This window comes from Salvia miltiorrhiza, chromosome 6 (genome assembly GCF_028751815.1).
Source record: "Salvia miltiorrhiza cultivar Shanhuang (shh) chromosome 6, IMPLAD_Smil_shh, whole genome shotgun sequence".
NCBI classification, from domain to species: Eukaryota; Viridiplantae; Streptophyta; class Magnoliopsida; order Lamiales; family Lamiaceae; genus Salvia; species Salvia miltiorrhiza.
Window position 1 is genome coordinate 22,863,855 of NC_080392.1, and position 72,089 is coordinate 22,935,943.

The 72,089-nt window shown below is 40.3% G+C and overlaps 1 protein-coding gene and 2 long non-coding RNA genes across 4 annotated transcripts; 1 reads left to right on the forward strand and 2 right to left on the reverse strand.

The window, feature by feature from the left end:
• Positions 1-2,791: 2,791 nt before the first annotated feature.
• LOC130987539 (uncharacterized) lies at positions 2,792-4,452 on the reverse strand. The gene is made up of 2 exons (XR_009089790.1): positions 3,758-4,452; positions 2,792-3,334 (listed from the first exon to the last, which is right to left on the reverse strand). It is a non-coding gene; the product is annotated as an uncharacterized LOC130987539 (long non-coding RNA).
• Positions 2,952-7,491, forward strand: LOC130987540 (uncharacterized). 2 transcript variants are annotated; one of them, XR_009089791.1, is made up of 4 exons: positions 2,990-3,280; positions 3,369-3,428; positions 4,967-5,029; positions 7,278-7,491. It is a non-coding gene; the product is annotated as an uncharacterized LOC130987540 (long non-coding RNA). The 2 variants fall into 2 exon arrangements; XR_009089792.1 differs by lacking the exon at positions 4,967-5,029 and having other exon boundaries at positions 2,952-3,280.
• A 23,930-nt stretch (positions 7,492-31,421) lies between these two features.
• On the reverse strand, positions 31,422-35,285 carry LOC130987541 (serine/threonine-protein kinase STY13-like). The gene is made up of 6 exons (XM_057911094.1): positions 34,708-35,285; positions 34,312-34,444; positions 33,578-33,773; positions 32,778-32,902; positions 32,510-32,668; positions 31,422-32,018 (listed from the first exon to the last, which is right to left on the reverse strand). The coding sequence occupies exons 1-6, from the start codon at positions 34,836-34,838 to the stop codon at positions 31,704-31,706; spliced, it is 1,059 nt and encodes a 352-aa protein (XP_057767077.1). The 5' UTR covers positions 34,839-35,285; the 3' UTR covers positions 31,422-31,703.
• Positions 35,286-72,089: the final 36,804 nt, after the last annotated feature.

Genomic DNA, 72,089 nt, shown 5'->3' on the forward strand with positions numbered 1-72,089 from the left:
AAAACAAAGAAACAAAAAGAAACTAAACGAAAGGAAAACAAAACAAAGAAAACGGTTGGGTTACCTCCCAACAAGTACTTAATTTAACGTCTAGAGCTCGACGATACCTCAAAAACTCATGGAGGTCGGAAACAACACTCTAACCATTGGAAAGCTTTTCTACTCTTGGGTGCCCTCTCCACCAAAACACTTCTCTTGGCTCGAACATCCTCCACAAGCATTGCCCCCTCTCATTCTTGTTCCGAAAAATCCGGAATTTCACTTTCTTCTTCTTGGGGGTATGGGTTTTCAAAGACCCCCCATCATGCTCCAAAACCAAACACATCTCAAAAGTCGGAACTTCTTTTGGCTTTGGAGTTTTTTTCTTGGCTTCATACTTGGGCAGCTCATTCTTCTCAACCTCTTCATCCTCCGAATTTGCTAGAAAACTGTCAGCCAAATTAATCACTTCATTCAGGGGAACTTCCTTTGGTGGAGGTTTCTTGAAAATCACAGTTTTCCCATAGGCTCCCAATGTCATTATCCCCCTTTGCATATCTAGCTTTGCTCCACATGTGGCAAGGAAAGGTCTCCCTAACAGCAAAGGCATGTTTGGATCCTCCGGAATATCCAACACTACAAAGTCGACTGGGAAGAAAAAATCACTCACCTTCACAAGCACATCTTCCGCAACTCCTAGAGGTTTAGAGCAAGACTTATCAATAAGCTGAATTTTCTTTTGGGTTGGCTTCAAATCGCCCAGCTGCAACTTCCTATAAACTTTGAGAGGCATGACATTTATGCTTGCTCCAGTGTCATACATCACTTTCTCAAACAATGACTTTCCAATCTTCACAGGAATATTGAAGCTGCCCGAATCTTCTCTCTTTGGAGGCAACTGATACTCCTTCACTGCGAGCACCTCCTCAAATTCATTGAATGCACTCTTCTTTTCCATTACAGCCTTCACAATTTGCACCTCATTTGGCTTGTTTCTCAAGATCTCCACGGAAGGAATATCTTCTTAAATGTCTCCAAAAATTTGGAGCTTTGCTCATCTAATCTTGGCCTCGGGAATGGAAGAGGGGGTGAAATAGAAATACCTTCATCCTTAACTGAATTATCAACCACCCGGATGGAATGACATTGCTGATTTTGCTGAGGCTGTTGATGTTGGCTCTTCAGATTGAACTGAGTGTTGCTAGGAAATTGGCCTGGCTTGTGCTGTGCAGCTGCTTGGTTAGCCATCTGACCAACTTGAGTCTCCAACATCTGCACCTGCTTAGACAACGCTGAAAATTTTTGCTCTATGCTGGAAATTTTGGTCCCTATATTTGCCGAGTTTGCCTCCATCCCGGTCACCTTCACCAACACTTGCTTCATCATCTCCTCTAGTGAATCCTTCTTCGGCTCATTGATGACTCCTCCACTAGACACAGAAAATCCCGGTGGAGTTTGCAAAGCACTGTTGGGATTGCTATAGGCTAGATTTGGGTGTGGGCGCCCTCCTGGCTGATACTGCTGCTGAAACTGCTGCCCTCTGTTGTACATTCCTGGCTGTACCTTCTGAAAATTTTCATAGTTTTGGCCATTGACAAAATTTACGTCTTCTATGCATATGGGATCTCTCACAGCTTGCTCCTGATTTCCAATGGTTAACGCATTAATCTTAGTAGTCAGCTCTGCCAGCTGCGTAGCAATCACTGCTTGCTGTGTAACCATCACTGCCATAGGATCAGAGCTGGAAGCAGCTGCCACCCTTTTCAATTGTACTCTCTCTGATGGCCATTGAAAACTCGTAGCAGCCATACTCTCAATGATGCTCCACGCCTCGGAACTGCATTTCTGAAGCAGAGAACCACCTGCAGCTGTATCCATATGCATCCGTGTTCTCTGCCCACAGGCATTGTAGAACATGATCACAAGCGTGCCTTCATCAAATTGCACGATGTCGCTCCTGATATCGCTTTTCCTGATATCGCTCCCAAGTATCCGCCAGCTTTTCCCCCTCATACTGCTGAAACTGCACGATGTCCATCTTTAATCTTAGGGTCAGGCCAGGAGGATGGAACTTGCGTAGGAAAGTTTGAGCTACATTTTCCCACGTAGTAGTTGCACTCAAATTCAATGTATGATACCACGACTTCGCTTTATCCCGCAGTGAGAAAGGGAAAAGACGAAGACGGATAATATCATCGGGAACACCATTCATCTTTACCGTGCTGCATAGCTCCAGAAAATGCGCCAGGTGCGCATTAGGGTCCTCTATAACGTGCCCTCCATACTGATTCTATTGGACCATTGTAATTAAACCAGTCTTCAGCTCAAAATTATTGACATTGACTCGTGGAGGTTCCTGGTAAATATACTGAGGAACGAACATCTCTGCAATCGGAGGTTGATTCTGAGCTTCTTTAGCAGCTTGAGCGTCCAACAACTATTGCAGCTGCTTGTAGTAGCCCGCTCTTTTATTTTTATTAAGACCAGCAATTGCGATAATTGTTATATTGCATCTTCAGTTATGGTAAATCCAGTGTTTAGTTATCAACTAATTCAGCTCAGAAATCTGAATTTGATGTCATTGCGTGATATGATCGCAATTGAATTATTGAAGCATTCAATAATTTATTATCCAGCTTAATAACTGACTTAGCAAAGTCAAGTTATTAATTTATATGCGATAGAAATATTATTTCTATTATTTACTTGGAAGTCGTGATCTAATTCCGAATTATAAGAACGAGTTAAATTAGATATTTAATTCGTAGAGAGTTATAACGAAGCGTCGTTATTTAGTAGAACCCAATATTAGTTTTACTAATACTTGATTAATTAATATTAATCAAGCTAGATGATTTTTTTTTATTAGTCACCTCAATTCTATTTACTTTACAATCATCATTATTCTTTCCACTCCCTAGGGTCTCCTACACTATCAACATAGTATACACAATCAAGATAGAAGATTTTGTAGCAACCAAAAGCCATGCTTTCCTCCCTCTACAACGCCACTTTTGCAGCTAAGCCATACTGATGTATGTACACAAAATCAAAAGAAAAATCTGCATAATACAAAAGCAAGTAGCAGCTCTTTTTTTCTTTCCTTCCCCTGTAACCAAGACCATACCATAGTACAAGTAGGTGGTCATTCCACCATACCCTATGCTGCCTACACCATCTTTCAAACCCATGAGAGTAACAACCACCAACTTCACTCCTTATAATATCACCCACCAAATCCTTCTCTCTTTACGCATCAACAACTTGAGGAAGTTGTCATAGTTGCTGCAAGATTCGAGAGGTAAGTTTGACCTGATCCTCTCCAGTTTCTTCCTAAGTTCCTCCTAAGTTCCTCCTGCATTGTTAAGCAAACAAAATACTGTTTTCAGCTATCTTCTCATTGAACTCAACATCACCGCAGCCAACCCAAAAGCACAAACATTCGCAAGGTGATTGCTAATCTCATTTTACTCTAGTTCATGTTACATGTTTCACACCAACAAGTATGCTTATGTTTTAGAAAGTCAGAATAAAGAATTGAGATATATATGCATAATGGACTTAGCAAAGTCACGTTTCAGTAATACAGATTTACCCATGTTATGTAGAATGTCCTATGCGTTTATGATTCCCGCTGGACTCTAGAAATTAGATGCTAACACAGTAGCAACCCCACAACGCCATTAATCCCTTGCACATATAGTATATAGAACCAAGACTTCACGCAGATTTAAGAAGTTAACTTAGAACAGAAGAAAAATGGAAGGGGACTATGTACCTGTTCAGTCGAACCGAGGGAACGACGACGAGCCCTTGCTGCCTCGCCGGAATATGAGTAAAGCAGCAACGGCGAGGTGAAGAGTCAGGTCCGTCGACTCCGAGGAGGACAGCAGCGACGACCTACCCTTCTCTACCGGAACCCAGAAGACGGCGAAAGAAGACCCATCCCTTGAGTTCGAAAGCGGAAAGAACTGAGGAGGGGAGGACGTCTATAGCCTCGTCAAAAGCTCAGGGGCGGTGGCGTCCGCCAGAGGCGGCGATAAATTCCGAGAGATGAGAAAAGGCTAGGGCTTGAGCGTGAATCTATTTTCGAGAACAAGGGAGAGAAGGAGAGGACCGCCGCCTAGCCGGTCCTTTAGCAACGGCGGTGGAAAACCCGCCTAAACCAAAAGGAGAGTTAGGGCTCAATTTTGATTTAGGGGTGAAGGTGTGCTGGCGGCGCTAACAGCCGGGACGCCAGTCTCGCCGGAGAAGGGCCGCAGCGGCGGCATCCCATCTGAGTTCAGAGAGAAGCTAGGGCGGGATTTCGTGGTGAGTTTCAGTAAGAGAGACTGGAGACGAAGGGGACGGCGTCGGCCTCAGAGGCGGCAACAGGCCTGCTTCGCTGGAGACGAAGGCTAGAACCGACCGCTCGCCGATCCTTTAACGGCGGCGGCGGCGATTTCTGATGCAAAGGGAGGGGGTTGAGCTGATATTGAGAAATTGAAAGGAGAAGGACTTGGAACCGTGAATTGTAGAGAGGGGAAATGGGCTGAACCTTTGGGCCTTGAATTATTTTCATGTTGGGCCGAGATTCTCTATTAAATTCAGATTGAGCTGCATTTAAGTAGGCTCTTATAAGTGATTGGGCTGTTTGTATTTCCTTTATGAAAGTCCGATTAAAGACTAGTTGTTCAAGATTTATTAAGTGATTAATTGAATTTAGCTACTTCCACTTAATAGATTACATAAAGCAGATCTATTTAATTAGTAAGCGGGTTAGTATATCTAAGATGAGTGGATTAATTAAGATTATTAATCTGATCTCATAAGCCGAGTTTATGTTATTAATTAATCCTATAGTGCGGGTTATTAATAGAAATTCTTGGATTATTATTTTAGAATAATAATTCTTGAATAAAAGAGTCATGTATAGTTAAATTACGCATTCTCATTAAATTGAGAATTTTTCTCGAGCACTGTCTTATTTTATATTCTTATTATTAAGGTCAAGAGCGAGAGTAAGAGCTACTCAAGGAGTCACAGTACCTTAGAAAAGCTTTGCTATCAGGTGGGCATTTATTACGCGTAAAATAAAATGCTATTGTAGAACTATTAAAGTTTTGGGCTAATTGCCTGTAAATTCCTAACGTTTCCACGGAATTGGTTTTTGCACCTTTTTTTATTTTTCTTCTTTTAAATACCTAACCTTTAGTTTTTGTCTGAAATTTATCCGGCGGCCGGTTTTTTTTTACGCCGGCGCCGGAAATGACATGGTGGCAGCCGGAATTGATGCCGTGGCAGCCGGAAATTGACACCTAAGCATATGATGACATGTGGCATAAAATAAAAGAAAAAAAAAAGAAAAAAAATCCACATCATCATCATCTTTCACAAACCCCCAATCTCAAACCCTAATTCCCCTCCCCAACCGGCTGCCGCTTCCCCCCCTGCCACCACCACCGGCCGCCGCCTCCCCCCTGCCACCACCACCGGCCGCCGCCTCCCCCATGCCACCACCACCGAATGAAATTGGCACACCTCCATTCACCACCACCATCACCTACTGTAACAACCAAATCAATCTCCAAATCGCCAAATGAAATCAAATCAAACTCCAAATGCAACAACCAAATCAAACTCCAAATGAAATCGGCACACCTCCAAATCGGCAAATAAAACCAGGCCTTACAGATTCGGGTTTGCCGATGATTTTGGCAGCCGATTTTTTCTCGTTACCCATTTCTTTCTCTAGATGCCGTCGACGCTCCTGAGGTCGTAGCAAAGGATGGCGGCGGCGAAAAGCAGAAGCTGTGAGCAGAGGAAGAGGCATGGGCAACGGAGGGAGAGACGATGGCGGCGGCTTCGCCGTCGTTCTCCATCTGGTTCAGTCGTCGTCGTTCTCAAATCCGGTGCCTTGGTCGTTGTTGTGGATTTGGGCAGAGAAGGCCAGAAGGGTACTCTACTGTAATTGCAGATCTTGAAGGCATGGGAGTTGGATTTGGGGATTTAGGGCTTTGGGTTGTAGTGCCGAGATGGCGTTTGAGGGAGAGACGATGGCGGCGGCTTCGCCGCTGCTGTCGTCGAAATTTCAGAGAGGGGAGGGGGAGGAGAAGGCCGGCGAGGTCTGGGGAGGTGGAGGGGGCGGCTGGAGTATGCCATGGCGGTGGAGCGAGATCCAGTGGTCACGACCTGGGGTTTTTGGTCTTCTGCAAAGTCAACATCGGTGGAGTGATATCCGGCCGGCGTCGAGAGGAAGGGGGCGGTGAATGGCGGCGGCGGCGGTGGCAGCGGGTGTGGGGAAAGGGGAAGAAGGAGGAAGGGGGAAAAGGTTGGGGAAGATGATGATTTGGAATTTTTTTTGTTATTTTTTTATTATTTTTTTGCCACATGTAAAAAATATACTTAGGTGTCAATTCCGGCTGCCACCTCATCAATTCCGGCTGCCACAGTGTAATTTCCGGCGCCGGCGTAGGAAAAAACCGGTGATCGGATAAATTTCAGACAAAAACTAAAGGTTAGGTATTTAAAAGTAGAAAAATAAAAAAAGGTGCAAAAACCAATTCCGTGGAAACGTTAGGAATTTACAGGCAATTAGCCCTAAAGTTTTTATGCTTTAAAATTTTAAATTAGATTTTTAAATAAATTACGCTTTATTAAGCTTAATTGAGTAACGCTTTACTACGCTTAATCGAGTTATGCTTTGTTTTACTTAAATGCTTTACGCTATGTTGTTTACGCTTGTTACGCCTAAGTAATTTACGCTATGATGTTTACACCTAAATATTTTACGCTTTAGACTTTACGCTTTGTTACGCCTATGTGATTTATGCTTTGTTACGCTTGAAGGCTTTATGCTTTTTTATTGAAATGTGACGATGCTAACGAGTTTGAATTCTGAGCGGATAGCTATTCCGCCGGGATTTAAATACACAACGCGACCGTGAGTCAATGAGAGGGTTGGCCGGTCAAGCGTCCGTTGAGGGAGGGTACGATGCTAGCGTCTGTTGGGGGAGGCCTCCCTCAACAGTACGATGCCGTGTCCGCTGAGGGAGGCCTCCCACACGGCGCGATGCCTGTGTTTGTTGAGGAAGGTCTTCCTCACGACACGATGCTTATTAAGACTTTTGATGATGAAGAATGTACTCACGCTATTTTATGGATTTGGAAATATTTAGTAAGCAAAGGATTTGAAAGAAGGCTCATGTCTCTTATTATGCGGTGGTTTGTAAATACAATGTTAAGCTTATATTTTACTTTTGGCAACTGCCCACTAAGTACTCTTGTACTTAGCCCTGCATATGTTTATGAATGTGCAGGTTGAGCTGTGATGGACGATGAAGTGTTGCTGAGTGGAGCTTTTGTCGAACTGAAATTAGGCTCAGAAAGGATATATGTCTGCATACATGTATCTTAGTTATGTCTTCCGCTGCAAACACTGATTATGTTTTAGTCAAGTCTATAATTATGCCAATTACTCTTCAAAGAAATATCTAATGCTTACTCAGGTTCATCGAGTATCCTTTTTAATTATATGCGTCAATCCTTCAATGTCTTAAATTTTATTTCAAGAATTAATGCTAGATATCAATGTCTATAATCGAGTTATGAATGAGTCAAATGTGCCCTTTCTAACCCCGCTTCTTAATCCCTTTCCCTAGTCACGGTTTCCCGGATTAGCTAACCTTAGTTAAGGCCGGTCGTGACACTGCTCCTGTAGAGCACGAATTTGTTCATCAGTAGCCATCGTATGCAGTGCCTGAAAAAAAAACGAGAATTAGAAATAAAATAAAATAAAATAAAAGCCTGAAGTACTACTAAGTCCTATCGGAAATATTAAAGAAACTTCTAATCAGTCCCCGACAACGGCACCAAAAAATTGATCACTAATTTTTTAGCAACAAAAATGACTGCAACTAACACAGGTAATTGTAGCAAGCAACAAGTAATCGAGTATCGTATCCTCAGGGACTGACACAACGAAATAACTTTAGCTATATCCTAAACAGACTATAACAGTAGACAGGCAAACAAAAATAAAGAAGGTTTGATTAACTTATACTAAAACGCAAATAACGATAAATCAAAACACGTAGGAAAAAATCAAATAATAAAAGACAACTGATCCTAGTGTAGTAAATTCATTAACTAAATCTACGCAATAAATCTATTAATCCTATGTACCAGTTTAATCCAGTTATGATGAGAGATCAATTAATTAATCAATCACTCTCGCTAGAACAGCAACGATCGTAGATTAGTAAATTCTCTATCTCCGCTAGGTCTCAAGAAAATCTACTAACTCCTAATAGCTCCTAAGAATAGCTCCCTATGATCCACCTATCTCCGCTAGGTCTCAAGGTTAAAATCATATAATACATTCCTGAATCCGCTAAACAGTTATCTCCGCTAGGTCTCAAACCGAATAGCTAAACATGCAAACTATTGATCAGATAATTCACAAGAAATTAAGCACCAAGAATTATGAATCATAAACTGGAAGGCACAAAGGTATTAACAAATAAATCACAAAAATTCAATCAACTATTTACAAACCCTAGAATCAGCTAAACGAAACTAGCTAGACACGATGAAATAAAACATTAACATAATTAAAAAAAACAATTAGAAAAACTGAATTATATAAAAACTGAATAAGAACGAATGTAGCAGCTTGAATCTTCAATCTTGTAGAAATCCAATCCAAGCAGTAAAAACTGGAAAGCAATAAATTCTAAAGCTATGAAATTGAAAAATAAAAGTTGGGAACTGAAAAAGGAACCCAAAATAGGTCAAAAGAAGACCTATTTATAGTACCAGGGTAAAATACAGAGTTTGAGCTCGAAAAGGACTTGAAAAACGCATAAAAAATGCAAAAATACGAAGGCGCGGCGGTCTGGCGGCGATCGGACGGCGCTCACCGCGCGGACGCCGTTGGCGCCGAAAACTCGGCGGGATGCCTGGCGGTCGTCGTCCGGTCGCCGGCTCCTTCACAAATTTCCTTCTTCAGGCGGCGGTCGCCGCCCGGTCGCCGCGGGGTCGTCGCTGTTTTGCTGCTGCGCGTGACTTTCTTGTTTTGGTCATAACTTTCTCGTCCGAACTCCTATTTATGATCCGTTTGCGTTCACGAACTCGTATCGAGACGATCTAAAACTTATATTTGAGATAAGTTTTCCAAATTCGAACTCAATAAACCTGAAATTTCCTTCAAAGTTCGAGTAAGAATCATGTTTCAAAAGATATAGCAAATTAAGCACAAAACAATCATCCAACACTCAATTTCCTATAAAATTGACATCATATGAACACTAAAACCATGGAAACATGAGTGTTATCATGGACCAGCCCAGCTCTGGTTCGGAACGTTGCCCCTGAAGGAATATTAAACTGAATTAATGTTCCGTTTACCCGATGATCGTTTCTTGGATTATTATTAATTTATCATACAACGATTAATCCTAACATGCTCCTATGAATTTAACAACTGCACGTTGGAGTTAGAAAATACCTGAAGAATTCCTAAGAATTCGTCAATCTGTCGCTGAACAGGTCAGTCAGCTTCAAGCCTTCGTTTTAAGCCTCAAAAGTCCTCAAATCGTATTTCGCCCAGAAATACGACTTCTTCGTCTTCGAGAGAGCTTTCCGTGGCCGCCTGATTCGTCTGAATCGGAGTTCTGTGGAGGAAGTTATGGCCGTTTTAGGGAGACTGCCAGAACTTGGTTTCCTGCGAAAATCTGACTCCAGCTCTGATCTTCTCGACTGTATCCCGCTCAATTCCCAACGTTGGATGGACAACGAGCTATGGAAATTCCCAAGACAGAAATCACCTCACATTTTCCTGCGCCTCTATCTGCTCTCAAAAACCCTAATTTTTATCAGTGTATTTTCCTGAGAGCTGACAGTTGTATTTTAATAGAGAATTAAATACGTATGGGGCGCTTATTTAGTGTGGGGGGCGATTTCTGGCTCTTCTAGGGCTAGGAGACATTGGGCCAGCCCAGGGACCAGATACAAGGAATAAAGATGGGCCTCAAATAAATTAATTTATCTATGGTCAGCCCAGACCATAATTAATTTATAAATATCAGTTCATTCCACTAGAGAACCGATACTGACTTACCCCTTTATTGCCGGTGATGAGTCGGGGCTTGTATTTAGACTTATTAAATCTCCGTATTTAAAATATCCGACATCCATTAATTAATTAGAGCTCTGACAGCTTAAATTAATTAATCTCTTAATAATTCCTTAAGCAGTACCACTCAAACTTTATTATTGCGCCTGAACTTAATCAACCTGCAGGGTTTAGCGCAATAAACCTTATTGAGCTCCTTAAGGGGATGTCATTATCCTATACCGGATACGGGTACTAATACAGATATTCAAATATCATATATTAACTGCTATCACCCAAGATACAGAGTACTCGAGTTAGCATATAACTTTCACCCATAGTAAGTCAAAGTGATATACGAATTAACATATATATCTGAATACTTATTAGTATTAAGATCTTATGAGTCACCGAGATCTTGATTCTTCACTTATGTCAGATAGAAGAATACATCTCACTGTTGGTCCTATCAATACGTAATGATGTACCAGTATAGACAAGTAGCCAAGACAAACTACTTCCATCTATACTGCAGCCTAAACCAATAACTTGTTATAGAGTTATTTCGGCTGTGATCATATTATATCTCTTAAGGTTATTCCAATTATATGGTCTTCTGTGATCTACAACACACCATATAATCTACTTATATAGAGATAAAGAACATACATATGCAATCATGAACACAATCAGATAGGAGATTAGATAGTGAACTTAGGAAACATTGTATACAAGCATAAAACGTTCTTGCTTTCAGTATACAAATCCAACAATCTCCCACTTATACTAAAGTAAACTTTTAGTATACAATGCGTCTATTTACCAATCACCTAACACTTCTCCCACTTATACTTAAAGTTTCCTAAGTGGGTGGCATCAATCTGGCATCAATCGCATTCCCATCTTTCAATGACCATTTGCGATAAGCCTTTTGTGAAAAGATCAGTAGGTTTCTCCAATATGTGAGAATTTATTCTTTGAGCACATAACCTCGATTTACGAATAATCGTATAACTTGGTACTTACTCTCCATGTGTTTGACCCCTTGTGGTTCTTGGATTCCTTAGAGTTTGCAACTGCACTTGAGGTACCACGAAGGTGATGCTCTCACGCAAACTAGGAATCACTCTTAGACCCTGGAGGTAGTGGTCAAACCAAAAGGTTTTACCTCCCAAGGAAAACACATAGCTCGAGGTAATTATTCTTTGTTCCGGTCAGCCTGGAAATCCGAAATCATATAATCCAAAAAGAAACTAAACTGTCTAACTGGTAAACTATCTTTATTCTCTAGTCAGGGACTTGAAAATATAATTTACCACAGTTCAGTGTCCTTAACTAGGACTATACAGATATCTTACAACCATGCTAACTGCATAGCAAATATAAGATCTCGTACATAGCAATCCATACATGAAGCTATCTACTGCGGAAACATAGAATACTGCCTTCATTTCCTCAACCTTAATAGGCATCTTAAGACATAGTCTTTAGATAAAGGAACGCCATATCTAAAAGGTAGCAATCCTTTCTTGGCGGTATTCATACTACAACGAGTATTCTCAGTATCAATGTAAGACACTCGAGATAAGCCCAACATCATTTTCTAGTGATCCCTTATTACTTTGATCACAAAGATGTATACTGTACCTCCTTAGTCTTTCATATGAGACTGTTCGGATAACCATTACTTTATGTTTTGACAATAGCTCCATATTGTCGCCAATTAGGAGGATATTGTCTACATAAAATGCAAGATAAACCACATCACCGATGACACGAGAGCGATTGACACGAGATATTTCTCTCCCTCCCTCACGTAACCTTCAGGTTGTTGCACATGGTTGTCCTTACCTTTTTCAAGGTAATATATATGACATCCATTTGCCAGACCTCGATGGTTTAAGTGAGCTGCTATGGGTAAAATGATCCGAATGTTCTGAGCATGGCACTGGCGAAAATATCATCATAACCTATACCCTTACATTGGGCACAACCTTTCGCCACCAGTCTAGCTTCGAAAGCTACGACCTTGCTCATTCGGGCCTGTCATTATCTTGTATACTCACTTACAACCTAAAGCTTTACTGCCTCCTGGTAGCAAGATTTTCTAGTATACACCCATATTCTTAATGGATTGCTCCATTGAGGCGTGCCAGGAATCTACATTCTCGTCTTCCACTAATTCCATGTAGATATCTGGGTCGATTCTCTTATATTCACTACCAGGGACTGAATCCAAAGATTTTCCAAGAACATAAATCGATCGGGTTGTCCCACAACCCTCCCACTACAATGGATCTGTGGTGGCACATGTGTGTCAACAGTGCGTGCAGTGTCTTGTGGTACAAAACTCTTGCACACTTGGCTTGGGTGATGGAATCGCCTGTCTAATGTCTTCAATTTCTTGAAGCACACTATCTGACTTGGATTAGTAATTATTCTCATAGTCCACTTCTAAGAATCGTGTGTCATTGCTAATAACCACCCTCTGATTCTTTAGGACTAATTGCAAAGATGCATAACTCATCATCGGACATATTTTTCCAAGAGTGACCTATTTCTTCTCTCCACCACACCATCTTATATAGGGATTACACGGTGTAGTAAACTGGGTTGGAATCCCAAACACTGACAATGAATCAGAAAAGATCATTCCTAACACATTATTGGCCCTTTTATCCCCTTGTCATGAATGACCCGGTCTCCATCTTTTCCTCTATACAGGATTCGCAGGTTCCAAATGGTACAACTTGGATTGAATCCAATGTACTTATTTAGACACGAGCCTTTGGATCCTGTTAAGATAGATGTGACCTAATCTAGGGTATCAATATATGTGTAAGATCCTCATGAGAGATTAGCCTTAACTTTTCTCTTTCTTTTGTTCGATGATGTAAATGCAATATAAAGGTATTTTGAAGATAAGTTATAGTATGAAGAGAGATGTTCAAAAATACCAGAATAGACAACTTTGTCATTTCTTATGATAGAAATACTACTATCAAAAATGACATGTGATCCATCTATTCAAAATTTTTAAACATGATAAGGAACTCTAAAAAAAAACTAAACTATGTCTTTAAAACTTAAAGACAAGTCTTCAATTGCAACAACTGCGACTCTAGTCACGTTGCCTATGAAGACAATCATCTCATCACTTCTCAGCTTCCTTGTCAGCCTAAAAGCCATGCAAGGTGCAACAATCATTATCAGTTTCTCTCGTTATCCACTACTCACAACTGAGTAGAAAACGAGCTGACATGTCTCAGTTACTATAGCAAGTGAAGTACCTTAACCCTTTGCCTTGAGTATTGAAAGAAGAAATTTTCAATACTCAATCTTATCACACCACTACTCCCACTATTTCCCTTGTCTTTCTTGCCCCTTGGACCCTTCTTCTTCCCGTCATTCGACGAAGAAGATGGCTCTCCTTTGGCAATAACAAGTGCTTGCACATCTCTTTCCCACAACTTCCTTAGCCGTAACTAGAGCATTCAACAACTCAAAAAGAGTATTATCTTACTTGCTCATAACAGCGTTGAGGCGGAAGTTCTTAATTAAAGACTTGGGAAGAGAGTTCAGGATAATATCGACCTTTGTCTCACCGTCGATACTCCCACTGAGCAAGTCAAGTTTGTCAAAATTTGCATGACATGCTCGTAAACTGAGCTGTGCTCACTCATAAAAATAACAAGATTACTCTCATCAAATTTAAATGAGCAGCTCAGTCCGACTCTCCGAACACTTTCTTGAAAAACAGCATGATGCTAATAGCATCGTCCATGCCCTGATGTTGGAGCTACAAGGTTTGTGACATTATACTCATAATATAGCATATAGCTACATTATTCGTCTTATGTCACCTTTTATGTAATTCCTTTTTCTCATCAGTTGACTCATTGTTCGGACCATAAGAACGTGGAGTAGTAAGCAACACAAAAATTGTGTTAATTTGTGATAAAGATAAAAATCCAAAACTGCGTTTCCATTTTATATATGTGGACCGGTTAAAAGACTTTGTGCAAGAAAAAATAAACAATAAGAGACATAGACATATCTGAAAGTAACGAACATAAAGCACATAATTCGTAACAATAATATTGTAACCTTTTGATAAAACAATATTAATGAAACCTCCAACGGCTCAAGGAATCCCATGTGCAAGCCACGTTGGGTGGTCGTTTACACACGAACTCCTCAACCAGACTATTCACCTAGTCATTTAATTTCGTTGTCAACTTAACCTTTTGACAAAAGAAATTAATAGTTGGCACCTTAACTAGACCATATCATCATCAAGAAGGGACTCCTTTGGGAGTTGTACATTGTACTTGATATGATATCTAAGCAATGACCACATTTTAACCTTGAAAATTAAATTCTCAAAATTGACATACTCACTCGGACCATGCCGCTTTTAATTTAACTTTCTTGGTTATCTTATTTAGTTCCATTCTCCAAAGTACTTGTGAAAATTACACAAGTAAGCCACGTTGGGTGGACGTTTACTGCATAACTCCCACTACTTCAATGGATTAAATATTTTTATAGAAACCTCTTCTGACAAACTTATGAGAAACAAATATGAAGTAAGCCACGTTGGGTGGACGTTTACTCACATTGCTAATCACTTTGTCTAGAGACCGCATGTGGAGGTCTACATAATTTTAAGAATAAAAATTAATTAGAAATAACCACAATTTAACCTTGAAATTAAATTCTCGAATTTTGACATACTCACTCGGACCATGTCGCATTCAATTTAATTTCTTAGTTATCTTATTTAAATCCATGATCTAAAGTACTCGTGAAAAACTCCCACTACCTTAATGGATTTAAATATTTTTATAGAAACCTCATCTGACAAACTTATGAAAGAACAAACATGAAGTAAGCCACGTTGTGTGGACGTTTACTCACATCGCCAATCACTTTGTCTAGAGACCGCTTGTGGAAATCTAAATAATTTTTAATCATCTATAAAATTATTAATACAACTTAGTCTTTTTTTCTTTCAAAAGGTTTGATCATGCTCAACACATAATCCTAAACATGCTCATCTAGAACGCAACATGTAAAACATGCTCGCAGAATTCTAAAACATGCTTAAGAAAACGATAAACCTAGCATGCTTGTCTAAGCGCAGTTAATAAACACATATTAACAAGCAAAGACAAAACAGCATGCAACGAGCATAAGGGATTAACAACCACGACATGCAAAGAACAGTAATAAAAGAATTAAAATTCTTTGTGACCCATTCGTGGAAACCCAACATCTATTCTATTACAAAATAAAATAGAAAAAGAACAGGCCCAAAACAGAATAAAAAACTCGGCCCGAACACATGGGCCCGTCAAGCTAGGGTTTGGGCCCCCTAGGGTTTGAAACGCAGCTAGGGTTTGAGAAACCCTAGCCGCCGCCGCCGCCTTCCATCACAGCCGCCGCACAGCGCCGCCCGGCAGCACGCGGCGACCCGGCGCTGGCAGCAGCCCCTTCCAGCAACCTCCAGCAGCAGCAGCTCCTTGGCGAACTCGGCGGTAGCAGCAGCACCCGACGGCAACAGCAACGACAGCAGCGGCAGTGCGCCGCCCGCCGGGCGCGCAGCGCTCAGAGCGCGCAGGCGCGGCCCCGGGCGCGCACCGTCCCTGCCGGTGGCTTCCAGCCCTCGCCCAGCACCTGCCCACCTCGCCTTCAGCGTCCAGACCGACCAGAGAACAGCAGCGGCCGCGCGGTCGCCGATCTGGGCGCGCATCCCCGGCGCGAGCGGCAATCTCCCGGCATGGCAGCCCCAGGACGAGCAGCAGCCCGAGGCGGCAGCCCCCTGTGCGAGCAGCAGCTGCCCGGCGCAGCAGCCGTAGCCTGGCTCGGCCTCCTCGCGCACGCCACGGTGTGCAGCAACAAAGAGCAGTAGCGGTGGCACGGCAACGCGCGACCGGGCGCGCGGCCCTCGGCGTGCGCAGCCACCACCACTCCTTCGTCCAACCGTCCCGTCCACCGTTCTTTCGTTGTTGATTCGTTATCGTCTTCGTCTCGTTCCTCAGTTTTACAGATTACAAAGGAAAAACAAATACAATTTGAAATCCTAATCTAACCACGGATTTTCTCGTGGTGAAAAACGATTACAACGTCAAAACGACGTATCCCACGAATCAACAGACCACGAAGAACAACAACAGTAAAAACAACGCACATTATTAATCGTACATAAATTAATAATAGAGCCAAGAAATTAATCCTGGGCTCTGATACCAATTGAAGGAATATTAAACTGAATTAATGTTCCGTTTACCCGATGATCGTTTCTTGGATTATTATTAATTTATCATACAACGATTAATCCTAACATGCTCCTATGAATTTAACAACTGCACGTTGGAGTTAGAAAATACCTGAAGAATTCCTAAGAATTCGTCAATCTGTCGCTGAACAGGTCAGTCAGCTTCAAGCCTTCGTTTTAAGCCTCAAACGTCCTCAAATCGTATTTCGCCCAGAAATACGACTTCTTCGTCTTCGAGAGAGCTTTCCGTGGCCGCCTGATTCGTCTGAATCGGAGTTCTGTGGAGGAAGTTATGGCCGTTTTAGGGAGACTGCCAGAACTTGGTTTCCTGCGAAAATCTGACTCCAGCTCTGATCTTCTCGACTGTATCCCGCTCAATTCCCAACGTTGGATGGACAACGAGCTATGGAAATTCCCAAGACAGAAATCACCTCACATTTTCCTGCGCCTCTATCTGCTCTCAAAAACCCTAATTTTTATCAGTGTATTTTCCTGAGAGCTGACAGCTGTATTTTAATAGAGAATTAAATACGTATGGGGCGCTTATTTAGTGTGGGGGGCGATTTCTGGCTCTTCTAGGGCTAGGAGACATTGGGCCAGCCCAGGGACCAGATACAAGGAATAAAGATGGGCCTCAAATAAATTAATTTATCTATGGTCAGCCCAGACCATAATTAATTTATAAATATCAGTTCATTCCACTAGAGAACCGATACTGACTTACCCTTTTATTGCCGGTGATGAGTCGGGGCTTGTATTTAGACTTATTAAATCTCCGTATTTAAAATATCCGACATCCATTAATTAATTAGAGCTCTGACAGCTTAAATTAATTAATCTCTTAATAATTCCTTAAGCAGTACCACTCAAACTTTATTATTGCGCCTGAACTTAATCAACCTGCAGGGTTTAGCGCAATAAACCTTATTGAGCTCCTTAAGGGGATGTCATTATCCTATACCGGATACGGGTACTAATACAGATACTCAAATATCATATATTAACCGCTATCACCCAAGATACAGAGTACTCGAGTTAGCATATAACTTTCACCCATAGTAAGTCAAAGTGATATACGAATTAACATATATATCTGAATACTTATTAGTATTAAGATCTTATGAGTCACCGAGATCTTGATTCTTCACTTATGTCAGATAGAAGAATACATCTCACTGTTGGTCCTATCAATACGTAATGACGTACCAGTATAGACAAGTAGCCAAGACAAACTACTTCCATCTATACTGCAGCCTAAACCAATAACTTGTCCTAGAGTTATTTCGGCTGTGATCATATTATATCTCTTAAGGTTATTCCAATTATATGGTCTTCTGTGATCTACAACACACCATATAATCTACTTATATAGAGATAAAGAACATACATATGCAATCATGAACACAATCAGATAGGAGATTAGATAGTGAACTTAGGAAACATTGTATACAAGCATAAAACGTTCTTGCTTTCAGTATACAAATCCAACAGCCCCCAAACTCCATTCATTCTTTTGAGGACCTTCGGACACGCTTTATCAGACAATTTGCAAGCTCGCGGAGGGTGGAAAAATCAGCCATCTCTTTAATAGATTTAAAACAAGATCAAAACGAAACACTTCGGGAATATACTGCTCGGTACAACCTCGCTGCTCTGGAAGTGCCAAAGGCGGAGTCACAAATCAAAAATTGTGCGTACGTCAGAGGGTTGAAGCCCGGACTCTTCTTCGATGAATTGCAGATAAGACCGGCCAGGGATTTTGACGACATCATGGCAAGGTTACCAGGGTACCTGCAATTGGAGGACGCCCGAATGGCACGAAAAGTTGAAAACAATAAACATAGGGCCAGGAGGACCGAGGCTGCATCAGAGCAGAACACCAAGAATCAAGAACGAGTGCCTTTCAGAGGATTGCCCCCCAGGGTACTTCCTCCTCAGACGGAGATACCACCCCATCAACAGCGCACCGTGAACGAGGTCAATCGTTTCACTGAATACACTCCCCTAAATAAACCACTAGAAGAAATCTTCCATTTGATTAAGAATCAGCCGTTTTTCCGGGAACCAAGCACTTATAGGGACAAACAGCCACAACAGGGGCCCAACAACAAATTATGTGAATACCACAACGCCTACGGGCATTACACTAGATACTGTGGACACCTCAAGCATCAGTTGGAGTTCTTAGTGCGCCAGGGCAACTTGGACCAATTTATCGCCAGAGGAAACGAGGGTCAAGGTCAGCCGCCCCAGGGAAACGACCACAGGCAAGTTCAAGGGAATGATCAGGATCGACACTCGGAGGAAAACCGCGATCAACATAGAGGGGCCGTGCAGGGTAGGGCACCTCCCCACCCGCCCAGAAGGGAAATGCATATGATTTTCGGCGAGAATGGGATATCAACTTCCAATCGGGCCAAGAAACAAGTCGTGCGGGCAGTAAGGTCAGAGTATTATCCCAAACAAGTAATGGAGATCACAGGCGCAGTGGAGGAGCCGGTCATTACTTTCGGGTTAGAGGACCTTCGAACGCTCATGTACCCCCACGATGACGCACTGGTTTTCACAGCAGATATAACATCTTGCATTGTGCATCGAGTTTTTGTGGATTCAGGGAGTGCAGTGAATATTCTATACCTGGAATATTTACAGAACATGGGGATTGAAGCTAGTATCGAGCCCACGAACGCTTCTCTGTTCGGATTTGGAGGGGAAATCGTCATGCCGTTGGGGTTCGTGGAGCTACCAGTTACCCTCGGCAGGGCGGACGCTTGCAAAACTAGGATGATACGATTCCTGGTGGTAGATATGCCCAAATCGTCTTATAATGTGATATTTGGACGCCCTGCTCTGATGGCATTCAGAGCAGTCATTTCAATGTTCCACCTGAAGATGAAGTTCCCCATTGGAGGAGGAAGAGTGGGGGAGGAGTGGGGTGATCAGAAAATGTCAAAGGAATTCCATGTATGAACGCTTACACACTCCTCAGGTTAGAAAAAAGAAAGGGTAACAGAGGGATTGGATACCAGGAAAAGAGGGAAGACGGGTGACGTCGCTGCTCTGGCAGAAGAACGGCGAGAATTGACAGAGGTGTCAAATACTCGGGAAGGTTCAGAGAAATCTGCCTTGATAACCACTAACGACCTGTGTAACATGATCGAGTTATTTCTCGAAAGGGAAGGTTTTCAGACAAAGATTGGGCCATCCATGAGCGAACAAACCAGAATATAATTAATCAATTGCCTCCAGATGAACACAGATGTATTTGCCTTTAGCACAGCCGATTTAAAGGGTATTGACAGAGGGCTGGCGAAACATCTCCTCAATGTGGATCCCAATGTAAAACCGGTGAAACAGAGAACAAGACATTTTGGGGCCGAAAATGATGCTGCTATTAGAGAACAGGTACATGGGCTACTGGAGGCGGGTCATATCGAGGAAGTGCAATACCCAGAGTAGATTTCAAACGCCGTAATGGTGGCAAAGAAGACGAACACTTGGCGCATGTGCGTGGATTACAGGGATTTGAATGCTGCTTGCCCTAAGGATCATTATCCTCTGCCGAGGATTGACCAATTGGTAGACTCTACTTCAGGTTGCGCACTGTTATCCATGATGGATGCTTACCAGGGATACCATCAAGTTAAAATGCACAAAGGGGATATTGCTAAAACGGCTTTCGCCATTTGCTACGGGGTATTTGGCTGGAGGAGCATGCCATTCGGCTTAAAAAATATGGGAGCTACGTATCAGAGGATGATGGAAAAGATATTCAAAGAGCAACTCTCAAGGAACATATCAGTGTATGTGGATGACATGTTAGTACGCAGCGTCAGAGCAGAGGATCATGTCTCTGACCTGGAGGAAGTCTTCACTGTCATCAGAAATCATCGGCTCATGCTTAATCCAGCAAAGTGCACCTTCGGGGTTACTACGGGGAAATTCTTGGGGTATAAGGTCTCTCCAGCAGGAATTGAGGTAAATTCGGATAAGGTCAAAGCCATAATGGATATGACACCACCCAGAGGAATCAAAGAAGTACAAACTCTGAACGGGCGTATCACTGCTCTGAGCAGGTTCATCTTACGATCGGCAGAACGGAGTTTGCCATTTTTCAAAATTTTGAGGAAGATGACCAAATTTCAATGGGACGAGGGGTGTAGGCTAGCCTTTGAGGATCTTAAAGCGTACTTAGCAGAATTCCCAACTCTGACCAAACCAATTCCTGGGGAGGTGTTGTATTTATACATAGCAGTGGGAGAAGAATCAGTCAGCTCTGTCCTCATCAGAGAGGAGGGGAGCCATCAGAAGCCAATTTACTTCATCAGCAGGGTGATTCAGGGGCCTAAATTAAACTACTCAGAAATCGAAAAGGCTGCTCTGGCAGTCATGGTCACGGCTCGGAAGCTAAGACCCTACTTTTTATCACATCGTGTGGTGGTGCGAACCGCTTTACCCTTCAGACAAGTGTTAGGGCGGCCAGATTTGTCAGGGCGCATGGTGAAATGGGCTGTGGAATTAGGGGAGTATGATGTGGATTACGAGCCAAGGATGGCAATCAAGGCCCAGGCCCTTGCGGATTTCATTCAAGAAACTACTCGTCGCCCGATGCAAGAATTCTGGATAGCTTATGTGGACGGATCGGTTACGAAAAAAGGATGTGGGATCGGGGTGTATATCGTCTCTCCAAGTTCAGAGGTGTATGAGTTTGCCATCAAATTCACTTGTAAAATGTCCAACAATGAGGCCGAGTATGAGGCCGTGGTCAGAGCAGCGCACATTCTGTCAAAGCTGCGCGCGGAATGTATTATCATCAAAATCGATTCACAGTTGGTGGCCCAACAATTTTCGGGAGGATATCATATCAAAGAGGATCGGATGAGGGTGTACCATTACAAGATAACAGAAATAAAGAAAAAATTCATGGAATTCAAAATAGAACAGACTTCTCGAGAAGAGAACACCCGGGTAGATTTATTGGCACGAGTTGCCAGTGCAGTGGAACAAACGTGGAGTGATGAGATTACGCTGCTCTGCGATACCAGAGAAATAGGAACTTTCCAAGTTTTTGCGGTAGAAATACAGGATGATTGGCGGGCTCCAATTATACATTTTCTTAAGACAGGGGAGCGGCTGAACAAGGAATCCAATCAGAGGGGCTCGATATGAGAATTATTGCTTGATCAATGATCAACTCTACAAACGTTCATTCACCTATCCCTTACTGAAATGTTTATCTCCTGAGGAGGTTAACTTTGCTTTGACAGAAATTCAAGCAGGTTGTTGTGGTGGGCACACGAGATTCAGGGATCTTATACGAAAAACCATTCGGGCAGGGTTCTATTGGCCAACCATCACCAAGGACGCCAGAGAATTCGTTCGTAAATGCGAACCTTGTTAGAGGCATGCTGGAAAATTCAACGTTCCAAGGGAGACCATAGGAATAATGTATGTTGCTTGCCCATTTGATAAATGGGGTATATATATCGTTGGGAAATTGCCCACAGCACCAGGGGGTAAATGCTTTCTCATCGTGGCAGTGGATTACTTCTCCAAATGGGTAGAAGCCGAAGCCGTGTCAAAGATTGACGAAGTAACGGTGGAGTGGTTCATCTGGCAAAACATATGTTGCCGATATGGAGTCCCTAGAATCATTGTGATGGATAACGGAACCCAGTTCACGGGGCAGAGGATCGCCGATTTCTGTGATCGCATGGACATAACACAACGCTGTGTTTCAGTGGCCCACCTGCAAGCAAATGGCCAGGTGGAGTTGGCGAATAGGACAATTTGTGAGGGAATCAAGAAGCGATTGAACCAGAGCAGGGGGAAGTGGGTCGAAGAGTTAGACACTGTACCCTGGGCCTATCGCACTAGCCCAAAAATAGCAACAGGAGAAACACCATTTACTCTGGTATATGGATCCAATGCAGTGATACCAGCAGAGGCCAAATTGGAGTCATACCGAATAACAACATACAACACAGAGCAAAACTCCGAACTCCGCAGAGCAGAGCTAGACCTAGTGGAAGCGCAGAGGGATGAAGCCCAAGTCAGAGCAGCGAAGTACAAGAGCATCATCAAGGCCGGATATGACAAGATAGTCAGAGCACGAAAATTATCCAAAGGCGACCTAGTCCTCAAAAGGGCCGACGCGTTGAAACCGGTGGGCAAGTTCAAGCCCAACTGGGAGGGTCCTTTCATCATCACAGAGGTTCTGGGCGGCGGAGCATACATATTGTCGGATCCAGACGGCAGAGCTCTCCCCAGACCGTGGAATATCAACACTTTGAAAAAGTTCTATGTGTAATTTTGTTCAACAAAATACCAAGTTGTAGACCGGATACTCTTTTTCCCCACAGGGGTTTTAACGAGGTTCGGGGCCATGTTATCAATAAAAATTGGATGCGTGGTTTTAGGGAATTCCTGGGTGTTGACTCGTTTATTTCAATCATCCCATTTTACGTTGCATATTTTACTTAACATGTTCATGCAGAGCATTGCACATGTCACCAGAAGGGGGAGTAGGGTATATACCCATAATTCATAATTTTCAATCCAAATTGCTGCTTAGCAAGTCAAGGGAAAAACAAACATCTAGGGCCAACATCTACGAAAAGGGAAAGGCAGATGGGTCGTTCAAGCGTAAGCCGCGAAAGTTGGATGCATCCCCCGGATCATCCATGCTCCGCGCAGAGGAATCGCTTTAATCTTAAGCCGCGAAAGTTGGATGCATCCCCCGGATCATCCATGCTCCGCGCAGAGGAATTGCTTTAATCATAAGCCGCGAAAGTTGGATGCATCCCCCGGATCATCAATGCTCCGCGCAGAGGGTTACTGTTCAATCATAAGCCGCGAAAGTTGGATGCATCCCTCGGATCGTCCATGCTCCGCGCAGAGGGTTACTGTTCAATCGTAAGTCGTGAAAGTTGGATGCATCCCCCGGATCATCCATGCTCCGCGCAGAGGGTTACTGTTCAATCGTATGCCGCAAAAGTTGGATGCATCCCCCGGATCATCCAGGCTCCGCGCAGAGAGTTACTATTTAATCGTAAGCCGCGAAAGTTAGCTGGGTCCCTACGATTAGCTATGCTCCGCGCAGAGTATACCAGTCTAGAAGGGAAGCGTCAGAGGAACGCCTAAAAGGGAAGTGTCAGAGGAACACCTAGAAGGGAAGTGTCAGAGGAATGATCAAAAGGGAAGCGTCAGAGGAATGATCAGGAGGGAGGCGTCAGAGAAATGCACACGAGGAAGAATTAGAGCGACAGAAGGAAAAGGTCAAAATAAGGCATGCCAAAATGAATTCAAAGCAATGAAAGGCAGAAAAATCGCAACAATTCCAACAACACATTCAGAGGAATCACACTGTCAGAACAAAGCTACCAGCTTTGCTAGAGTCAGAGGAACCGCCTAGTAGAAAGCTAACCAGAGGAATCACAAACACTTCAACAAAAAATCAAAACCCAACCTTCTACAAAGGAAATAGAAAATTACATCATGGAACACCAGAATGCAGTTCATACCAATTCAAAGACAGGATAACAACAACAAAGCAATACGAAAGAAAAATCGATGCAGAGCCAGACCAAAAATGGAAGAAGGGAGAAATCACGAGAAGAGCCCATTAATGATTCAAATGAGATAAAGTTGTACATTACCACCAAATAAAAAATGTTATTCAGATGTAGCAAAATATTTACAAACTAAAATTTTACAAGTCTTGGCAAAGAAGAGAGGAGATAGTAAGGGCAGCTAGGAGGGAGGAGTAGGGGCAGAGGAGACTGGAGCCACAGGACCAGCAGCAGTGTCAGAGGCCTCGGCAGAGGGGCCCCCTTCTTTAAACACCGGCAATGTGTCCGAGTCGTCCACCTCGCGCAGACGTTGTTCCGTATCCAACAGCTTCAATGCCTCTTTGGTATATTCTTTTTCATCCTTGTACAGGGCATAGAGCTGGTCCACAACTGCGGAGGAGGAGGCTGGATCTTCAAAGGCAGAGGCCGCAAAGCCAGAGGGCAAAGGGGGCTCCATGTTATATTGCTCGAATCCCCGGGAGCTAGTACCAGTTTGGCCCCTCAGATGGCCCATGAATTTTTCCAGAGAGTCGCAGAAAGAGGGCCGGTACTTGGGAGTAGTCGGCACCGGGTCAGAGCAAACCCCAAAAGCGAACTGGGGAAGGGCCTTCTTTAGGACCAGATACCACCACGCGGGCTTCTCCGGGGAATCAGCGGGTATGCTTAGCAGCCTGTTGAGGTCCTCATCCTTGATGTTATCCATCAAGGCCTCTAAGTTCAGGGCAGCAGCCTGTTCCTCTGACACTCCCAACATCTCTGCCGTCTTCAGCGCAGTTTCTTTGATCACGTGGGCAAAGAGCTGGGAGAACCCCTCTAGGTAATCGGGAGTCCTCTGGAAGGCTGCCAGAGTATTCTCCAGCATCATGTCAGGGAACTGCTGGCCCCGGGGAGAGATGAAAAACTCCAGGTGCTGGTCCCGGGCACCTAGCACGTAACCCTGGTTCAGGGCACCCTCACAAGCTGCCTTCCAGCAGCGCTTGGATTCCCTGTACTCTGACTGGTATCGCATCCGGAACCGCACTAGGTTCTCATACCCCTCATTTTTGGCCCTCTCCAGCTCAGAGGCCAGAGAAGCCTTCTCTACCTCTGATTGCTAGAACTTGGCTTGCAGCGCAGCCATGTCTGTGTCGGCCTTGCTGAAGCGCTCCATCAAAATTGTGACCTCCTGGTCACGCTTCACTTGCTCCTCTCTCTCCTTTTTCAGGTCTCTTTCCAGCACATCATAGTCATCGACGTACTGGATCGCCTCACTAATTTGGGACTCCAGCTGCAGGGAATCAACGGAATAATGTCAGAACAGAGAGACCAAAAGGCAAATAACAAAAAAAAATTGCTAAGATAAAAATGAATGCAGGGTACCTGAGTCCACAATTGGCCGATGCTGCTGGCTAGTCTCGCCTTCTTCATCTTGGAGGCTGCCTCCCGATCTTTAGGGTGGATTTGGGAAACCAACTTCCAGACAAACTCCCATCCTTTCATGGACGAGACAGGCTTAGAACCAGAGGCCCCTGATGCCTATGCGGTCAGGGCCAGAGGATTTGATGTGAACCTCGCCGGTAACCTTTGAACTTCACCGGAACGAACAAATAACTATGCGCGGAAGACTTGAAATGATAACTAAAGTAAAGGATAAAGGGTGGAATTTTTGTCCCAAAACCCCTGAATCTATTCTACGTCGTTTCTAGAGAGGGGATCCCTAACCCCAACGTATGAATGATGCAGCAACTCGGAGACGCTGAATGACACACGACGAGGGATGATGAACCCGCCGATACACCGATAGGTTGGATTTGCTTGGGAAAAATCCAGTAAGAACTCGAAGTTCTCACGAGAGAATAATCTCACAAATTTCATATATCATCAAAGTTGTTCTTTCGTTCCATACAGCCGCCATATATATAGGCAAAATAAAACCCTAATTTAAAGAAGGACATAATCGTAAAAACAAGAAAACTAATAACTTGCTCAACAAGCTAAAATAACCCTAGCGAGAAAACCAGCTCCGTACGCTCTGCTCTTTACGTTCGCTCCTCTGCTCTGGAAAACCGGAATTCCTCTGGCGGGAGGATTCCTCTGACGGAAGATTCCTCTGGCGGAAGGATTCCTCTGGCGGGAGGATTCCTCTGGCAGGAAGATTCCTCTGGCGGAAGGATTCATCTGGCGGGAGGATTCCTCTGGCGGAAGATTCCTCTGGCGGAAGGATTCCTCTGGCGGAAGGATTCCTCTGGCGGGAGGACTCCTCTGGCAGGAAGATTCCTCTGGCGGAAGGATTCCTCTGGCGGGAGGATTCCTCTGGCACTTCGATTCCTCTGGCGCTTTGATTCCTCTGGCGCTTCGATTCCTCTGGCGCTTCGATTCCTCTGGCGCTTTCATTCCTCTGGCGCTTCGATTCCTCTGTCGTCCTTGGCTCTGGTCTGGCGCGGGATTCAGCTCTGCACTGGCGCGAGCTTGGCTCTGTTCGGGCTGCATCAGGATTACCCTTCTCGGCATCCACGGAGGTGGTCTCCGTTTCACCTGTCGGACCCTCTTCGTCTATCAGCCTGCTGCTCTTCTGTAGGCTCTCCTTCCTCCTCTTCTCTGCAAGGGCTAGCAAGGCCCCCATCCCTTTCTTCTTTGCGAATGCAGGAGTAGGGATGTCTTGGACTTCTTCGGGAACAGGGGCATCCTCAGAAATATCCACCACAGGGACGTTACTCCCAAAAATGGCAGACAATCCTTCCGCCCTCTGAGAACCAAAGCCCGAGCCGCTAGCCCTCTGGCTGTCCGGGCTGAACAAACCCAAAACTTCCATATCTTTCCCCTTGCCTGGGGGGAAGCGCTGAGTAGGGGTAATTACCCCGGCAACGACAGACACCGTTCGGGAGGTGTCCATCCCCGAGCCCGCAGGCTGCTCCGTCGTGTCTGTCCTGGAGCTGGTATCTCCAGAACCTTGTCCCCCAACGCCAGAAGTACGGTCGGCCAAAAGCGTAGCCCGGCATTTTTATCTCCACGACATGCATGCAAACGAACAATATCATATCATCAGGATCAAGGTAACAACAATTTAAACATTTACTAACGCTTAATTTTACCTATAGAGTAAGCTCTTTACAAGGGAAGGGCTCCTCGTTGTTAAGGGAGTTGAGGAAACCTATTACCCCCAGATCAAAATCACTAGGGTTTCCTAGGGAAGGGGGTTTATATTGGGTTCGGGTTTCATGCCACCTCAGTTCCTGGGCACCATATTGGCGCTAAGTACCTTCGGAGGTCACCACAAAGCAATAGAAGGACAAGAAGCCCTTATCATGGGAGTTGAGGGAATTAAGGAAGGTGGTGGGATAGGTTTTGCGGGCGGCAAAGCTGTACAAAGGGCCACCCTGCAGTCTTAGGGATTGGGTTTGAAGAAACAATTTCTTGGTGTCTTGAACACCATGAGCTGTACAAAGGATGTAGAAACAAAATAACCTCCGAAGAGCGGAGGGGGCTACTTGGTAAAAAGGAATGCGGAAATAATTACAAACCTCCACTAAGAGTGGAGGAGGAGGAAGTCTCAGGTCGACATCGATCTGTGCCCGCCATACAACCGCGATGTTCATCTGCATTTGGCGAAGGGGCTCTAAGGATTTTAACTGGGGCTCAAACCTTATGCCGGCGGGTTTCCTACACTTTCCCGCCATCTTACGTAAGTCTGCGATGTCTAGCCTAGAGTCAGGAACGGACTTAGGCATTTTAGGCGAAGAAGGAGGAGATTCGGGGGAGGCCGGGAGATCCTGGGGATTCGGAAGGGTGGAGGGAGTTGGAAGGTCCGGAGGATTTTGGGGGTGGGGAGAAGAAGGCGGAGAAGCCAGAGGAGATGGGGAAGAAGAAGAGAAAAAAACATGTTGGGCGACGGAGGAGGAAGCCATGGATAGGAAATTCTAGGGTTTACACGCTCAATCAGAGCACCAACAGATTTAACACGACTACTCTCCACCAAATATAAGTATCAGGGGAGGAGGATACGCGATTTACCTAGGTAAAATTCTCTTTAAAGTCTGCGGAAGGGACTGGAGAGGGAAAGTTGCAGGGAATACGCCGGAACTGAAGATGGAAGATCGCCGGAAATCGAGAGAACGGTTGGAATAACTCGAAGTGAAAATGAAGAAGATGAAAAATGAAAGTTTGAATGTACTAAGTATAACCTATGCGGGCAACAGAAGAATAGCGAGATGAACGACACGTGGCGCTAGGGAGTGGATCGACGGCTGAGGATTTCTATGGGAACACGAAAAGACGGGAGGTCTGAAAAAGTAACCTCGAGATGTGGAAAAGTATACTGCGAAAGGGCGGGCATTTAATGCAGGTGACGTCAGCATTGCGGGCGAACACTCTGACTAGTTACTTCATCAGCAACTAGCCAGACCAGAGGGGGGAGTAGCTGATGAGGAGTAATATATGCAGAGCAGAGGAATGAATTCGGACAGAGGAATCAGTAAGGTCAGAGGAATGGACTTCACCAGATGAATGGGCTCAGTCAGAGGAATCACCAAAGACAGAGGAATGACCTATCATGCAAGATAGGCAGCGGCATAAGCGATCATTTTACCCGGGAAGCGCCAGCGCAGAGGAATCGCCCGTCTGCGGGCAAAATTACTACTGTGCCCCTAACCACGCGGGGAGCATGTTTTCAGAGATGAAATTACTATTTTACCCTTCTATTGTACTCTATAAATACCCCATGCATTCCCCTTATGTAAACGACGTGCTCTTCATCAATACAACATCAATCTTATTCTCTCTCAGCAATTCAACTCTTTCTCTCTACTTTTACGCTCAAACACTAGGTAAAACTCGTAGTTTAGAATTAGGTGTTGATGAAATACATTATCAATATATATATATATATATATATATATATATATTGACTTTTGTTTTTGTTTTTTATTTTTTCTGAAGCTGATATATTTTCATGCATATTATTACATAAGAACCATGCATATTAATTCTTTGTACACAGAAAGAAGATAAACAAGTTCGGAAGACAAGAGTATGCGCAACAATGCCAAAGAAATCCATTAATCTTCAATGTTAAGGATACACTCCCAATAAGTACGACCGTTCACGTCAATGCACGACGAAACTCAATGAGAAAGAAATTTAAATGGCTCTTTTGATTTTCATCTCATATATATTAATTCTTTGTACACTGAAAGAAGAGAAACAAGTTCGGAAGACAAGAATATGCGCAACAATGCCAAAAAGTCTTTAATGTTAAGGATGCACTTCCAATTCACAACTTCCCAAGTGTATCTATACTTAAGAGATATTCACATTTTTTTCCATTCCCACTGTACAGATAGGCGGAGCTTAAAGCTATATTTGTATGAAACATGTATCATCATCATCATCATCATCATTATTATTATTATTATTATTATTTATTCAAAATTTAAAAAATATTTTTTTGATGAAAAAATATTTTTAGAAAAAATAAAATATTATCAACTTTATGTAATCAATAGTCCAATATATGAATTGAAATTGATGCAATTAACACATTATACAATCATATACATGGACTGATATTAATAAAATAAAATAATTTAATTTCATTTCTAAACTTTATTTATAGTTAGCAATTATAGGAATTGAATTAAACAAAGAATCACAATTTCATTCCTTTGGTATTCCTTGTGCTTACCAAGCATAGAAATCACTAAGGTAAGGTTTGTCATTCATTTCCCACTCTCATTCCATTCCTACTTCCATTTCATTCCACCCTTATTCCATTCCATCAATACCAATCACCTCCTTAGTATTGTTCTTAATTGTCACAATTCTCTTGTTAGTCTGGACTCCCCTCACTCCCCACCCATACCCAAATAGTAAGAAATAAATATATAAGTTGAATTGTAGGATGAGCAAGTAAGTGACAAAGTGTTGGTCACTAAAAGTTAAATGTAAGGTAAGCAAGTAGGAGACGAGGACGAGGAACCGTCTCTAAAAGCAAAGAGAAGGAGTTGGTGCGAGGAATTGTCACTGAAAGCAGAGTTTAGTCACGCCCAGTGTCTTCTGTAGCGTATCATTATTTGGATATTCTGTTCGAACTGCACTTAATCACTCTAAACTTAAGGGATCCCAAAGTAAAAAGGGATTTGCCTGCAGATTTGTGGAAGTAGAAGAAGGAACTCCTTACCACATTAATGTTATGTGTTCTTTACTACTTTCATTTTCTACTTATAATCTTGCATAATCACCATCATTTGATATGCAACACTTTTCTTTATTCAGACTCTGCATCAAACACTCACCAACGCATACTGTCTTAATGCTATCAAGATAAACATTTTCTTAATAGAGGAACTTTCAGTAACCACCAAATTCCACACATGTACATAGGGGTGTAATCGAACCGAGCCGAACCAAATAGTCGTCTGCTCAAGTTTGGTTTGTTAAGTATCGAATCGAATCCCGAACTTTACTTACCGAATACTTTGAGGCTCACGAGCCTAATCGAGCCTAATCGAACTTTCTAAATTTATATTTATATTCAAAATATTGATTATTTTATTTTAAAAATAAATTATTTTATTTAAAATAATAAATATATTAATTATTTTCTTATAACAAACAAAATTAATTAGAGATTTAATACAATTATTATTAATTTTAGTGGATAAATACAAATTATGTCTACTAATAATTTATATTTTTCAAGCTAAATCACTTGACGAACATGTTCACGAGCTAACGAGTCGAATACTACTAAGTTCAAGTTTGGTTTGTTTATTTTACGAGCTTCTCTAAACGAACTTGAACGAGCTTTTTTCAAGCCGAGCTCCGAATAGTTCGCGAGCGGCTTGGTTTGTTTATAGCTACATGTACAAGAATCGGGTGATACACATTTTTAGATTGAATAGTTCTTCTAACTATCAGTAGCAATAATACTTTATCATGATTAACACTCTGATAATGAAGTTCATATAATTCGCATTGATTTTTCTTTTTTTCAAGGAATTGGGTGTACAACGTAGATGCTCATTACTTCTAGCCAGAAACTGAATCAAATAAAATTGAAAAAAAAAATATATAATTTGATGTATTCTCTTCCTACACCTGACAATGTTCGTTTCGAGAATGACAATGCTTATTCCGTGACCATTAACCTTTATTTTTTGAAATATTAGGGTGTGTTCTCTTAGATGAAAAAGATTAAAAAATACTTTTATCATTTTCTACTCATTTCACATGTTTTATAAAATGGATAACTTTTCCTACATGTAGTATTTTTTTTTGAGCAATCCATTTTTCCTTATTTTTACTAAAATTTATGATAATATTATCATAGATATTAATTAATATCAACATTTTTTCATGTTTTAATTTTTTTTTCTAATATAGAGAATGTGAATTTAAAAAAACAAAAATAGAACCACTAAAATGTGATAAAATTTTCAACATACTTATAATTATCACGAAAATTTGTATGAAAAATGGTCTGAAGGATAAAATAAACATTAAACAAAACAAAAGCGCGGCGTATGAAATACTTTATGTATATTTGAGAGCTGCATTGTTAGGAAGTGTAGCATAATATGATCTAAAACTACAAATCAATGGAGTAAAAGGCCTTTGGATGGACCTCATAATTCCACTACAACGCCATCACAGCAACCCCTTAAACTCCCATAATCTACTACCCTTGTCGTTTCCATCACACCAAAATCGAATATGCAGATGATCAACCTCCTACAGCAGCTACACCATATATATCTACTCAAGAATTTTATGCAGCATTTACCTCCTTCACCAATCAGCACCACTAGCTACAGCAGGAGAAAAGCCCTCGAGGCTCATCTTCCATAGCCGCCGTTGGCGTGCCAGCCGCATCGCCCCTCATCGCCATCAACGAGCTCGTCCCCGGGGACTCCGGTGGGAAGACAGCATTCGTCTCGGATGTGGTCCTGAAGACACGGTGTGGTATGGCCGGCTCGGGTGGAGAGATCGCCGAGAGATATTGCAGGAGCATCTGTATTATCTGAGTGAAGTTGGGGCGAGTGTTGGCGTCTTCCTTCCAACATAAGGTCACTATTCGAGCCAGTTCCTCCGGGAGCTCATCAGCGCTTGGCCGTACATTCTGAAAAAAAGGGGAAAGAACGCATATGGGACGCTGGTGGACCGGAGATAGAATCACGAGTTAACTATGGCCATTGTTCTAACTGTAGGCGGAGTTAGTAAGGGTCAAAGGAGGCTTAAGCTCCCCCAATCAGTTTTTAATAATAAATTATACTTACAAAATCATCAAGGGGACCGCTTAAGTCCCATCATCAAACTAAGTCAGAGACTCAGAGGAGAGCTAGCTTATCGAAATCTCGTAGGCGGAGCTAGTAAGGCTGAAGCCCCCACCAATATATTCTTTAAAAAAATTACTTATTAAATCATCGGGGGGGGGGGGGGGCATCATCAAACTGAATCATAGGAAAACTAGCTTATCAAAATCTCAAACTCAGAAATTTATAATGGCTCTGCCCTTTTTATCTACTCATGTAACGAGTTCTTCTCAGAGAAGGGGGTTTACTTTGGGAGATAGACTACACGAAATTCGAATGAAGAGTTGAGGAAATTTACTTTGAAAGCCGCGGCATAGGCTGCCTGCAGATTCGACATGCCTTCGAAGGGTAACTTGTTGTGGATGAGCTCCCATAGCACAATGGCGAAACTATAAGCATCCACTTTGTGATTATAATGCTTTTTTTCTCCATGTCTTAGTGTCACAGTACTATACAGCTGCAAGTGCAACATATATTTTTCCTTCAATCATTTTGACAGAAAAAAGATAATTGCAGAGATTAGATATAAACAAGCAGAGGGGGAAAAATGGTAGCGCGGAAACTACCTCTGGGGCCATCCAGCGATAGGTTCCAGTCTCCGCAGTCATCATCTCAGTCAACGACTCTTCTCTGGCAAGACCAAAATCAGCAAGTTTGACTGTTCTCTGGTCTTCTGTCAAGAGCAAATTTTCTGCAAGACACAGAAAGTTGTGTGCTTATCAATCTTGATGCAAGATTTAATGACAAAATTGTGAGTTATCAACTCTCGAGATAACCATTGTAGGGCAGCAACTATTTCCTAGTCTAGTAGCACAAGTTATACAAATTTTGACAAGAGCAAACATGTTACTACAGATTCTTAATTCTGGTTATGCAAAGCCAACCATTTCCAGGTCTAATGGCAAGAGTTGTACGAATTTCAACAAGAGCAAAACGAGTTTCAGCAGCATATGAACTGCTCCTAACAACTTAAGCAAATTCTTAACCTTGGTTAGCTAACTATTTCCTAGTATAAGAGCAAGAGTCGATAAATTTCAACGGGAGCAAACAAGTTTCAGCAGCATTGCGAACTGCTCCTAACACCTTATACAGATTCTCAACCTTGGTTAGCCAACTATTTCTTAGTCTATTAGCAAGAATCATACAAATTTCAACGGGAGCAAACAAGTTTCAGCAGCATAACGAACTGCTCCTAACACCTTATACAGATTCTCAACCTTGGTTAGCAAACTATTTCCTAGTCTATTAACAAGAGTCATACAAATTTCAACGGGAGCAAACGAGTTTCAGCAGCATTATGAACTGATTCTTTGTGGTGTGAACAATAAGGCTTAAACACTTGGGGCAAAGACCAAGAATCTGTTACCAGGTTTCAGGTCACGATGGATAATTCCATGGGAGTGCAAACATTCCATTGCACGAGCTATATCAAGCGCAAATCCAATAGCCACTCGTATATCCAGACACCTAGGGCGCAGGTTGATCAAGTGCTTTCGCAACGTCCCACCAAGTAGAAGCTCGGTAACTATAACCATCACAGGTTCCTTGCAAGCTCCAATGAACTAAACAAGGAAGGAAGAGTCACTAAGACAATGCTCACAGCTTATCTATCAAAAGAGGTAATTGCACCTAAATATACCAACTTTTATCGAATTTTAGTTTTGGACATGAACTAAAAATTCCAACTCCAAATATACAAACTTTCAATTTGTTCTGATTTTTCACACGATTCTCAATTTCCGGCAAATTAATACTATCATGCCTAGTTGAAAGTAATACCATAGTGACAAGCTGAAGTGACACAGACATCCAACTATATCGTTTAGTACCTTGTTTGTTTAGGTCATGTAGACATTTCATGCATCTATCTCAGCATTAATTTGGAAGCAATTTATAAGCGTGTGAAAAATCAGAATAATTAAAAGTTCGTGTATTTGGAGCTAGAATTTTTTGTCCATTAACAAACCTAAACTCTGGTAAAAGTTCGTATATTTAGGCACAATTACCCTCTTTCCAAAGGATCCACCTTCATTAATCTCATTACAATCGCACCCGCACGCACACACACATAGATCACTCATATTTGTATAGATATACAACCTTAACTAAATTCTTATGTTGGACTCTGGAAAGCATTGCAACTTCTCTTGCAAATCTTGCCTCCTTCTTTGCAATCTCTTCAGCTGTATCCCCTCTCTCAACAATTTTGATAGCGACATTCTGATTTTTGTATCTTAAGACAAAATAATAAGGCCAACAAAATAAAATTTGAGTTCACAATCACAAAACTTTCTACAATCATCACAGATACAGCTTTTGAAGATAAATTAGGTTTCATTAAATTTTGTCATGTAATAATACTGCTCTCCCCCCTCAACAAAATTAGAATTTTCAAGACACCAACGTCACAAAAATCATATTTTTCAGAATCATAAAATATTTTGACATGGGCAAAATCAAGATTGAGAGGGAATAGCTAAAAAAAGGTCAACTCACTTTCCCTCGTAGACTTTGGCATGAGCTCCTTCTCCAATCTTAGGCCCTACAAAGAGAAGCTTCGGATCCACCAACCATTTCGGGTCCAAATCAAACTCTGCAGCCGGGTAAAACCCGTTTCCAGATCCCATTTCTCTCTCTCTCTCTCTAGATTATCACCAGTTTCAAGACTTCACCACTTGCTTAAAAGTGCTGAAACAGCTCCAAGATCAACGCTTTATCCTTTTACCACACATTTCAAGCAAATTCCATATCGAAATCGGACAATTTCTGGCAAGTAAATTGATGGGAGTGACGAATTTTGATTGCCCAACTTCGTTTCTCACGGACCCATATCCACTAAATACATGCACCGAGATGATTGGATGCTTCTTGAAACTGCCTTTTTTTTCTCTTTTCCGAAATGAGAAAGTGGACAAAATTTTAGAGGGCGTTGAGGAAAAAGTGTTGCGGAATTTATTGAAATTTTCTCACCGCGTTGCTAGTATTTTTCTGCTGAGTTTTGGGCACTATTTGATCTGCAGAGAGAGAGAAAACAGAGAGCGGCGCAAGGAATTCTGTCCGTGTCAGAAATCGGTGGGGCCATTTTATCTTGTCTTTTATAATTATAACTAGTAAGTGACCCGTCGAAATTCTATATATGTTTATGAAATTATTAATACATTTTTTATTTCAAGAATTATTTTTCACAAAATAGAAAATTTAATAGAATTATTTTAAAGTAAAAAAATTATAATATTTATTTGAAATTGACCTAATTTAAATGTCTTATAAAATTTATATGTAAGCAGAGTTTCGATCCAAAAAATATTAAATGAGAAATTGAAACAATGATTTGAAACATATCTATATTACTCCCTCCGTCCACGAAAAAGTGCCCCATTTGGGTGCTGGCACGGGTTTTAAGAAAGCTGAAAAAGGTGGTGTAAAGGTGGTGTAAAAGACTAAAAGGGTAGTGTTAATGTATTGTGGTTACTTTTACTAATCTTGCACTAACTATTTGGCATTATTTTATTAGGTGAATTAAATGAAAGCATTTAAATGAGAAAACATTAAACAAAAGTGCCGATTCAATAAATAAATGAACTTGAAATTCAGAAAATAAATAAATAAATAAATACATAAGAAAATGGAAAATAAATAAATTGGAAATAAAATTTTCAGAAAATAAATAAATTGAAAATTCGAAAATAAATAAATAAATAAACTAAAAATTGAGAAAATAAATAAATAAACTGGAAATAAATAAATAAATAAGTAAATAAACTGGAAAATAAATAAACTGAAAATTCAAAAATAAATAAATAACTAAACTTGAAATTCAGAAAATAAATAAATAAAATGGAAATAAATAAATAAATAAATAATCTGGAAATAAATTAACTGAAAATTCAGAAAAAAAATAAATAAATAAACTGGAAAATAAATAAACTGAAAATTCGAAAATAAATAAATAAATAAACTGAAAATTCAGAAATAAATATATAAATAAAATGGAAAATAAATAAACTGGAAATAAATAAATAAATAAATAAACTGAAAATTCAGAAAAAAATAAATAAACTGGAAATAAATAAATAAATAAATAAATTGGAAATAAATAAACTAAAAAATCGAAAATAAATAAATAAATAAACTGAAAATTGAGAAAATAAATAAATAAACTGGGAATAAATAAATAAATAAGTAAATAAACTGGAAAATAAATAAACTGAAAATTCAAAAATAAATAAATAACTAAACTTGAAATTCCGAAAATAAATAAATAAACTGGAAATAAATAAATAAATTGGAAATAAATTAACTGAAAATTCAGAAAAAAAAATAAACTGGAAAATAAATAAACTGAAAATTCAAAAATAAATAAATAAATAAATAAATAAATAAACTGAAAATTCAAAAATAAATAAACTTGAAATTCAGAAAATAAATAAATAAATAAACTGAAAATTCAGAAAATAAATAAATAAATATACTGGAAAATAAATAAACTGGAAATAAATAAATAAATAAATAAATAAATAAACTGGAAATAAATAAACTGGAAAATAAATAAACTGAAAATTCAAAAATAAATAAATAAATAAACTTGAAATTCAGAAAATAAATAAATAAATAAACTGAAAATTCAGAAAATAAATATATAAATAAAATGGAAAATAAATAAACTGGAAATAAATAAATAAATAAATAAATAAACTGAAAATTCAGAAAATAAATAAATAAACTGGAAATAAATAAATAAACTGGAAATAAATAAACTAAAAATTCAAAAATAAATAAATTAATAAACTTGAAATTCAGAAAATAAATAAATAATTAAACTGAAAATTAAGAAAATAAATAAATAAATGGGATTGATTAGGCGTGGGGGAGTTGGTTTCGTAGTTTTAATTAGTGAGTTAATTGTGTGGGTTAATTGCATAGATTAAATAAAAGTGTGGATTTATTAATGACATAAGTTGTAAATAAATTGAAAAGTAAAGGGTATGAATGTACAAAAAGGTAAACAGGGCACTTTTTCATGGACAAAAAAAAAGGGGTAAGTAGGGCACTTTTTCGTGGACAGAGGGAGTAGATGTCTGTAGTTGGAACCAATAATTAAAAAATAAGAAAAAAATAAATTAAATAATACTCCCTCTGTCCCAACAAAGACGCTACATATTCCTTTTTGGGCCGTCCCAACGAAGATGCTACATTTCTAAATATAGAAAAAATAAGGGATTTTAATTGTATAATTACAACTAATTAATCACTCACTTATTACCTTTTCTCTCTTACTTTATCACTTTATTACATTATCTTTCCTACTTATTACTACTCTCTCATACTTTATCACTTAAACTTTAAAAGTTTGAATAAATTATTAAATTTGCAATTAACTCATAATTTGTAAAAAAATTCATCATACAACACGTTAGTTATTGCATCTTGCATATGACCTCTTTTTTTAGTGACTTTTGAGATTGCCACGTAAAGTTGTTCATAACTAAGAATAGGTTTTGGCATGTATAATCCTACATTTGAAAGAGATTGTCCATGACTTTTATTTATTATCGACATAGCAAAACAAATACTCATAGAAAATTGCCTTTACTGGAACCGAATTGAAAATTTAGTGAAATGCGATGAAATCGTAATCATTCTAGCTATAGAAAACTTATTGCACTCATTTTTTTCCTGAAATGAGTTTACTTTAAATCTTTTTAGAATATCTTATTAGAATGTATATACCAGTCATGTTGCAAACCTAACTTTTTTTTTTACTACCAGTTCTCGTCAAAACACGTATTGTAATATTGCTATTTTTTCTCAAACTCGTTTAAGTCTGTAAATATCTAAAAAGTCAAATATAAATTGTTACAATAATTGATTATTTGTCTTATTGAAAATCAAACATTACAAAGTATTAATTATACCTAGTATTAATAACAAAAGTGGTTGGTACCTTTCTCTATAATTAATAACTACAATTAATAACCCCACAATATTCAAAAGTGGTCGGTACCTTTCTCTACTCAACACACTGTCAACTAAATATTTCTTAAAACTCATGGCATCCAATTTTATAAATTAGGAAATTATACAATTTACGAAGCATGTTTTGAATCTATGTACACATATTCATGTCATATTCGATTAAAAAATAATTTTATTGCTTGTCCTATTCCCAAGCTCGTATAGTGATACCCGCTTACTACCTAATGTTGTTTAAATTTATAAATATTTAAATAATAATAAAATATAAATTATTACAATAATTGATTATATATTCATCTAAAAAATTGACATTACAAAGTAAAATTAATAAATTTTTAAATAACACAAAAATTAAAATGGATAAAATACGCTTTTTGTCACTTCTAGGAAACCCATTGTGTAGCATGCTTCCTTATAATTGTCTTTCAGGTACATTTTTAAAATCCTTGTAACACGTTATTATCTTAAGTTAATATATTTTCTTATTGACGAAGGAACATAAAATATGCTTTTTGTGGCAAAACCTTTTTCTCTCTATGTCCATTTAAATACTCTAATTTAAATTTGATCTATTTTTGAAATGCTATTGTAATTACAATTGCAAAATTTAAAAGCTAATACAACGATTTAAAGTCATATAATAAACAAAAAGTATATAAAATCATGTTATCAAATACTTCCATTACTTATAAATACTCAATTGCGTGGACAATTGATAAAATAATGTAATTTAGTGTTTAAAAAATTGAAAATAAAACTATGGTATACAAAATTTTAATTTAAATAATTACAAGGAAAGAAATTTCGCTTTATTCATCTAACTATGCTAATTTAGATTTGATCTATTTATACTAACTTTTTTTTTTAAATTACATTTTTATTTATTTACAGAACTTAATTGTTGGCCAAATAAATATTAGCCAAATTAAATTTGTAATAAAAAGTAGAACCCCATGTACAAAGGCAATATCATCCAAGGACGTCACCTGTAGAAGTTTTGTGTGTGATCATATTACAATTATTACAATTATTCGTGTAAGATATGTGGAATATTCTATTTTTCGTGTAAGAATATAAATAAAATTTTATTGATCAGTGGAATATTAGTATAATGTTTTTTAGATATTCAATAGTTTTTAGATATATAATGATTTTTAGATATTTAATAGTTTTTGGTTATGAGAATTGATTAAAAATTAAAAAAAATAAGAATGAATGAGAATTGAGGAAAATTAGAATGGAGTGATTATACGACGTCACGTAAGATAGAATTTATTTTGTTGAAATATTTATATAATGATTTTTTAGATATTTAGTTTTTAAATATATCATGACTTTTAGATTTTTAATGGGTTTTAGATATAGAAATTGATTAAAATCTAGAAAAAAAAATAAGAATGAATGAGAATTGAGGAAAATTAGAATAGAGTGATTCTGTTACGCCACGTAGGATAGAGCTTATTTTACTTTTATATATATATAGAAAAAAAATAAGAATGAATGAGAATTGAGGAAAACTAGAATAGAGTGATTCTGTTACGCCACATAGGATAGAGCTTATTTTACTTTTATATATATATAGATAATAGTTCGATCCTTCACAAAAAGTAGTTTTAAAAAGAAACATCACTAATTTTAATAAAATAATTAATTATTATGAATGGGCAAATAGTCTTAAATAAGCAAATGGGATCCTCTGTCCCAAAATATAGTGTGTACCACGTGTACCACTCTTCATTTCTTTATATTTTTAAATTATTTTTTATTTAATTTTAATTTATTATGCTTTTATATAATATAAAGATAATTAACAAGGGTTCACTCATCCATTTAGGATTTATAATTATTTTTTATATTTATTTGAATTAATAATAGATTATTTGGGTTCATTAATTCAAAGTTAGGGTATATAATTTTTCAAATTTTAATTTTTCAATGATAAATACTAATTAGAGTTTGTAATATAATAATAATTTTTATTTTTATAAAAAATAATTTATAAAACGAAGGAATGAAGAGTGGTACACGTGGTACACACAATATTCTGGGACAGAGGATTCCATCAGTTAAATAAGTACTCCCTCCCGACTAGGGCTGGTAAATCGGTGTTAAAACCGTAATCGAACTGAAAAAACTGGTTATCGGTTAACCGAAAATCGGTTTTTCCCAGTTCGGTTCGATTATCGATTAGTACTCTCACAGTAAATCGGTTAATCGATTTAACCGGTTAAACCGATTAACCGATTTTTTTTAAATCAATTAATTTATTAATTTATAAAACATTTTTTTGTTCTAAATAAGCATAAAAAATTAGTTGGTGGAGTGGATAGGACCTCATCCTTTCTTTGAAAGGCCAAGGTTCAAAACCCACTTCCTACAAATTCATTAATTTCGAATTTTTTGGGCCTAATTCGGTTCCCGGTTCGGTTTTCGGTTACTCCACAGGGCCTAATTCGGTTCCGGTAAACCGTTATCTCAAAATAAAATAAAATTTAAAAATTACTCCATCCATCTTAACTTTTGGTATTCATCTTTTCTTTTTTGGACGTTTCGTATTTTAGTATTCATTTATTTTTAGTAAAAATAAGTGGGATCCTTACTCCACTTTAATTATTTTAACACTTCATAAAAATTCCCGTAAAAAAAAAAAACACTTCATAAAAGATGAGAGCCTTATTTCACTTACAAATTCACAATACATTCAATCATTTTATTAAAACTCGTGTCACTCTCAAATGGATACTAATTATTCGATGAAGCTCATTTGATTATTTCTAATTTAGGTGAAAATTAAAAATATCCAATTTTTTTAGTTGTAATAAAATAGGTTTATTTTTATAAAGTTATTGTGTTTATGTTTAAATTAATTATCTTATCTTTATAGTCTTAATTATAAATACTTACAAGATAAAAGTTTTACATATTTTTACATTATTTTTCACTTTTTCTTAATAAATCATGGCTACTTCAATTTATTTATTTTTTCTTATTAAAAAAATATAAATAAAATATAATTATAATTATCATAATTAACAATATAATAAAAAAAAAGTAGGTAGTCCGTAGGAGAAATAGCGTCTGAGATAGCCGACCGGATAAGTATCTCACTTGAGGCTACTTTTCATACCGATTGCTTACTTTCTCGATAGGAAATTAAATTTTATTCTGAAAAATAAATTTTCAATTTTTTTTTTGTAAATAATGAATTAGTTCGATATTTAGTAAGAGCAATGGGGCGTTGGGCAGACTCGAGCGGTGCTCTAGCGAGCCCCTCACCATTGCAAAGTTTGGGAGCTCGAGAGGAAGCACGAGGGGGCGAGTCAGGTGTGAAGGCAAAAATGTGGGGCGCGTCCCCGACACACGTCTCTTTTAAAAAAATTAATCCCTTCGTCCTGTCAAAGTTAATTTGTATTCCTTTTAGGACCGTCCCAACAAAGTTGATGCGTTTCTACATTTGGTAAAAATTAGGGATATTAGACATGTGATTAGAGTTACTTAAATCATCTCTTATTTTTCTTAAAATTAGGTTTAGTGTTTAATTATTATGGGTACCACAAGTTCGGCCCATTTTCATCGTTAGCCCAAATCTAGAAGTTTCTTGTTGTTTACTCTTAACCCTAATCCCACGTCCCCTTTCACCTTGGTGGTTCCGTCTCACCTCTAGATCTGAGCCAGCATTTCGGTTCATTCCGGTGATCTGCATCTACCTCGCTGGTTCCGCCTTCTCTTTTCCTCGGTTAACCTTCTCCCACTCACTGTGATGACTGAAAACACTCTGTCTAGATGGGTCGATATGAGCCCCCCCTCCCCCCCCGCTTCTGCAAACCTTAACCTAGCACCGTCCCTGCTTCGGCTCCTCCATCGTCACGCAATTTGTTCGCCGGTCACCCCCCAACTGTCGTTGTGTCTGAGCGAAGAGGGAGGCGGCCACGGGACTTAAAACTCTAAATATGCGTCGCCCCCTTATTCAAGTCCTTCGTTTTCACTCGCTCTGGTCCCCATTCCCCACCCCCCCTTTACCTCCCTTCCGTTGTTGTGATGTGTTTGAGCGGTGGGTGAAGGATTTAGCCCCATGTGGATCGTTTCTCGGATATCTTAATTCACCATACAACGATTAATTCCTAACAAGCTCCTATGAATTTAAGTGCTGCACATTGGAGTTAGAATCACTTACTTGTGAATTGGATGCAGAGGTTGTTGACATCTGAATCGAATGACTCCAGTTCTGACCTTCTGAACTGTATCCTGCTCAATTCCCAACGTTGGATGGACAACGAACTATGAGAACTCCCACAGAGATTTCGACCACCTAGAAATCGGCGCCCCCTACTGCTCTCCTTGTAACCCTAATTTTTGTGTGTATTATTCTGAGAGCAGATAGCTGTATTTATAGACAAAACACACTCCTAGGGCCCTAATAACTATAATAGGCGTCCCTTACTCTTTCCTGGGCTCAGGAGACTTTGGGTCAGTCCAGGGATCAGATACAAGGAATAAAGATGGGCCTTTAATGAATTAATTCTTATGATCAGCCCAGATCATAATTAATTCATAAGTATTAATTCATTCCACTAGAGAATCAATACTGACTTATCCCTTTATTACCGATGATGAGTCGGGGCTTGTATTTAGACTTATTAAATCACCGTATTTAAAATATCCGACATCCATTAATTAATTAAAGCTCTCACAGCTTAAATTAAATAATCTCTTTGTAATCCTTAAGCAGTACCACTCAAACCTTATTATTGCGCCTGAACTTAATCAATCTGCAGGGTTTAACGCAATAAACTTTATTGAGCTCCTTTAGGGGATGTCATTATCCTATACCGGATACGGGTACTAATAAAGATAACCAAATATCAAATATTGACCGCTATCACCCAAGATACAGAGTACTCAAGTTAATAAATAACTCTCACCCATAGTAAATCAAAGTGATACACGAATCAATATATATATCTGAAATCTTATTAGTATTAAAATTTTATTAAGTCACCGAGATCTTGATTCTTCAGTTATGTCAGATAGAAGAATACATCTCACTATGATCCTATCAATACGTTATGACGTACCAGTATAGACAAATAGTCAAGATAAACTATTTCCATCTATACTGCAGCCTAGACTAACGACTCATCCTAGAGTCATCTCGGTTGTGATCTATTTATACCTCTGAAGTTTATTCCAATTATATGACCTTCTGTGATCTGTTAATCACCATATAATCTACTTATATAGAGATAAAGGACATACATATGCAATCATGAACACAATCAGATAGGAGATAAAATAGTGAACACATGAATCATTGTATACAAGCGTACAATATTCTTGCTTTCAGTATACAAATCCAACAATCTCCCACTTATACTAAAGCAAACTTTTAGTATACAATGCGTCTAAATACTAGATATTACAACACTATCACTTCTCCCACTTATACTGAAAGTTTTCTAAGTGGGTGGCATCAACCGCAATCCCATCCCTCGAGCATGCTTCTCGTAGGCCTTCTGTGGTAAGCCCTTTGTGAAAGGATCAGCTAAGTTCTCCAAGGTATTGATCTTCTCAACCAACACATCTCCTCTTTGTACGATTTCTCGTATAATGTGGTACTTTCTCTCTATGTGTTTAGTTGTCTTGTGGGTCCTAGATTCCTTAGAATTTGCCACTGCACCAGAGTTATCACAATAAATTATGATACTCTTAGGCAAATTAGGTACCAGTCCTAGATCCAAGAGATAGTTCCGGAACCATACAGCCTCTTTAGCAGCTTCAAAAGCAACAATCCTTTCTTGGCAGTTTGCATGCTAAAACGAGCAATCACAATATCAATGTAGGACGCTTGAGATAAACTCAATATCCTTTTCTGGCGATCACGAACAACCTTGATCCCCAGGATGTACGCTGCATCTCCTAAGTCCTTCATCTGAAGCTGTTCAGATAACCATTTCTTTATGTCCGATAATAGCACCACATTATTGCCAATGAGGAGGATATCATCTACATAAAGTGCAAGGAAAGCCACGCCATCATTGGCATCTAAGCGGTACACGCAACTTTCGTTCTCACAACGAGTAAATCCATAGGATTTAATGACCTCGTCAAAATGTTTGTTCCATGACCTCGAAGCTTACTTAAGTCTATAAATGGACTTCTATAGCTTCCACACAAGATGCTCTTCGCCCTTCTTCACAAACCCTTCGGGTTGCTGCATATAGATGTCCATTCCTTCTTCAAGGAAACCGTTTAAGAAAGCGGTCTTGACATCCATTTGCCAAACCTCAAGGTTCATATGGGCTGCTATGGCAAGGAGTATTCAGATGGACTTAAGCATGGCAACCGGCGAAAAGGTCTCATCATAATCTATACCTTGTTCCTGGTATAACCTTTTGCCACCAGTCTAGCTTTAAAAGCTGCGACTTCGCCATCCGAATCTCTCTTTCTCTTGTATAACCACCTACTACCTATGGCCAAAAAGTCATTTGGTAATTCAGTTTTCTCGTATACCTCCATAGAAGTCATGGATTCTATTTCAGAAACCATGGCGTCGTACCAAGAATCTGCATCTAAATCTTCCATCGCTTGTCTAAAGTTGTCAGGGTCGATATCCTTTTGTTCATTAACAGGGACAAGATCCGAAGATTCTCCCAAGAACATAAATCGATCAGGTTGGACGATAACCCTCCCACTACGACGAAGCGGTGTTGGTACAGCTGTGATAATGGTTTGTGCAGTGTCCTGTGGTGCATTCACTTGCACACTTGGCTAGAGTGATGGAATCGCCTGTCCATTGCCTTCGATTTCTTGAAGGACAATCTCGGACTTAGACTTATGTTTATCTATATAATTCTGTTCCAAGAATCGTGCGTTGGTGCTAACAATCACTTTCTGATTCTTAGGATTATAGAAATAACCACCTTTCGTTTCCCTAGGATATCCTATAAACAACATTACTTCACATTTAGGCTCTAATTTCTTTGCCTCCTTGTCAAGCACGTATGCAGGACAACTTCATACCTTTATATGATGCAAGCTGGGCTTTCGCCCTGACCATAATTCGGTAGGAGTCTTAGGCACAAATTTGGACGGCACTAGATTCAGCAAGTAAGCCGCTGTTTTCAAGGCAAATCCCCAAAATGAAATAGAAAACGATGCATAACTCAACCGCAAATGAGCAGTAGCACGACCAGTGCTGAAGCAGATCTGGGTTCTCAAGGGAACAATCACTAACACTCAAGGACCCAAACATTAATTGGGTACCTAAAATACTTCCTCATTGTAGGGAAAAACCAAGAAACACAAAAAGAAAGAAGAAGCTAAAGCTCCAATAAAAAAGTTGCATTCGGAGACAACTCTTTAGGAGAAACGAAAGGCTATGGTGTACTCAACATGGGTAATGCCAGTATCAGTAATGTTAGCTACGTTTCTGGACTAAAACATAATTTGTTGTCTGTGAGTCAGTTTTGTGACAACGAATTCGCCGTGAAGATCAAGAATGATGAATTAACTGTGAAGAGCAACAAAAAGAAGATGGTACTGAGAGGAATCAGGCAACGAAATCTCTACATCGTTTCATGAGAAGATAGCCCTCCTGAAACATGCCTCATCAGCAAGAGCAACATAAAGCTCAACTGGTTATGGCACAGAAGACTCAACCACCTCAACTTCAAAACAATCAACAAACTTGCAAAACATCAACTGGTAGAAGGTTTACCTTCTATTTTGTTCCAGAAGACACAAGAATATGAAACGTGCCAAAGAGAAAAACAGACCAGAGCCTCATTCAAGTCAAAATCAGGCCACTTATCTGAAAGAATTCTCCAATTGCTTCACATGGATCTATTTGGTCCAGTGTCTCCCAGAAGCTATAACGGTAGAAAATACACCCTTGTAGTTGTTCGCTATTTTATTAACATGCCGTAAGTGTACGGGTGCAATTGTGTACAGTAGCAAGCAAGGTCGTATTCCACAGAGACTAATTATTATCAATGCCTATCCTAAATTATTCTACTCTATCTGGACAAACGAAAATGAGAGTTTTTGTAGTAAAGAACAAAATAAATAAACAGCAGGAAAGAAAACAAATCAAGCTGCAAAATATAGAAACAGATAAGACAAGATTTCCCAAGGCAAAGGTTTCAACAGATTCTCCTAACTAACATGTTCAATTCAATTAATCAGATGATTCCTAAGGCAATCTCTAAGCTAGTTCATACCCACTCCCGTGGCATACAAACCGTTGATTACATGCAAGGCTACCATCCCTGGATCACACTTCTAACATGTAACTCCTAAAAGTTCCTAGGATTAACGCCCTCACAGTTATCAATTCCCTTTAGAATTAAAATAAATATGTTCTATGTTCTTAGTTCAGGTAATAATTATCATCTCCCGATCTCAAATTAAAACCTATGATTATGCTAAATTGGTGGCCAATCAATAAAACAAACAATTATGACAAGAACATAAAAAGGAATAACAATCTTAATTAATCGAATCAAACAGTCAGAAATTCAAATCATGTCTACTCCCTAAACCTGGGAAAAATGATTCTAGCCACACATAGACATATGACTAGAAATCAAAATCTCAATAAAACTGTAAAACATTCAACAATAAAACTGTAGTCAAATTGAGAATCTTCAGTTCTTGCTCCAATGGTGTTCTCCGTCTTCTCAAAGCTCTCCAAAAGATGTAAAATATGATAAAAGATGATAAAAAAGGTCTTTAGAATAAGTTCTTTGGGAAGAATTATATGCCCTAGGTCAAGTAGGACTCAAAAATACCCCAAAATCGCGTAAAAGGCTGAAAAACAGACTTTTGGGCGAAAACTCGGCGACTCGCGCGGCCGTGGCATGCGGCCGCGCGAGCCGACCGCGCGAGCTCTGACGCTTTGCGCATCAATTTTGTTTTGGCTCGTTCTCCTTCGTCTGAACTCCGATTTACGATCCGTTTGCGCTCACGAACTCCTATCGAGACGAACTACAACTTATATTTCAGACAATTCTTCCAAATTCTGCTTCATTGTTTCTGAAAATTCATTCAAACAACAAGCAAGTGACAAGTTCTTGACCATAAACCAATATAAGCTCAAATAAATCAACAAACACACAAAATCCTCATAACTAAACATAAAAAACGACACACCAAGAGGTAAAAATGCATGTTTATCAACCCCCGAAACTTGAACTATTGTCCGTCCTCGGACAAAACAAAGATGAACCAAGAATGAATCAACAAGAGTGTAGAGAAAAGTGGATAACATTGTGGCTTCAGATTTGTCAACAAAATTACCAACATGCATTTGTATCTCAATGACTTGCAATCCTCACCAAAAAGATAAAGAAAATAAGAACTCTCAACTCTCAAGTGTATCAATCAAAGATATGGACGTGTTTACACTCAGTTCAAGCAAAACAAGTACTCAACCATAAGCTTGTCAATTGTCTCACCTCTCCACCACTTAATGTGTGCTCTTATAACCAAGATCAAAAAGGTCTTCATTAAGGGTTGTAATGTAGGCTCTTTGGTAAGGTAGGATATATTTGGCTGAGTGACTAAAAGATACTCCTCAATGTAGCTCGATCACCAACCTTATAACATTCTTAATCCATACCATCTTCCACCTCTCATAAAACCAGATTTTTCAATACGAGAAACCATCACAACACAACAATTATTTCTCATGATATTATGACTTTCTAAAGCATCCTATGTACCCATTTTTTTTTCAATTTTCTCACTTTTCTTTTCTTTTTTTTTTCTCTTTTTTTCAACGACTTGTAGGGTACTAAGATTTTTTTCCAATCAAGAACAAAATTCATAATTCATAATCACACATCTCCACAACGCCAACTACCCCATACCAACAATCTCCAAGCTCCCACCCACGGCTAAACCAAATAAAATGGAAAATAAGGCTCAAAGGGGGCGAACTAGGATCATATATAGTAATAGGACAAATATGGGATATATAAGCTAGCAAAGATGGCCTTCTATCATCTCAAAGTTATTAAGCACACTATGTGACCTCGAGGGAGAAACCAAGACAAGTTCTAGTGAGACACATGCAAGCTCGAACAATCACTCAAGAAACAGAAATAAGACTGTAAAAATAATGACAGTCAAGGTTCAAATCCTCACAGCTTATCTCATTGCTTGCAACAACAAGAGACCATGCTTATCATTCATCAATCATGCTCAATCACAACAATATCGACACAAACGCATGCACTTTCACAAGTTTTAAACAGATTTCATCATAAGCCAGTTATCCATCCAAATCCCTACACAACTCATATCTCCACCAAGGTATCATCACAGAGAAACCACCAAAGCAAGACTAACGAACTCAACAACAAAACAAACAACCAAAACAAAAAGTGCATCCACAAAGACACATCCCCCCAAACTTATTCACCACTAAGGAGAATAAGTTTGAAAAGGATTTGTGGGGCACGAAAACAAAAAACAAATAAAAAGGAACAATCTATCAAAAAATTGGGGTTGCCTCCCAATAAGCGCTATTTTTAACGTCGTTAGCTCGACAGAACAACAACCTCTTCAAGGTGGCTGGTACAAGCAGTGCTGCGACTAGCTGCTTCCTACTCCATGCTTTTCATCCAGAGCTCTTCCTTTAAACTTTCGATCACCTGGGTCCTGCCAAGAAAAAGGATCCGTATCAAATGTATTAAATACATCAACACTTACCGTTCTCGGATCCTTTGCTTTCTTGGGCACTTCGTCCTTGTGGATGCGGTATGGTAAAGGAATATTAAACTGAATTAACGTTCCGCTTTGCCCGATGATCGTTTCTTGGTTATTATTAATTTAGCATACAACGATTAATTCTTAAACATGCTCCTATGAATTTAACAGCTGCACATAGGTGTTAGGAATTACTTACTTGTAAAGCGGACGCACAGGTTGTTGATGATCGTATCGAAAGACTCCAGTTCTGATCTTCTCGACTGTATCCCGCTCAGCTTTCACCGTTGGATGGACAACGAGCTGTGAAAGTCCCAAGGCAGAATGCTCCACACGTTCCCTGCGCCCCTTTCTGCTCTCAAAACCCTAATAATTATCAGTGTGTCTCCCTGAGAGCTGAGAGCTGTATTTTATAATAAAATAAAACACATGGGGCGCCAGTTTTAAGTGTATGGGGCGATTTCTGCTCCTTCTAGGGCTAGGAGACATTTGGCCAGTCCAGGAACTAGATACAAGAAATAAAGATGGGCCTCAAATAAATTAATTTATCTATGGTCAGCCCAGACCATAATTAATTTATAAATATTAGTTCATTCCACTAGAGAACCGATATTGACTTACCCCTTTATTGCCGGTGATGAGTCGGGGCTTGTATTTGGACTTATTAAATTCTCGTATTTAAAATCTCCGACATCCATTAATTAATTATAGCTCTGACAGTCTTAATTAATTAATCTCTTTTGTAATCCTTAAGCAGTACCACTCAAACCTTATTATTGCGCCTGAACTTAATCAACCTGCAGGGTTTAGCGCAATAAACATTATTGAGCTCCTTAAGGGGATGTCATTATCCTATATCGGATACGAGTACTAATACAGATAATCAGATATCATATATTAACCGCTATCACCCAAGATACAGAGTACTCAAGTTACTATATAACTCTCGCTCATAGTAAGTCAAAGTGATAAATGAATCAACATATATATCTGACATCTTATTAGTATTAAGATCTTATAAGTCACCGAGATCTTTAATTCTTCACTTAAGTCAGATAGAAGAATATATCTCACTGTGGTCCTATCAATACGTATGACGTACCAGTATAGATAAGTAGTCAAGACAAACTACTTCCATCTATACCGCAGCCTAAACCAATAACTTGTCCTAGAGTTATTTCGGCTGTGATTATATTATATCTCTTAAGGTTATTCCAATTATACGGTCATCTGTGATCTACAACACACCGTATAATCTACTTATATAGAGATAAAGAACATACATATGCAATCATGAACCCAATCAGATAGGAGATTAAATAGTGAACACATGAATCATTGTATACAAGCATACAAACGTTCTTGCTTTCAGTATACAAATCCAACAGTATGGTTCATAGACATAGAAAGTTTGGCTCTCATCATGAACTCGCAGTGTGAGCTCTCCTTTCTTCACATCAATTAAAGCTCTTCCCGTTGTAAGGACCGGGCGCCCCAAAATCAGCGAAATTTTGTTCTCATCCTCAATGTCTAGAACCACAAAATCTGCAGGGAAAATAAAATCCCCCACCTTCTGATCACTATTTTATTAGCAACAAAAATACCGCAACTAACACGGTGTAATCGTAGTATAAACAGCAATCGGATATCGTATCCACAGGGACTGTAAGACGAAATTACTATATCTATCTCCTAAACAGACTCTCACAGTATGCAAGTAAAACGAAATTGAAGGTGAATATTGAACTAAATTAACTAAATAAAACTAAAGAGCATGTAAACTATGACAAATAACTCAAATATAAGAAAAGCTCTGACCCTAGGGATGTATTTTCACCAATCAACTACATGCATTCAACCTATTGATTCAATTACCAATTTTAATCAAACCCTGATGAAAGATCACTATACTATCCACAAGCGTCTCTAACGACCACCTATGAACGTAGATTAATTAATCCCTTTTCACATTCAAGACTCCAAGGAATAAATTAACTCCCAATAGCACATAAAGAATAGCTTCCTATAGCTTCACCTATCGCATTCAAGACTCAAGGCTAACACTATATCATGCATTCCTGAATCGGCTGAACAATTATCGCATTCAAGACTCAAACTGAACAGCTAAACATGTAAATCATTGATCAGATAATTCACAAGAGATTAAGCACCAGGAATCATGAATCATAAGTTGGAGGGCAAATTGATATCAATAAATCAAAAACACATAATCAATCAGCTATATACAAACCCTAGGTTCAGATTAAAAGACTAGCCAGACATAATAAAATCAAACATAAACATAATTAAATTGAACGCAATTGTAAAAACAAATTGTATAAAAACTGAATTAAAACGATTGTAGCGGCTTGAATCTTCAATCTTGTGGAAATTCAATCCAAGCTGTAAAAACTGGAAAGCAATAATAATCTAAAGCTATGAAACTGAGAAAATAAAGTTGGAAACTGAAAAACTAAAGCTGGGAACCCTAGATAGGTCAAAAGAAGACCTATTTATAGTATCAGGGTAAAATACAGAGTTTGAGCTCGAAAATAACTTGAAAAATCGTAAAAACGCGGAAGGAAACGGAAACACGCCTAAAAACGGCGACCCGTTCGGCGGTCGCCGAACTGGTCGCCGAAAATGGCCTAAAAATCCTCCAAAAACGGCGATCGCCGTTTTTCTTCCTCAAGGCCAAAATCTGAACAGGGAAAACGGCGACCCGTTCGGCGGTCGCCGTTTTGGTCGCCGATTTTGCTCATAAAATCTCCAAAATTCGGCGATCGCCGTTTAGGTCGCCGAATTTTGACTGCTGCGCGCGACGTTTTTGTTTCGGCCATAACTTTCTCGTCCGAATTCCGATTTATGATCCGTTTGCGCTCACGAACTCGTATCGAGACAATCTACAACTTCTATTTCAGAACATTGTTCCAAATTCGAACTCAATAAATCTGAAAATTCCTTCAAAGTTCGAGTAAGAATCATGTTTCACAAGATAAAGCAAATTAAGCACAAAACAATCATTCAACACTCAATTTCCTATAAAATTAACATCATATGAATATTAAAAACCATGGAAATATGAGTGTTATCAACTCCCCCAAACTTAAGCCATTGTTCGTCCTCGAATAATGGGAAGAATAAAATCAATAACACGAATGGGTAAGAAATCTAGTTCATCAATGCCTCCGAATAATAAAGAATGATAGAATTCTCAAATCCTCAATAATCAAGCACAAAATTCACCAATAAACATAACCTATAGTAAAATCAACCTTGACATTCCAAACAATTGAATCTCACAAGGTATGTGTATCACTCAACTCTCAATTTGATGGAACGGGACGTGTATACTCTCATCGAATTCAATGCAACGCAGATCTCTTACCATAAGCTTGCCAATCGTCTACAATCTCCATCGCTAAAAGTGTGCCAGGACTAAGATCAAAAAGGTCTTTTTCTTTGGGTTATAATGTAGGGACATTGGTTAAGGTAGGGAAATATAGGCTAAGTGACTCAAAATAATTTAAGAACACCAACCTTATAGCTTCACAAATCACAAATCAAGTATGGAATAAATTCCATCTTCCACCCAACTATATCACCATAATCAACACAACTCAAGGGATTTAATCATCACAAAACAGAACTAAACACTCTTTTATGCTCTCCATTTATTTCCAACAAACAAAGTCGATTTTCTAACCAATTTCTCAATGTACACTCGACTTCACACTTTTTTTCTTCTTCTTCTTTTTTCTTTTCTTTTTTTTTCTTTTTTTTTTTTCAACAATTTTTTTTTCTTTTTTTCACAACCTTCTAGAGCTTATAAGAGTAAATAGTAGCACAATATCATCCCTTATTTTTCACAGCCTACTATGATATTCACCACACAAAGATCCCCATATACTACATCACCCCCTATCATCCGGCTAAAGAATAAAAGTTAAATAGGCTCAAAGTGGATAACAAAGGATAATTTTTTCGTTAAGGACAGTGTTTGGGAAAATAATGAGGCTAACAAAAGATGGCCTAAAATCATCTCTTAATCCTGGGCACAACAGCAACCTCAACACAGAAACCATGGCAAGTTCTAGAAGATCACCACATGCATGACAAAACTCACAACAAAGAATAAACTGTGTATGATAAACAGTTATGGCTCAAAATCTCACAGGTTTATTCAACGTCCAAAAGTCAAGGTTAACATACTCTAGAATTATGCAAATTAGTTCCAATTATGCTCAAATCATCAAAGAAAATCAAATTCCAGTTTTTTTTTTCACAGAAATCATCATTGGCATCTCACCAGAAATTCTAATGGAGTAAAAACCAACTCAAAAACAATCACACACCACCAACCAAGCAGGATAAAACAATAAAGCTAACAAAAAAATAAAAGTGATACACATATCTACTCTCACCCCCTCCCCCAAACTTATTACAGAACATAAGTTCGAAAATAAGTTTGGAGGGATGATGATATGTGTGTCACTACTCACAGAAAAAACATGCTCCATGGTGGTGGTATGAACCAAGCGCGAGTTCCCGCATCTTCCAAGCTCAACGCTGCACTAAAAAAAACCCAAAACAAAGAAAACAAAGAAAACAAAGAAACAAAAAGAAACTAAACGAAAGGAAAACAAAACAAAGAAAATGGTTGGGCTACCTCCCAACAAGTGCTTAATTTAACGTCTAGAGCTCGACGATACCTCATGGTCTCAATGAACATCAAACGCAGCGGGCGTGACAGACCGCCTAACACGAACAGAGACAGAGGACTCATGCGCATCAGCTGCGTGAAAGATAACTCTTCCATTTGGCACATCTATCATAGCTCGCCCCGTAGCTAAGAATGATCGACCAAGAATCAACGGCGGATTTGCATCTTCAAGAATATCGAGGACCAAGAAATCCGTAGGGAAGACGAGCTTGTCAACCTTCACAAAGATGTCTTCAAGCTTTCCTCTCGGCTTCACTCTTGATCTATCCGCCATTTGAATCTCCATCGAAGTCGGCTTGAGATCTCCAATTCCCAACCGCTTGAAAACAGAGATGGGCATCACATTGACACTAGCCCCTAAATCACAAAGAGCCTCGGGAAAGAGCTCTCCTCCAATCTCGCACCCAATGGTGAAACTACCCGGATCTTTCTTCTTCGATAGTAGCTTCATTGGCAGCTCAGTGCCCACAGCTGTCGCCTGCGGGATTTTCTTATCCTCATCACCCATCTTCTTGGTGTGAACAACTATATTTTCTTCTTTTTCCTTGGGATCCTGCAATTTTGAGAGAGTTTGAGGCTGTGCACGCCGGTTCGATTCTTCGAGTAGCCTCTCTAGCTCATCCACTATGCGTCTATGCTCTGTCTCCTCGGGATTGGCAATTTCTTTCTCATTCTTGCAATTGGAGACCTCCAGCTTGATTTCCTTGGCATCCACATTTTTGCTCGGCTTCACAGCATATTGCTCTTCAAGCACCTCTCTTTTCATCAGCCTACGGGGGAATGGAGCCTTTGGGATGTATTCCCTAAGTGGAATAGGAGCCTTGTGTGGTTCCTCAATCAGAGATTCATGCTCCTTGCTCATCCTCATCTCTTTTGTAGACAAAGTGCCATCAAAAATAGCATTGCATTGGCCCTTAGGATTGACAGTAGTGTTGCTTGGGAATTGGCCCGGCTTGTGCTGCGCCGCCGCTTGGTTGGCAATCTGACCAACTTGATTCTCTAACATCTGTACCTGCTTAGATAATGCTGAGAAATTATTCTCCATGTTAGAGATTTTATTTCCAACATTCACCTCCATCCCAGTCATCTTCATGAGCATCTGCTTCATCATGTCCTCCATCGAATCCTTCTTTGGCTCATTGATGACTCCCCCACTAGAAACAGAAAATCCTGGTGGAGGTTGCACAGCATTGTTTGGGTTTCCATAGGAAAGATTTGGGTGCGGACGTGCTCCTGGCTGAAACTGCTGCTGACCCTGCTGATATGGCTGACCTCTGTTATACATCCCTGGCTGTCCTTGCTGAAAATTCCCATAATTTCTGTCATTGATATAATTGACGTTTCCCAAGCCTGATGGGTCTATCACAGCTTGCTCATGACGTCCAGCATTCAATTCACCAATTTTTGCAGTCAGCTCTGCCAGCTGTGTAGCCATCGCTGCCTGTTGAGTAACCATAGCTGCCATAGGATCAGAAGTGGACGCAGCTGCAACCTTCTTCAATTGCATACGCTCAGATGGCCATTGGTAGCTCGTAGAAGCCATACTATCAATAATGCTCCATGCATCAGAGCTGCTTTTCTGGAGTAGAGAGCCGCCTGCAGCTGTATCCATGTGCATCCTCGTACGCTCCCCGCAGGCATTGTAGAACATTATCACGAGCGTGCCTTCATCAAAACCATGGCCTGGGCACTTTCTGAGCTTCTCCTGGTATCGCTCCCACGTCTCCGCTAGCTTCTCTCCCTCGTACTGTTGAAACTGCACGATGTCCATCTTCAATTTCAACGTAAGGCCAGGCGGATGAAACTTGCGTAGGAATGCATGAGCCAAGTCCTCCCACACGACATTATTTCCCAGCTGCAGCGTATGATACCACGACTTCGCCTTATCCCGCAGTGAAAAGGGAAAAAGACGAAGATGGATAATGTCATCAGGGACACCATTCATCTTCACCGTGCTACACAGCTCCAGGAAATGCGCCAGGTGCGCATTAGGGTCTTCGATCGCCTGTCCACCATATTGGCTCTGTTGGACCATCGTGATCAAACCCGTTTTCAGCTCAAAGTTGTTGACGTTCACTCGTGGGGGCTCCTGGTACACATACTGTGGAATGAACGCTTCATTGATGGCTGGTTGTTTCTGAGCCTCTCTCGTCTCCTGTGCATCAAGCAGCTTCTTCAACTGCTCTTGCAGAGCTCGAATTTGAATTTGCTCTGGAGTAGCCATCGTTTCTGTCTCAAATTGATCGTTCTGCTTCTTTAGATTGCGCAAGGTCTTATTGATTTCAGGGTCAAACTCAAAAAGAGGATTTCCTTGAGATCTTGTGTTCATATGCAACCTACAGAAACAGCAAAAAGATCAGAAAAGAAAAATAAAAACAAAAAGAAAAACTTGCAGTACTATAAAGTCCTATTGGAAATATTAAAGCAAAATCTAAACAGTCCCCGGCAACGGCGCCAAAAAGTTGATCACTATTTTATTAGCAACAAAAATACCGCAACTAACACGGTGTAATCGTAGTATAAACAGCAATCGGATATCGTATCCACAGGGACTGTAAGACGAAATTACTATATCTATCTCCTAAACAGACTCTCACAGTATGCAAGTAAAACGAAATTGAAGGTGAATATTGAACTAAATTAACTAAATAAAACTAAAGAGCATGTAAACTATGACAAATAACTCAAATATAAGAAAAGCTCTGACCCTAGGGATGTATTTTCACCAATCAACTACATGCATTCAACCTATTGATTCAATTACCAATTTTAATCAAACCCTGATGAAAGATCACTATACTATCCACAAGCGTCTCTAACGACCACCTATGAACGTAGATTAATTAATCCCTTTTCACATTCAAGACTCCAAGGAATAAATTAACTCCCAATAGCACATAAAGAATAGCTTCCTATAGCTTCACCTATCGCATTCAAGACTCAAGGCTAACACTATATCATGCATTCCTGAATCGGCTGAACAATTATCGCATTCAAGACTCAAACTGAACAGCTAAACATGTAAATCATTGATCAGATAATTCACAAGAGATTAAGCACCAGGAATCATGAATCATAAGTTGGAGGGCAAATTGATATCAATAAATCAAAAACACATAATCAATCAGCTATATACAAACCCTAGGTTCAGATTAAAAGACTAGCCAGACATAATAAAATCAAACATAAACATAATTAAATTGAACGCAATTGTAAAAACAAATTGTATAAAAACTGAATTAAAACGATTGTAGCGGCTTGAATCTTCAATCTTGTGGAAATCCAATCCAAGCTGTAAAAACTGGAAAGCAATAATAATCTAAAGCTATGAAACTGAGAAAATAAAGTTGGAAACTGAAAAACTAAAGCTGGGAACCCTAGATAGGTCAAAAGAAGACCTATTTATAGTATCAGGGTAAAATACAGAGTTTGAGCTCGAAAATAACTTGAAAAATCGTAAAAACGCGGAAGGAAACGGAAACACGCCTAAAAACGGCGACCCGTTCGGCGGTCGCCGAACTGGTCGCCGAAAATGGCCTAAAAATCCTCCAAAAACGGCGATCGCCGTTTTTCTTCCTCAAGGCCAAAATCTGAACAGGGAAAACGGCGACCCGTTCGGCGGTCGCCGTTTTGGTCGCCGATTTTGCTCATAAAATCTCCAAAATTCGGCGATCGCCGTTTAGGTCGCCGAATTTTGACTGCTGCGCGCGACGTTTTTGTTTCGGCCATAACTTTCTCGTCCGAATTCCGATTTATGATCCGTTTGCGCTCACGAACTCGTATCGAGACAATCTACAACTTCTATTTCAGAACATTGTTCCAAATTCGAACTCAATAAATCTGAAAATTCCTTCAAAGTTCGAGTAAGAATCATGTTTCACAAGATAAAGCAAATTAAGCACAAAACAATCATTCAACACTCAATTTCCTATAAAATTAACATCATATGAATATTAAAAACCATGGAAATATGAGTGTTATCACCTTCACGAGCAGATTCTCCACAATTCCACGAGGATAGGTGACCGACCTGTCCACCATCTGTAGCCTCATAGATGTCGGCTTCAACTCTCTAATCGCCAGTTGCTGAAAAACAGATAGAGGCATGAGATTTATACTCGCCCCCAGGTCACAGAGTGATTTTCCAAAATGATGGCCTCCAATAATGCAGGAAAGTGTGAAGCTGCCCGGATCTTGGACCTTCGCCGGCAGCTTCCTCTGCAGAATCGCGCTGCATTCTTCATTGAGATTCACCGTCTCAAACTCTCCCAACTTCTTCTTTTGCGAGACTATGTCCTTGAGGAATTTGGCATATTGCGGCATCTCTAGTAACATCTCCACCAACGGAATATTGATGTTCACATTCTTAAAGATCTCTAAAAACTTAGAGAGCCGCTCTTTCATCCTCTCTTTCTTCTGGCGCTGAGGGAATGGTGTAGTCACAGTTGCTGGCGAAGTAGCTTTCTGCTTTTCCTCTTTCTTTCTGCCAGAAACCTCAATGACTCAACCCAAAACACCTAAGGGATTGACTCGCAATCGTACGAGGTCGTCCTAGTGTAATAAGCTAACCCAAGTCGTCTCTCAAGGAAGGCTAAACAGGGCTCTGATCATGCTACGCACAGAAGACAGGAAATAAACCTAAACACTCTAATCAGAAGGTTGGGTCTGACACTCTCTCTCCGATTAACTAATGCGTAATTAAAATAAAGCATATAAATCTATCTAGGCAAAAGATAGGAAGCAGGCAAAGAAAGCAATAAGACAACGTAAAGAACTAGGGTTCTAATCTAACAATCTAGAAAGCAATAATTAAATCCAAAATCATAAAGCAATAATTATCTAGGCAAGGGAAATAAACAAGCATGAAAATCTATGGCAAACACTAATCATGATTTATCGTAGGGAACATGTAAACAAAAAGCAACATAATTTCAACGGAGTATTACTCTAACAAATCAACCAACAATCTAACTATACTAACTAGGCAATAAGATTAACAAAGCATAAATCGATGCTAGATATCATTATCAAAATGTATTAAATTATCTAGGAAAAGAGCAACCAAGAAATCTTGTAAAATTCGATAAATCAATAGATAGAACTTACAATTGATGAAAGGAAACAATGATCTAGCGTAATCCGAGAGTTTCTAATGTGTTTCTCCCTATCAAAACTATAAGAAAATACAGTCAAAATAGAGGTGGAGGCTGGATGGGTCGAGAATGGGCGTCCAAAACCCTAAAAAATGGGTTTTAAACCCTAAAAAACGTAACTGGCAGACCGCGCAGGCGGCCATGGCCGCCCGGGCGGCGGCCGCCGCCGCCTATGCCCTTCGCATAATGGACACGGCGGGCGCCGCCTCCCGGCGGGCGCCGGCCACTGCAATGCGCAACGTTTTTGTTTTGGTCCGTTCTCCCTCGTTTCAAGTCGGATTTTAGATCCGTTTTCGCCTACGAACTCGTATCGAGATGAACTTCGATTCTTCTTCAGACCATTCAACTAAATCCTGACTTTATTTTTGTCCACATATCAATCAATTTGAGCATAAAATCCTGAGACAACAAAATTAGCACAACAGCTCAAATCAATCAACTCTTGAGTGAAAGAGACCAAAATAAAAGTCAATATAAGATGTAAACACCCACAAATTCATCACAAAATAGGGCTAAACACTCAACAGTGACCTCCTCAGCTTTTTTCTCAATCAGCCGTGCACTCTCATCTTTTGTTGTCATGGCCCCTTCCTGTGTGGTCCCGCTTGGCAAATCAACCATCTTAAAATGACGCTGGGGAAACGACATCCACCCAGGAGGACGCAGATGAGGTGGAAGTCGTCGACCTTCGTCATGGACTCTCCACGAGAGCTCTCTTTTCCCCATCTCATGAAAACCATGGCTGTCTTCAGAGGTGACTTCACTCTTTACTCCAATGGCCATGCACTGCTCCTTTGGATTCACCTTGGCATTGTTTATGAGATTACCCGACTGTTGGAGTTTGTTGACGGCGGTGGCTATTTGACCCAATTGGGTCTCGAACATCTTCATTTGAGTCCCCACAGCAACGGCATTGGACTCTAGCTTTTCCATCCTCTCGTCGGATTTGGACATGAACTTCATCAGCAACTCCTCTATATTCGGCTTCTTCTCTTCATTTATCATTTCATTGGTTACCGAGAAGCCTGGTGGAGGTTGAATTGCATTGTTGGGATTCCCATACGCCAAATTCGGATGTGGATGCCCTCCATGATGAAGCTGTTGTCCATTATTATACCCGCTCTGTTGCCCGTGCTGAAAGTTCCCGTAGTTTCTACCATTAATGTAGTTGACGTCTTCTACGCCTGTCGGGATCTCTACAGCTGGCTCAGAATTGCCAACAGTCATAGCATTGATTTTCGAGTTCATCTCTGCCAGCTGAGTCAAAATCAATGCCATGGGATCTGAGCTGGACGCAGCAGCAACTTTCTTCAACTGAACTCTCTCGAATGGCCATTGATAACTTATAGTAGCCATGCTTTCAATGATCTCCATTGCCTCCGAGCTCCCTTTCTTGAGCAGAGAACCTCCAGCTGCTGTATCCATAAACATTCTCGCACGCTCACCACACTCATTGTAAAACATGACCACCAGAGTCCCCTCATCAAAGCCATGGGACGGGCACTTCCTCAGCTTCTCCTGGTATCTTTCCCATGTTTCAGCCAAAGTCTCTCCATCAAATTGCTGAAATTGAATAATGTCCATCTTCAACTTCAAAGTAAGCCCAGGAGGATGAAACTTCCGTAGGAAAAGATCTGCCAGGTCCCCCCATACTGGATTGGCTCCCAGCTGTAGAGTTTGATACCATGACTTTGCCTTATCCCTGAGTGAGAATGGGAAAAGGCGGAGTCGTATAATGTCATCAGGGACTCCATTCATCTTAACAGTGTTGCACAGCTCCAGGAATTGCGCCAGATGCGCATTGGGGTCTTCCACAGCTTTGCCTCCATACTGGTTTTGCTGCACCATCGTGATTAAACCAGTCTTGAGCTCAAAATTGTTTGTGTTGACTCTTGGAGGCTCATGAAAATAGTATTGCGGGGTGAATGCCTCATTGATTGGGGCCTGTTTCTGCGCGCCAGTATCTTTCTGAGCATCCAACAACGCTTGCAGCTGTTCTCTCAACGCCCGGACTTCTTCTGCAGTGGTAGCCATCGTGTCTAGTATGGCTTCTCTTTTCTTGTTGTTGTTGAGGTGGAGCGTGGCTTCAATCTCTGGATCAAAATCTTCAAGAGGAAGATTATGAGATCGTGTGTTCATTCACTACCTGGAAAGCTCCAAACACAAGAATTAAAACCACAGGAAAAACAAAGAACAGAAAAAAATAAATAACAGAAATAAAATCCAGATTAGTCTCAAACAAATAGTATTGATAAAAATCAGTCCCCGGCAACGGCGCCAAAAACTTGTTCGCTATTTTATTAACACGCCGCAAGTGTACGGGTGCAATTGTGTACAGTAGCAAGTAAGGTCGTATTCCACAGAGACTAATTATTATCAATGCATATCCTAAATTATTCTACTCTATCTGGACAAACGAAAATGAGAGTTTTTGTAGTAAAGAACAAAATTAATAAACAGCAAGAAATAAAACAAATCAAGCAGCAAAATAGAGAAACAGATAAGACAAGATTTCCCAAGGCAAAGGTTTCAACAGATTCTCCTAACTAACATGTTCAATTCAATTAATCAGATGATTCCTAAGGCAATCTCTAAGCTAGTTCATACCCACTCCCGTGGCATACAAACCGTTGATTACATGCAAGGCTACCATCCCTGGATCACACTTCTAACATGTAACTTCTAAAAGTTCCTAGGATTAACGCCCTCACAGTTATCAATTCCCTTTAGAATTAAAATAAATATGTTCTATGTTCTTAGTTCAGGTAATAATTATCATCTCCCGATCTCAAATTAAAACCTATGATTATGCTAAATTGGTGGCCAATCAATAAAACAAACAATTATAACAAGAACATAAAAATGAATAACAATCTTAATTAATCGAATCAAACAGTCAGAAATTCAAATCATGTCTACTCCCTAAACCTGGGAAAAATGATTCTAGCCACACATAGACATATGACTAGAAATCAAAATCTCAATAAAACTGTAAAACATTCAACAATAAAACCGTAGTCAAATTGAGAATCTTCAGTTCTTGCTCCAATGGTGTTCTCCGTCTTCTCAAAGCTCTCCAAAAGATGTAAAATATGATAAAAGATGATAAAAAAAAGGTCTTTAGAATAAGTTCTTGGGGAGTATTTATATGCCCTAGGTCAAGTAGGACTCAAAAATACCCCAAAATCGCGTAAAAGGCTGAAAAACAGACTTTTGGGCGAAAACTCGGTGACGAGCGGCCGCGCGCCTGGACCTCGCGGTCTTCCAGCAAATTCTGCTCCGTCGCTCGGCCGTGGCATGCGGCCGCGCGAGCCGACCGTGCGAGCTCTGACGCTTTGCGCATCAATTTTGTTTTGGCTCGTTCTCCTTCGTCTGAACTCTGATTTATGATCCATTTGCGCTCACGAATTCCTATCGAGACGAACTACAACTTTTATTTCAGCCAATTCTTCCAAATTCTGCTTCATTATTTCTGAAAATTCGTTCAAACAACAAGCAAGTGACAAGTTCTTGACCATAAACCAATATAAGCTCAAATAAATCAACAAACACACAAAATCCTCATAACTAAACATAAAAAATGACACACCAAGAGGTAAAAATGCATGTTTATCAGTAGTAGTAGATGATTATTCACGATACACTTGGGTTGTATTTCTATACAGAAAAATCGAGACACTGAAGGAACTACCAAAGCTGAGGAAGAGACTAAGTGTTGAAAAAAATATGAACATCATCAGTATCAAATCAGACAGAGGGACTGAATTCCTTAATTCAGTGATTCGGGATTATTGCGAAGAAAGAGAGATCAGTCATCAGACCTCTACGGCAAGAACCCACAACAAAATGGAGTAGCTGAAAAAAGAAATAGGCCTTTGAAGGAAGCAGCAAGGACGATGCTTGCTGAATCAAAACTTCCACTGAAGTCCTGGGCTGTAGCCATCAACAATGCCTGCTACACTCAAAACAGCTCCTTCTTCACTCAAAGACATGGAAAAACTCCATACGAGCTATAGAAGAATAGGAAGCCAATGATTTCTTACTTTCATGCTTTCAGTTCAAGGTGTTTTATCCATAACAATGATAAAACCAAGTTAAACATTTTTGATAGCAAGGCTGATCCAGGAATTTTTCCTGGATATGCTGGTACTGAAGATTGCAGCAAAGCCTATTGAGTGTTTAACTCTCAAACACTAGGTGTGGAAGAAACACCAAATGTTATCTTTGATGAGTTCAGGAAATGAAAAACTGAAGGGAATGTTAAGATGAAAGAAGCTTCCAGTACTGAAAAGAAAAGCAACGAACCAACTGAAGTGTTGGTGTGGGGACCAGGAAAGGATGAAAATACTGAAAAGCTACAGTATCAGAATATTAGTAAAGAGGGAATTCCACCCAGTGGAGAACCTAAAGAAGCTACAACTGAACAGCATGTGGAACCAAACTCACCACCAGTTCAACACACCCCTGCTCGAGGAGGAACTGAAGCTGTCATTGAACTACAATCAATTGAAAGACCGCGATCTATCCTGACTGAAGAACCTCCACATTCACCAAAAGAAATCAAGAAGTACAGAAGATGGTTTGAGCTACATTCAAAGGACAACATCATTGGAGAAGCATCAGAAGGTGTAAAGACTTAAAGATCAATGTGCAACCTCGGCTACGACATCAACCAGAAATGCATCAACGAAGATGAGAATTTCAGTTGCTTCTTATCAGAAACTGAACCCAAAGATGTAGAAGAAGCGCTGAAATCCACTCAATGGATTATAGCTATGCAAGAAGAGCTAAATGAATTCAACAGGAATTCAGTTTGGGAGCTAGTGGATCGCCCATATGATGCAAAAGTTATTAGACTGAAATGGATTTTCAAGAATAGGAAGGACGAGAAATGAAATGTGGTCAGAAACAAAGAGAGGCTAGTGGCCAAAGGGTACAGTCAAGAAGAAGGGATTGACTACGATGAAACCTTTGCCATTGTTGCTCGACTGGAAGCAGTCAGATTTTTTCTATAATATGCAGCATACATGAAATTCAAATTACACCAGATGGACGTGAAGTGTGCATTTCTCAATGGAGTGCTCACTGATGAAGTCTACGTGGAACAACCTCCAGGATTTGAGGTTGCTGGACCAGATAAAGTGTACAAACTTGATGAGCCCATTTTTCGTGCTCTTCTTGTGTCTTTTTTTAGGTTTAGATCGAGTCTTTTTACATATTTTTGTGTGTGCTTGTGCCTGGGAGGGCATGTTTTGGGCACAGGAAGTGTGCAGGAGGCATAAGAAGGAAACCGGCTCCATTTCGCGAAAGAAGCAAGTACCCGACTGCAAGCAAGGGCACAGACTATTCTGTGCCCACATCGAGTACCATGCGGGATCAGGTTGTGTTTGGGCAGGAGGCCCAGAAGAAGCCACATGAGCAGAAACCAAGGGATTGAAGGCAAAGGAAATGAGGCCAAGAGAGAAGTTGAAGTTGGGCACAGCTGGAGTGAATAGGCACAAGCGGGAGAATTTTCCCCTTGGGTCCAGAAAAGGAAGGAAATCCACTTACCTTCCACAGCTGAGATTCATTGCCATACCGGAGGCTCTGCAGATCCTAGGGCATGCCATGGAAGGAAAGAACCAACCATACAAACCCTAGCCCAGCCACCGCCTGTTTTGGGCCAAGCCCTAGCCCATGCATTCTCTATAAATATGGATGCATCTGCCCAGAGGAAGGAGTTCGGTGAATTCGAAAGTTAGGCAACATCAAGCTTCTCGGAGAGCTCCGGCGGTGTACTGTTCCAGGACGACCCCCTACGCGACCACTTTCCTTTTCTATTTTTCCTAGTTTTTGTTCATGTGTTGAGTGACTGTGAGGCAGATACACGGCCATAGGCCACTTTACTTTTCAGTTTTATGTTTTGTTTGTCTATAACCGGAGTTGGTGCCAGCAAGTACTTTGTTTGATTTACGCCTAGACAACTTTCAATTCAAGTATATTTTTCTTTACTTACCTTGCCTTTATTTTTATGTTTATGAGTAGCTAAGTTCCTTTGCCCGGTATGGGCTAGTTAAGGTTGATATGGGGTAATTAAAATCCAAGAGGTCAAAACGGGCACAGGAATTATGCAGTCACATTCCCGAAGCATTTGGCCTGATGCCAATACAACTTAGCCAAACCTGGCGTTTTAAGAGACGGTGATGCTCTGGGCATAACCAAGTTACAAGCAACAAGTGGAATCATTAACGGAAAAATCCGGTTCCACATAGTGCGGCAAATGTGGGAAAGGTGATCGTATGTCTTTGGACATGCTTATGGGTCATTTGGGTTCGTCAGCCACATGGAGGGCACGAATGAGGATGGGGTAGGCTGCGCACGTGACGAGTAAAAAAGGAGCCCAACCTATTGACTACTATCCACAACCAAAGATTTGACCGCACAATGAAATTCCTTGAACCTATGACCGAAGGAATTGTCCCATATCATACCAAGACTATGCCCACACCGGGTTTCTTTTATTACTGACTATTTTCTTGTGTTTTCTATTTCAGCATTTACATATTGCCCATAGATAGATTTCAATTCTATTTTGGCCACAGATTGGCGAGTGACACCTTTGCCCACAGATGGGCAACCAAATATAAAGCTTGTGACACGAGTACTGTGATACACCGATTCCCTGTGGGTTCGACCCTATTACTTGCCGTTAATACTAATCTTAATTGCAGGGCATAGGAAAATACAAATATCATTTACCCGAAGTCACACGATGGGCTTCGGCAAAACTCAAGAAGGCGCTCTATGGATTGAAGCAAGCACCAACAACATAGTATGACACTCTCTCAGAGTATCTGATCGAACAAGAATTTAAGAAGGGATCAGTGGACAGAACTTTGTTCACACTGAAAGAAGGAGAATGATGAGGAGTAATATATGCAGAGCAGAGGAATGGGCTTGGACAGAGGAATCACTCGGGTCAAAGGAATCGTTGAGGAGTAGATCTCGGCTCTGCCGAGGAGCAGAGCAGATCTCGGCTCTACCGAGGAGCAGAGCAGCGGAGCAGAGCAGAGAATTGGAGCAGAGCAGAACTCAGATCTGCCGAGGAGTAGAGCAGAGGAGCGGAGCAGAGCAGATCTCGGCTCTGCCGAGGAGTAGAGCAGCGGAGCAGAGCAGATGAGCAGAGCAGAGCAGATCTCGGCTCTGCCGAGAAGCAGAGCAGAGGAGCATAGCAGAGCTACTACCCGCCAGAGCAGAGCTACCCCGCCCCACCAGAGCAGAGCTACCACCCCGCCAGAGCAGAGCTACCACCCCACCAGAGCAGAGCTACCACCTCGCCAGAGCAAAGCTACCACCCCGCCAGAGCAGAGCAAACCCGCCTTGACAAAGCAGAGCTACCCCGCCGCCAGAGTTAACATTACCACCGAGATTGGACTCCATTTCTCTATTTCGTGGGCTTTAAGGTTAGGCCCAATTAATCATCTATAAATAGAAGGTTTAGCATTAGCATGAGGAGGGTTAATTCATTCTAGCACTTCACTTGTAACATGTAAACACTCTCAATATAGTGAAACCAACGAAGAACTCCCGTGGATGTAGGTCTTAATGGCCCAACCACATAAATCCTGCCTCATTTATTGCTTTCTAGTTTAGGTGTTGATTTCATGTTTCATCAACTGGCGCCATCTGTGGGAAAATGAGCTAGGGCGTGAGATTAATCGTTTCCGGTTACTGTTCATCGAACAAAAAAAATTAGGGAATCTGTAAAATATTCCGATTGTCTTCTTTTCCAGTTTCTGGCTACAATGGCCGATCCATTTTTCAATTTCAGCTGGCTTTCCTAAAATGGCCATTTTCTCTCCGCATCCACCGATCTATCATGATTCTCACAAATCTAAAATTATCGCTTACCATCTCTGGTGAAAAATTGAAACCCCCAATTCCCAGCAAAACACCCTGTTCTGTCCAAAAATTCGGCAACACCCGCCGCCACCTCCTTATTTGAACTCCGGCGAAGCCGGTGCCTCGCCTCGCCTCGCCTCTCTCTTAAACACCACAGAACATTCTCCCACATAGATTCAAGCCACCCCGCCGCCTTATCCGGCGAAAATCAGTGCCGCGGCGAATCACCATCCACCACCGTGCCCTAATGGTCCCCCGTTATGACCTCCAATCTCGGCTCTGCCGAGGAGCAGAGCAGCGGAGTAGAGCAGAGGAGTGGAGCAGAGCAGATCTCGGCTCTATCGAGGAGCAAAGGAGCAGAGCAGATCTCGGCTCTGTCGAGAAGCAGAGGAGCGGAGTAGACCTCGGCTCTGCTAAGGAGCAGAGCAGAGCAGATGAGCATAGCAGAGCTACTACCCGCCAGAGCAGAGCTACCACCCCGCCAGAGCAGAGCTACCTCGGCGCCAGAGTTAACTTTACCACCGAGATTGGACTCCATTTCTCTATTTCGTGGGCTTTAAGGTTAGGCCCAATTAGTCATCTATAAATAGAAGGTTTAGCATTAGCATGAGGAGGGTTAATTCATTCTAGCACTTCACTTGTAACATGTAAACACTCTCAATATAGTGAAACCAACGAAGAACTCCAGTGGATGTAGGTCTTAATGGCCGAACCACGTAAATCCTGCCTCCTTTATTGCTTTCTAGTTTAGGTGTTGATTTCATGTTTCATCAACTGGCGCCGTCTGTGGGAAAATGAGCTAGGGCGTGAGATTAATCATTTCCGGTTACTGTTCATCAAAGAAAAAAAATTGGGGGATTTATAAAATATTCCAGTTGTCTTCTTTTCCAGTTTCTGGCTACAATGGCCGATCCATTTTTCAATTTCAGCTGGCTCTCCTAAAATGGCCATTTTCTCTCCGCATCCACCGATCTATCATGATTCTCACAAATCTGAAATTCTCGCCTACCATCTCTGGTGAAAAATTGAAACCCCCAATTCCTAGCAAAACACCTTGTTCTGTCCAAAAATTCGGCAACACCCGCCGCCACCTCCTTATTTGAACTCCAGCGAAGCCGGCGCCTCGCCTTGCCTCTCTCTTAAACACCACAGAACATTCTCCCACATAGATTCAAGCCACCCCGCCGCCTTATCCGGCGAAAATCGTTGCCGCGGCGAATCACCATCCACCGCCGTGCCCTAATGGTCCCCCGTTATGACCTCCAATCGAAAATCAAAGAGTAAGAAAATCAAATCCCCCAAACTCAAAAATCTGCTGGTCTCGCCCGCCTATCTCTCTCAAAATCCCTTGTTCCACCCCATTCTAAATAATAGGGGAAAATTCCAAAATCTCTCAGCCTGGTTCGGTTTTTATGACCGGAACTAGCAACCGATAGTCGCCTCCCACTATTTTTTTCTTCTCTTGGAAGAAATCGCCGCCCTCTGGAACAGATTCACTCGAGCCCAACAAAGACAGGAACAGAGCCCTAGTTTCCACTGAACAAGGCAGCCTGTTCTTTCCCTCCCTAAGCTAAGTCTGCTACTTGCGATTATAAAAGTGTTTGACACTTCTATGCTTAGATGTGGGGATTGCGTGACTGAATAGGAATGTGATTAGGTTATCATTGAATGTTAATTTCTTGGCAAACGATTTGAACAAAATCTGGATGATACATCTTTGAAATAGAATTAAGGGATTTTCTGGTGACTCCTGAGACGAGTTTGTTTAAGAATTAATTTGCTTTCGCTGGATCATCTTTCTTATTTCTTGGATTGATAAAAGGGAGCAACTGTGTTGGCCCTATACTACATGTTAAATATTTGGAATTCTAATTCTCTGGAATTTTTCTTGGTGAATATGGCGCATACATATGGTAATTTGGTGCACCTATCAAATGAAATTTTTTCTCTAATCCCTCACAATCTTGTCCAATAGTAAGCACTTGGGATCTTTATGCCATTGATTACACAACACCTAATGTTAGTCGCATTGCATGAGAAACCTGTTTTGGTGGCATTTTTATAGAGGTCTCTTTGAACCTATAAGCACAAGCATTTCTGGCATATGATGATGTAGTTTATATATTGTGATTACTACCAATTTGCGATATATTTTATTGTGATTGTCACATGTAGTTTATATGTGCCCCATCATTTAATCAAATGCATAAATATATTATACGTTCAAGGGTTCCTAATCCTTTACTAAGTTGATTTACAGGGTAAGTGGTAATTCAGGTACTTCGCTGAACCCTATCAATAAGTATGCGAGCATGATGAAGAAATGGTATACTTTAGTACTTGGGCACAATCATGATTCGTATGATCTTTGTTTACATTATGAAATTATAATGATACCATCTTGGAAGCTGCACAACTTCTGCATATGTGCTTAGATTTGAAACGCGAATTCACCTTGATACGAAGCTGCACAACTTCCGCATATGTGCTAAAGTATAAATTGGATGCGTGGTTTTAGGAATTCTGTGGTGTTGTCTCGATCACTTTAATTATTTCATTTTACGTTGCATACTTTACTCAACATGTCCATGCAGAGCATTGCACATGTCACTAGAGGGGGGAGTAGGGTATATACCCATAATTTATAATTTCAATTCAAATTGCTGCTTAGAAAGTCAAGGGGAAGACAAACATCCAGGGTCAACATCCACGTAAAGAGAAAAGCAAAGCTGAAAAACAGAGCTAAATGGGCAGAGCCGAAAAGCAGAGCTAAAGGGCAGAGCTGAAAAGCAGAGTTAAATGGGCATAGCTGAAAAGCAGAGCTAAATGGGCAGAGTTGAAAAGCAGAGTTAAATGGGGCAGAGCTGAAAAGCAGAGCTAAAAAGCAGAGTAAAATGGGCAGAGCTGAAAAGCAGAGTTAAATGGGCAGAGCTGAAAAGCAAAGCTAAATGGGCAGAGCTGAAAAGTAGAGCTAAATGGGCAGAGCTGAAAAGCAGAGCTAAAGAGTTGAGCAGAGTATAGAACAGTAGAACAAAGTAGAGAGAGGGTTTGTTTTAATCGTAAGCCGTGAAAGTTGGATGCATCGCCCCGGATTATCCATGCTCCGCGCAGAGTGTTCTCTTAATCGTAAGCCGCGAAAGTTAGATGCATCCCCCGGATCATCCATGCTCCGCGCAGAGTGTTCTCTTAATCATAAGCCGCGAAAGTTGGATGCATCCCCCGGATCATCCATGCTCCGCGCAGAGTGTTCTCTTAATCGTAAGCCGTGAAATTGTTGGAAACCTTGTGGAATATCCTATGGTTTTGGCATCATCAAAAAGGGGGAAATTGTTGGGAATCTTGTGGAATATCCTAATCCTTGTTTTGATGATACCAAAATCCATAGGTCTTAATTGTAATAGACTAGAACTGTTTGAACTCAAGTGTTAGAGTTCATTTCTAGTTTAGTTTGCGGTTCTGAAGACTGAAGACTGAAGGACGAAGGATTGAAGACTGAACACTGAAGATACCAACTGAAGTATCAATTGAAGAATCAGTTCGGAACTGATTACTTAATGCGTGCCGCATGGACTCAGCGGACTGATACTAAAGACAAGTATCAGTTAAACATTCTTCCAACGTTCAAAAGGAAGCCACGTACTCATATAGTACAGCCGCATTAAATGCAGAGATCTCAGGATCTTCCTCTCTCTGCAGAGGTCATTCCTATTTGGTGGCTACTTTATCAGAGACGTCACATCTCCTGCTCTTCGACATAGCCGTTCCCACCAAACAAGGAACCTCGAAGATTGAAGCCTCGGCCCAAATTCGAAAAGCTCTCCAACGGAAGAAATCTTGAAGACGTTCTCCACCAACGGATCTATTCAAGATCTCTCTTATAAGTAGTGCTCGAGGATCACTTCAATCTTCACCGATTCAACGACATAAGCTGAAACTCTACCAAAATAGTTTCTCAGCCAAAAGCTTAACCTCCCCAAAGCTTGAATCGAAGAAGAGAATTCCAAAGCCAAAAATCAATCACTACTGATTACACACATTTTATTAGACCTTAGGCAATCCACTGTTTACCCAGAAGCCTAGGCCAAACTTGCTCCAAAGAACTTGTTCTTTGAAGTATAGTTGGTAAGTTTTCAAACCTCCTTTCGAGAGATAGAATCGAGTGTTTGAGTGGTAAAGGAGTTCAGGAAGGTACTCTGACTCCGTGAGATCCTAGCGCGGGTTGTGCTAGGAGTGAGAAATCCAACGCGAGTGAAGTGTTGGTACTGAAGAGTGGAATCTTCAGTGGTACGGTTGTGTGCACCCGGCAAGCACACGGTTCGATTTGCAGTGCACCAATTAAACACTTGCGGAGTGGATTATTGGTCTGATCAACCGACCGTGGATGTAGGAAGTGTTTTCCGAACCACGTAAAAATCTCTGTGTTATTTACTATTTTCAGTATTTACATTCTTACTTGTGCTGTTACATTGATAAACTAAAAACTGACTTAAGCATAGAGAAACCTAAAGACTAACATCGTGCTCAACCCAAAGGCTATTTCGAAACAAAAGATTTTCGCTGCGTGTGTTATCAGTCTGACTGACCTATCCCTGATAGTGAGTAGGACTCATAACATCTCTGTTCAACAAACTCGACTGAAGCCTTAAGTGGGTCAGTTAAGGACTCTGAACTTAACTGATCACTCCTTACTGAAGAGTGTTCAGTATCAGCCATCAACTCCGGTTCAGTCAAAACTCGTTTTGTAAAACAAGAGTCAAAGTTTGTGTTTAAAGTTTCGATTCAAAATCAAAAATAGCCTATAGGTGTATTCCCCCCCATACACCTATTCGAGACCGTCCGGACCTAACACCATGGAAGAGAATCATCCAACTGCTTCCCCAACTGAAGCCAAGGATCCCCAGCTTGAAAGGCGTATGAAAGCTCAAGAAAATGAGCTAACTGATCTCAAAGCCCAAGTCCATATCCTTGAATCTCAGGTACTGACAATCAAGCAGCTGCTGGATCTCTCCCTTTCTGCTGATGCCAAAAAAGGGAAAGAATTGAAGATGGAAGAGTTGAAGATTGGCAAAGAGACAAAGAAGGAAGAGGGCAAAGAGAAAGAGGGTGAAAAGAAAGCCACGAAGGAAAGGTCTCTCAAGCGACCTCGTGGTGAGGAAAAATGACTTATGTTGTTATGATTGTGTTGTAATTGTTTGATCCTGAGTACTAAATTGATCAGGGACTGACTACTTATCAGTTCCTATGTAATGGAAAATAATTACCGTTTTGACCTCATCCTGAAGATAATTCCTTTTTGTCCAGGCTCTGATTACTCGTTTATGTCTTTTCAGTTATGCTTTCTTCTTGTTCTTCAAATATTATTTTTCTTTCAGTCTGCAAGATTTTAGGTTATCTTGTTAAGGGGGAACTGCACTAACCCTGCTTTGTATCTTGCC

Coding starts and splice junctions, on each gene's coding strand:
- LOC130987541 (XM_057911094.1), bottom strand. CDS start 34,838: ATGGGATCTGGAAACGGGTTTTACCCGGCTGCAGAGTTTGATTTGGAC. Junction 33,774..34,311: donor AACATAAGAATTTAGTTAAG/GTTGTATATCTA, acceptor TTCCTTGTTTAG/TTCATTGGAGCTTGCAAGGA. Junction 32,019..32,509: donor CCTATGCCGCGGCTTTCAAA/GTAAATTTCCTC, acceptor CCTTTTTTTCAG/AATGTACGGCCAAGCGCTGA.